Source organism: Chelonoidis abingdonii, chromosome 3 (genome assembly GCF_003597395.2).
Source record: "Chelonoidis abingdonii isolate Lonesome George chromosome 3, CheloAbing_2.0, whole genome shotgun sequence".
In the NCBI taxonomy this organism is placed as follows: domain Eukaryota; kingdom Metazoa; phylum Chordata; order Testudines; family Testudinidae; genus Chelonoidis; species Chelonoidis abingdonii.
In genome coordinates, this window is record NC_133771.1 from 54,028,605 (window position 1) to 54,100,693 (window position 72,089).

Here is a 72,089-nt window from a genome sequence, read left to right on the forward strand (position 1 = left end):
AATATGACACAGTCTCTTTCAGTATAAGAGGATACACATTGTCACATGGAGATCACCAGACAATGTGACTGTCAAACTTATAGACCATGCTGGCATATATAAAAGATGGACATCCTCTTTGAAGGATATCAGAGTCAGCAGAGGAGCAGATCTTGGCTCAGATCATTATCTTTTAATGGCCATGTCACAACGTAAACTCAAAAAGAAGGACACAAAGTGTTATAGAAATACAGAAGTTCAAGGACACAGAAACAGATCAGATTCTAGACTATACCTCACAACTGTTCCAATATTTATATGAGCTGATGACAGTCTGGGAGACCAGAGAGTCAAAAGGGAGTGGGGCATGAAAGAGGGTAGAAGATACATAGATTACATCTGGAACATGGACAGGGACTAATGAGCAGAAAGCTCTGAAGGCAAAAAAGGAACAGTGCAAGACAGGTAGAAATTTTAGAGAAAAATAGTAAAGAAAAATGCAGGCAAAAGATAAATGCCTGGGTAGTGGAGAAGGATACAGAAGAAGCAGCACAGAGGAGAGATTTCAAGAAACTCTACAGAATAGTGAAAGACGTCTCAGGAAGAACAAGACCACCATAGGTGATGCCCATCAGGTACTCTCATATGCAGATGTTGAAAACTCTTGAAGAACAAGCTAGATGATGGCAAGAACATGGCCATTCCATATCAAACTGCCACAAGCTCATGATTATGCACAGATTCAAGAAAAATGTCAATGATGAGTTAGAAATAGTAGAGGGACCAATAATACCTTATGAAATTAAAGAAGCCATCAACGGCTTTACACAGGTGAAAGCTCCTGAGGGTCACAGAATTCAAGCTGAGATACTAAGGTGGGAAGCAAAATTCTAATTGAACAGCTAATAAAACTAAAAATATGAGTGGAAGAACAGGTGCCATAAAGGGTGATCTTATTGGCTACTGTTATGTTGAATGGAATGAAGAGGCAATGGATGAAATATTATGAGAAGAACAGACTGGGTTCCATACAGATAGCTCATGTGAACAGATACTCACTCTTTAACAGATCATCAAAAAAGCTACTGCTTGGCAAAATTCAATCTTAATTAACTTTATTGACTTTAAGATGTTTGATAATATCCACAGACAAGTATTGTGGAATATTGCTAGAAGCTATGGGATAGCAGAGAAGCTGATTAACGTGCACAATTTATATGATGGAAGTAGATGCACAATAAGATCAGAGACAGGCCTGAGTGAGCAGTTAGATATTGCGACTGGAGAAGAAGTGTGTGCTTGCCACTCCTGTGCATTGCCATCTCTGGGTGATGAAGTGGGTAACAAAAGGCACTGTGAACCATGTAAAAGGTGTTAGTGAAGACAAGTTGCACAACCCTGACTTTGCCAACAACACTGCTTTACTAAACACGGCATCAAATGGAATGATCATGAAAAGAGAACAGGAAACAGCAAAACAACTGGATTGAAAGTAAAAACAGAGAAAACCAATATTATGAAAAGTAGGAAACTGGACAACAGTTTCAAAGGTCTATGTGGATGGCAAAAATATCAAGAAGAGTTCTGCTATTTAGAAAGAGTGATGTCATTTGAAGTTGGCTCAAATAAAGATACTCAGATACACGTTCAAAAGCGAACACTCCTTTTGGAGGGATGAACATCATCTGAGCAAACAGAGATCTCCACACCAAATTATAGGTTACATTATACCATGTAATTGTATTGAGCATGCTACTATTTGTAGCAGAGTCTTAGCCACGGTCATCTGCCAACATCAAGAGACTGAAGGGGTGAAGGTGATATACATGTCATGAAAAGACTAAAATACAAATGTGAGGATAAGTGAGCTGATAGAGCAGGATGTGTAAGAAGGCGCAGGTGATTGGAATATGTATCCTATATACATAGAAGATGGGAGACATGCTAAGAAAAAGCATTGAAGTGGATACCTAAGGGAGTCAAAAGGAGGTGAGGAAGGCCAAGGAATAACTGGCAGAAAATGGCAATACAGGGTATTGAATGCCCTGGTATCACTTGTGAAGAAGTATCGCAACTAGTCAGCAATCATAATCAGTGGAGAAACTTGACTGCCTCATGTGTCAGTGACACAGGAAGAACTAAGATCTAAGGATTCTGAATAAAGTATGTTTAATATGAACTTTTATATTGACATTTGCAATATGATTTTATTTACAATAAATAGTTAAAAGTAATGAAAGAAAATAATAGTTGCCACAGAAGAACAGATTAGTGGCTTGCTTAGTCCAGTATCCTGTAAGTGATAGCAGCCAATTCTGGCTGCTTCTCAGAAAGCAAAGTTTAAAAGCATCTTATTGAACCCAATTGTGTAATAAGATTCCAGGGGGAAAAATTCTTTCTGGAATTCCTGTTGGTGAACAGTGTGTTTCCTGGATCATATAGCTGTACCCCAAAAAGTATTAATATAAACATTATCCATGTGAAGAATCTCCTTCTAGATATTACAAATATTCTGCCTTTCAAATTCATTGAGTATCTTATCGTGCCTGGATGTGGGAAAGATTACTCTTACATAGGAGTCTCCCAACAGCCTTACTTATCTTGGTTATTATTTCATGATTCTGCAGTATCTTTTCACCTTTGGTTGCTAATTGAGGAAGCACACAGTCTAGTGCAGGGGTCGGCAACCTCTGGCATGTGGCTTGCCGGAGTAAGCACCTCGGTGGGCCAGGCCAGTATGTTTACCTGCCGCATCGGCAGGTTCGGCCAATCATGGCTCCCACTGGCCACAGATTGCTGTCCCAGGCCAATGGGGGTTGCGGGAAGCAGCACGGGCCGAGGGATATGCTGATCGTGGCTTCCTAGAATGGAGGCTAAGTAATATACTTGTTTTACAATGTTAAAAAATGTCTATTGCTTAGGTCCATTCCTTTATTTTGTCTAGTCTTCTGTTCATATTCTGATAGTTGTATGTAGAGCACTTCTAGGGCACTGTGATCCTCATAGATGGTAAAGCCCCATAATCCTCCCTCCCCAGGGCCTCAGTGTTCCATTTTAGGACCCATGGGCCCCTGAGTTTTTGTACTTGGCTCCTGCACTTAGTGGTCGAGTGAATAAAGTAATAGATTATCTCCTATGAACTCTAGGGCATTGCAATAACTATGGCCCAACGATTTTAAGGATACCAAACATTTGTTCTTGGAAAAGAGGAGGATAAATAAAGGAGGGTAAGAGCCAGGGACAAAGAGAAGGCAGGGGAACCATGGAAAACAAAGAAATGAATGACTCACAAATCACATAGAGATAATTAAACTTTCCCTCTCGAGTACTCAAAAGCCCGCATCTATGTATTGACAAAAAGAATGGCAACAAAGCTCCACACAGACTTCAATAATTGGTGGAGTTCAAGTTTGAAGAAGAGGTTTGGCTCCTTAGCAAAATGCATCACTCTCTCTTTTCTGGGCCCTAGCAGTCTGAAGAACTGGTTGTCCCCTGAATTCCAGTCTGGGCTAGCTGGCAGTGAGTCCTCACAGGCACACCAGAGCATTGTGGCTCAGGCTCTTCTTTGAGGAGTGGGTTCTGCCTCAAGTACTCTGGTAGGAAAAGAGAAAATTGCACTTCACCTTCTGCTACAGGGAGCAACTTTGGGGCTGCTACAACTATAGCTGTTGTAACTCAACTACCTGCAGCCTGTTTTTTCCCAACAAACACTATCAGACTGAAATCAGGCTTGCTCACATGTGTGGTGGTTTCAGCCATGTGCAGGCTCTCTGGAGCCTGTAAGTGGCTGTCTGGCTTGTTCATCAGGCTCCTATGCCAGTCCCCTTAGGGTGTCTACACGGCAATTAAAAATCCATGGCTGGCCCATGCCAGCTGACTCAGATTCATGGGGCTGTTTAACTTCAGTGTAGCCTTTGGGCTCAAGCTGCAGCCCGAGCTCTGGGATCATTCCACCACACAGGGTCCTTTGTGCCAGGCTCTGGCACAAATGTCTATACTGCAATTAAACAGCCCTTATCCCGAGCCAGCTGGAATAGCCCAACTTCAGGGTTTTTAATTGCAGTGCAGACACATATCTTTAGGCTGTGTGTGTCCCTTCAAGGACAGGGAAGGCAGACAATCTCTCTTTCACTTCCAGTTTTTACTTCTGCTGGTGTCTTGGGGGAGGACAGGGTGTAGATCTACTTTGTTCAATCCTCTAGACTGGCAAGGGGTACACATAGCTCTGCAAAAAACTAGTCACCTGCTTCAAAATTCCCATGATTATTTCCATTTTGAAATCACCCCATAACCCTTTGAACCACAAGATACTAGCAGGGTCTTGCCTCTCTTTCAGAATTGTGCCAGAGCATTCACTAATGTCATTAGAAATTATTATAGCAATTTTGCTTTTTGGAGCTGATAGGACTTTCCATCCGGGATCCCCCAAACTACCACCACTGGCCATTTCATTTTCATTAGCTCTATTATGAAGATTAAAATTCTTGACCAACATTCCTGTATTTTGACACATTCCACACTCACCAACCCATTTTTACAGATTTTCTTTATAATGAAACTGTCAAGTACTACCAAAAGAATAATATATAAAAGCAAAATTTATTGTTCCGCTTTTGGAAAATGAAGTTGCCCACACTAACTAAAGGGCCAGTTCTTATCCTTATACAAATCACTTTCTTAATTCATGTAATCTCAACTGTCTCCCTGTCACTATGACTGCTTATCCACAAACACACAATACTTCTCTTTCACCCCTTGTGTACCTACTCTTCTATTGCAAAGCATAACAAAATATACCATAGATAAACAGCACAAAGAGACTTCCACACAACTTTCTTGCCTCTCTCCAACACATTCTCCGAACAGCTCCCTCCTCCCTAGGTTTTTCCTCCCAAATATATATTTCCCCGGTTAATGCACCCATTTCCTCAACAACCCAGCAAATTGCCACCCAAGTGTCAGTAATCCCTTCAAGAAACTGATTAATTGATTTCAGTGAAGACGGCAATCTTTCCAATGCTCCAGGAACCTCAGTGACCAGGGTGCTATAGGTAACATGCTGTCACACTCCCTTATGCATATGCATAATTCTGAGGTTACATTATCACTTACAAAGTCACGTTTGTGCAGTGGTATTTACAATATGTAAAACTGCTGAGCCATTTAGTAAACAAGTAATCAGTAGCATTTCAAAAGATGTTTCCTTCTCTATTTCCCTTTGCATAGTACAATGATAATATTCATACATATGCCTAAAATAAAAGGTGTTGTGGAAGTATTTAAACTATTGACAGGGGGAAAGAGCTAGTTTGTAAAAGCAACAGAGAAAACAGAGGAAGCTAAAATTCAAGGAAAACGTAAGCAAGAAGGGCATAAACTAGTTCATTAATGATGCCCGCAGAGGGGAAGATGGGCTACTGGGTCCATATACTGGTCCAAGGAGGGTTTTCTGGGAGAGTCCAGCCAGCAGTCTCTTCACTGCTCCCAGAAAGGCTGTTTTATCCCAGGGTTCCCAGTGCAGCCCCTGCTATTGCAGCAGTGGTGGTGCAGGTCCAAACCTAGATTAGAATGTTCATGTTCAGTTATTTTGCAATGCTACAGAAGAAAAATGGCAGTTTTTAGAGTTTCTCTTTCAGCCAAACCTAAACAGAATTTAACAGGACAAAGAAAAGGCACTTATCTGGCTCCAAGGTTTTCTTCTTGCCTAGTTACCAAGGCCTGCTTCAAACTATGGAGGTATTATAAGAATAATTTATAATCACAATTGTTAGGCAATTCTAACATAGGTGTCACTTTTTATTATTCTTAAGTCTTCAAAAGATCTGATATTCAGCAATGTTGCAACCATGCAAAGTAAATGTGATATGCGAAAAAGAATCCTGTGGCACCTTACAGACTAACCGAAGTATTAGAACATAAGCTTTCATGGGTGTATACCCACTTCATCAGTCTACAAGGTCCACAGGACTCTTTGTCGCTTTTTACAGATCCAGACTAACATGGCTACCTCTCTGATAAATGTGATATGTTACCTTTCTGATTTGTTAGAATTTTACAAGTGATTTGTACTTACTTTGCACAAGGTGTAATTGACTACTCAAGGTGCAAGGCAGTGGACTATCAATCTCAAGCTCTTGTGAATATGCTACAACCTCTACAAGACAAATTGATGATGAACATGGATGATCATAAAGGGCACTGCTATTCTTTGAGGCTTTCATGGAGTGGTTTCTTCTGATACATTTCTTTAAGCAGTTTGCCTTATTAATGATGTCGGGGGAGGGAGGCAATATTTTTAACTTGGGCAAGGATCAGAACTCTGTTTACCACATCACACTAACTTTGCTTTCAATGTTTAAAGTCGAAAATAGATTATTTATTTATTTCAATATATCCAATACAAAATTCCTAAAGTCAATATGTAATTCTAAACATTCTTAAAAGATTTGCATGCAATGACAAACAATATGGGCAGCTCAAAAACTACAAGAGTCTAAATATAAATGAGAACACTAAGGAAGAGGAAAGTGTTACATTAATTACTTTTCATGGACTATGTTGGGATATATATGTGGGTCTCCAGACCATCTGAGTGTTATTCTTACAGCCAACCACTGAGTGTGCTGCTGAGTTTGCTCGGTTGACATTGCTTTTTATGACATTTCTTGATAATATATTTCCACTGTGGTCCAAAGGTTATTCCCTGTGTTACTGATTTCATTATTCCATTCAGAAACACATTGTATTATTAAACAATACTCAGCGATGCACCTTAGGTTTGCCTTCTGTTTCTTGTTTTACTTTTTTCTGTCATATTGAACATCCATGTGTTGTAAACACAGTTTTCTGTACTTAATACAAATAAGTTGTGACTTATGAATAAGACGCTGTACCTTTCAAACTCTTAAGAAAAGAATTTTGCAGATGTATTTTTCTCTCATCTCACCTACATTACAAACGTATAAGGATTATATTTCAGCATAAACATTTGAACTTAGGCTAAAAATGGCACTTGGAAATAATATTCTCTCTTTTCTTTTCCTTTGGTGTTATCTAAGAACTGTATGAAGATGATTTAATGCCTGCTTATTTCTTACTGACTCTCCTGTAGTATTTTTACCTGTACAGATTTCAAGTAGTATATAAAGATTTCTCCTGTAGCCAGGAGAAATGTTTTTGATAAAAGTTAGAATAATCAAAAATGAGTTTTGATCCCAGCAATTCTAACAAGTTAATTATATTATAAATGTTCATAATAATAGACTATCCAACATAGCCTACCACAAAACTAATCAGATATTCATTCAAAGTCTGAGTCTAAGCCCACTGGACTCTATGGGAATCTTTCCATTGACTTCAGCGGGCTTTGTATCAGGGCCTCAATGAATTACAAAGAAAAAGAAAACCTAAAGAAAAGAATGATGAAATGTAGCATAGCTCTTAACACTGTATTACAGCGACAGTCGGTTATTGAGTACTGGCAGCAAATTCTCATTTGAATATGTTGTTATAGCATAAACATTCCAGATAAAAACCTATTTGTCTGTGAATAGAGAGGTAAGAGTTTGTAGTAAATCCCAACTCCTCATCTAATCATCACAAAGGTTGTTTCAAAGATGCCACTAAAACTCATTTTAAAGATTAAATATTTTATCTCCTTTTTGTTTTAGGTAAAAGCATATAGTATTTTAAATGTTAGTTACAATCTGACAGGAAAAAATACCAGTTGTGCTAGGATCAATGGTTTTAATTTCTGTTTTTAGAAGTTTAAATTTTTGTCTATTAACTGCATTTCCCCATACATCTCAGTAATTATTAAAACTAATAAACTCTACAAAATTATTTTAATCTGTTTCAAAAAGTCTGACCATCTCTTGTAAACAAATGATGATATGACAAACCACTCTTTCTACTGAGCCTTCTTGCCTCAAAATTTCCAGATGTTGGTAAAAGAAAAACATTTTTTCTCTGGGTAAAGAGGTTTCAAATTTCACTTTTGAATTATTTTTCCTCTAAAAGAGATACAAGATCATGATTCAGCACGTGGCTATATTTAAGCACATGAGTAGTCACATGGAAATCCTTCAGACTGAAATCAGAGATTACTTACAAAGCTAAATTTAGGCACATGTCTAAGCATCTTGTTGATTCAGTGCCCAAAGACTGTGTCTTTCAGGACCCTGCTTTAAAATTAATATCTGAAATTTGGAGGCCTGGTATTTCATTTATTTATATCTCAAAACTTTGATGCATACCTCTTGATTACTATATTGGAAACACAATTTTTTAGGTCCATTTTAATTTGACCTTGTCCTTTAAAGAGGTCTATGATCCCTCTCAGTTTGTTCCACAGATATTTGTAGTTGTTAATTCTGAGGTAAAATACCATCAAGTTTTTGATCTACTGTTTGAATTTACTTATACATTATATTAAAAGTAACCCTTCCCAATCAGAGCTAAATAAACTAAGTCCAACAGCTAAACTAAACCTACATCATAGGGAGGATATGATCTCAAAGAGCAAAGGCCTCTTTGACAAATCGAGTCATTACATGTATAATAAGTTAGTTTAGTTGCCTAGTCAGTGGGAGTTCTAACATGATTTCTTCTTTCTTGACATCATATTAGCCAATGAAGTGTTTTGGTTTTGGAATAACATGAAATATAATATAACTTTTATATTAAAAATTGAAAAGCATTCCTCATCAAAAATATGGCAGAGGATGAAAAGTATAATGGCTTGGATATACTATTATATAGCGTAAAATTGAACAGTGAACAAACTATTAATTAGAAGCCATGGTAAGTATTACAATATAATAGTATTTAGTATAAATTGTAAGACATTTCAGGACCACATTGTGGGCAATTATATTATACTTTTAGAAGTGCTGAGGCATGAGACCAAAGGCTCAATGGCTTTAACCACCCAGAAAATGTAATAATTGCTTGGAATATATTGTCTGGTGTGCCTTATTGCTATTTTGAAATGCAATTTATGAATAATAGTAGAGCAGTCACATCCATGCATTTATGAGAGCAAATTCCATTGGTGTTTGAATCAGAAAGCTATTTCATAATATATATTAAATTCACTTTATTATAATAATCCTCTAGCTGTAATTTTTAGAAAGAAATAAAACACATAATCTAGACCGGGGTCCCCAGACTTGGTTCGCTGCTTGTTTAGGGTAACCTCCTGGCGGGCCGTAAAGACTCTTTGTTTACCTGAGCATCCGCAGGTACGGCAGCTCGCAGCTCCCAGTGGCTGCAGTTCGCTGTTCCCAGCCAATGAGAGCTGTGGGAAGTGGTGGCTCGGCCATCAAAGATAAAAAAAGCATTTCGTGGCCTGTCAGGGGCTTACCCTGAACAAGCCGTGAACCAAGTTTGGGAAACCCTGATCTAGACCATTTTTAAAGTAAAGATTAAATAACTCTGCTCCCTCTCCTGCAAAGATCTGTGGTTTCCATATAAACAGAAACAGCACATGCAGCATCTAAGGCACAGACCATAAAGATATATTTAGACTGCCATCTGACCGTATACACACACACTTTCATTTTATATGAAAATTGAGTGTCTGTAAAAGTTGATGACCATGGAGAATCTCCACCTTATTCACAAAACTGGCAAAGGGCATCCAATAGCAATATCAACTTTCCCGATATTTGATACACAGTGGCATCTGACACAATACAGTTATTTCCTTTTCTCAGTGTATGGAAGTTCTGTTGTACTGTTGCTACTGTTTTTTAATGGTTATTGCTTTACAGAATGGACAGCAACAATTCAAGTATCTTCACATAGTTCTCCTAATGTGCTCCAACCATCCCTGCTCCAGAGAAACAATCTCTAAGGGAGGGAAGTTAATTCAGCTTCCATACCCACCTGTCTTTAGCCCTCCTGATGGAAGTGTCAAAAACTGTGACAATTAATGTCAGTTGTGATGGTGGTTTTATTTGTTTCCTAATTTTCAGATGTGCCCAATATATCTCTGGGTGCAAGTTCATGAAAAACAGAGAAAAAATGATCACTCACCTCCCAAAGATGCAGCAGAGAATCCTGTGGCACCTTATAGACTAACAGACGTTTTGGAGCATGAGCTTTCGTGGGCGAATACCCACTTCGTCACATGCATCTGACGAAGTGGGTATTCACCCACGAAAGCTCATGCTCCAAAATGTCTGTTAGTCTATAAGGTGCCACAGGATTCTNCTCATGCTCCAAAATGTCTGTTAGTCTATAAGGTGCCACAGGATTCTCTGCTGCTTTTACAGATCCAGACTAACACGGCTACCCCTCTGATACTTGCTCCCATAGATGAGATTTGATATCTAATTAAGCACACACCCTTATTTAGATGCAATAAGTATCCTCTAGCATTTTCTCAGACTATGCAGTGTACAAGCATTCTTATTTATGAAACACTGTTTAATACATTTAATCTGTTGACTTGCACAGCACACAGCAATACTTTGGCTAGAATATAGGTTTTAAATGGGCATTTAAGACATTCACAGTTACTTTATTTAGATGACTGATTGAATATTTTAATTCACTATCTTAGATCTCACAATAGCATTACTGCTACATTTCCATCTGTGATATCCAATGGCAATGTATTATTTTTGCTTGTTATGATCTTTTATCTAGAATTAACTTTCAGTGTCTCTTAAATCCCCTGTATGTCTAGCAGAACTGTTCTTAATATTCCTGACTCATGCTTTATCATGCTTTGCTTCTTATTTTGCATGCAATAAAACTATTTATTAAACAGAAAATGGAAATAGTTTATCAGTTCAAAAGCATTACATTTCAACATACTATAGAAAAGCTGTCAAAATTTCAGTGCTCCTAGAGCAGGTGTTCTCAAACTGGGGATCGGGACCCCTGAGATGGTCACAAGTTTATTATATGGGGGGTAGCGAGCCATCAGCCTCCACTCCAAACCCCACTTTGCCTCCAGAATTAATAATGATATTAAATACATTTAAAAGTGTTTTTTTTAATTTATAAGGAATATCACACTCAGAGGCTTGCTATATGAAAGGGGTCACCAGTACAAAAGTCTGAGAACCACTGTTCTAGAGCATGAGATATTCCCAATAAATAATTACGCTTTATTATTCTGTAATCAGATACTCTGGTGCATTGTATTATGTAGAAAATCGATCTAGAGAACTCTCTAAATTTCCTGTTCCTGGGTGTGATGGGCTGAACCTAAGGCACCACCTCAGATGTTGCCTCTGTGGCCCATTCATCAGCCCTTTGCATGCTCTCCTCCTTGCTGCCTTCTTCCCCAGTTCCCCCTCTTGCTGTCCCCTCCCCACTTGGCCCTTTCCCCCAGCCCTACTACTCCTCCATATCCCCCCAGCAGGATGTGTCCTGTTCCCAGGTCAGTGCAGAGAAACAGTGTAGTGGGAGCACTCACCACACCTGCAGATTGCCTGGTGGTCTCCTTCCTTCCCCTACTGCCTCTGGCCCAGCCGGCACCCCTAGAAAGCCCAAGACCCTTCCACATAGGGCACTGCTCAGGAGGAGCCAAGCCTGGCATTTGCAAAGCTGCTTGGAGCCCCATACAGCACTGGCACAGCTGACCCAGATCCTGGCCCCAAGGAGCACAGGGCTGCTCCATCCCCTAGGCACCCTTCCCTGCTGAGCCACTTCTGGCAAGGCTCTGCTGCCACTGAAGCCCCTGCTGCCACTGAAGCCCCTAAAATCAAGTTCCCAGACTGATGCACAATCCCTCCTTAGGGCTTTACCCTTTCCTGCCCACACTGCAGCCAGGGAAATTCTGATGTTAACCCTCCCTGGCAGAAATCGACGGAAGGAGGGAGCACACAGGGTCCCTCCATGCATCGCCTCTGGGTTGATTCCCATAATGCTCAGAGAAAGGGATTAAGAGCCAACTAGTTATATCTGTTGCACCTGGGCCATAATTAATTAGTTGCTTCTCAGCTAGAGAGGTGGGACTGGGAGCCTCATAAAAGGAGTCAATTTACAGTGGAGAAGCATACAAGCAGGCAGAACTACATTCCTTTGTCTAGGATGAAGCAACTTAAGTCCTGACTGCCAAACACTTTTTAAGAACACATTTGCAGCTCATTTTAACAATTTTTCAAATATCACCCTTTCATACACCATGCAATAATACTGTGTTGCCAGTTTGCATGGATACCTTACAGGACACTTTTTAGATACAGATTAACAACAGTGAGTTGGGGTACACAGAGCTGGTCAAGAAAGCTGAAGCTTACTGCTTCATACTGGTGAGCCCCTTGCTCTTGGCACTGAGGTATCACATCATGGGTTCTAAGACTTGTGAACAACAGGAGCTAGCCTCACTCGAGCAGTTCCCAAAAACCCTTGAGAGACCATCAGGCAGCAATCAGGAGCTATATGATCAATCTAGCCAGATGAAAAAGGACTGCACCTTATGGAATGTGGCTATCTGAAGTACTATTATAGTTAAGTTTGTGGAATGGGAGGGCTCCATAAGAGGGGTCAAGCCCTGCCATATGTAGTCCTCATTAGAGTAGGTGACAGAGTGGTAAAGGGCCTGGTTGTCTCCTTCTGTGGACAGACATTAGGCCGGGGAACAGTCTTCCATTAATAAACATGGACATACATTGGCTGATATACAGTTCTTGCAAGCACGTCAAGACCTGCATGTACCCGACGGCAGAGGTGGACACTGAAGTAGGGCCAGCTTTGGAAGTATCTAAATGCAACATTTTATTTTTATGAAATTAAATGTGATTGCATTGGAATTTGAGTCTGCAAAGAAAATGAACTTGTGTCTAACAGTACACATACAGAACTCAAAGGGAATCTTTGAACCTATGTCAATGGAACCAAAAGATGAGCATGTATTACTACATTAGTCTGCTCTAAATAAAAATCTGGGAACCTTTAAACATTGAACTGTCTAGCTAAGTAAGATCTTGACAAAATGGGCATGAAGGCAAGGAAAATATGAACTTTAATTGTCACATCCATAGCACCCTTTGATGATATAAAAGTTTGAGAGGAAGAGGCCAAAATATCCCCCACCATCACCAGAAAAAAAATCGTTATGTGAAAGAAATAGTAACCTTCTGGTCCTCTATTAGTTCAATTGATGTCATGTCTTCAGTCCTGAAATTTGCAATACCACTACGTGTGTGATATATCATGTATATTAGCCTGGAATGGTTTTTAGATGCATAGCAAGATGAAGGTTTTATCCTGAAGAACTTCCAAACTAAACTGTGTCCTCATTTCTTGCATAATTAATAATAGTCAGGAAAGACTTGTGCAATACTGCACCTTCCCACATTTGTAGGACTAGCTAATACAGATGCAGCAGGAGATGAAATGCTATGCTTCTCAGCTGATTGATATGACACTAGATCTCATTGATGCTGTCCATTTGAATCAAGAATATATATTGCAAAGGTCCTTTCTCTGAAATCCCAGTGTGCTAATATGAATGCCCACTGCAGTCCCCACATCCTTTATACTGCCAACTTATGTGGAAAACATTGAGAGTGTGAGGCAAACTCACAGCCAAATCTGGGCTTCTCTCTCAACTGCTTTGGTGAGTCCCTAGATGCCTTCGAGGAGCAGTGAGCACTGTCCGGGGCTCTCTGCTCAGTGTCCCCCTCTGGCTTCCTGCTTTTGACCCTCAGTCCCATCCCTGTTTTATCATTAATTGTCCCCCATATTTATTCAATACCTGGATCCAGTAGCTCCTCCCCTTAGGCTGAGGGGATAGACCTTTAGATATGGACAGCTTTGTGCCCAACTGCCCTGGGAACTCAGTAGATGCCGTGAGTCAGCACTCAACAGAGCCTGCACTGAGTCAGCCCTCAGGCATGCAGCAATAACCTATCAATCACTGAGCACAGCCTGGGTGACCTCTATGCTTAGGTATATCCACAACCCCAGGAGAGCTGCAAATCAGTCTGAGCAACAGTCCTACCCAGCCATGAACCCTCCTGCTGCCCTGCAGCACATCAGACTCCAAAGACTTCCAGCGTGCTCCTGCTGTGACCTTTGCCCCAGCTTTGCCTGAGGCGTGTCCCAGTATTGTCCTTTCCCTGCACTATCCTCTCTCTAGCCTTGTCACTGACTCACTCCAGCCTTGCTTTTGCCTCCTGATTCCTCACCTCCCCAAATTCTTGGACTCTGACTGTCCAGTTTTTACCTTTGTTGTGTATTTGGACTGTGGCTTTAGTACCAGCTTGTCTTGTCTTTAGGCCCTGACCACCAGGCTTTGACCTCTGGCCTGTGCCTGGACTCTGGCTATGATTCTGATTTGTCTAAGGACTCTGAACTCAGTTTTGACCCTGGCCTGTCTCTGCATTTCAATTCCAGAATTGCTCTTGGCCCAGTCATCTCAACTCTATGCCTAGTTGCCACCCACACTCCAAACACTAGCCCTGATTATTGAAGGTGATGCCTGACAGATCTAGTTGTGCAAAATGCTGAGATGTAGTGTTATAATAGGAGAACACCATGATCTGATTCCACCTAACTGGAATGGTGTGGAGGCATTATGTGTCAAACAAACACTACTGCGGCCAACATGTCCCAATATCTGCATGATGGTTGCTGCTAATAACTGCTTACCACCAAATCTTTCTTTTGTAGCCCTTTTGTAGGATTTAATGGCTTGTCTTTGCAGAATTCCAAGGAGGGCATCTAACACATTAGAGGAAGATGTTTAAGCTGACTTGTGCCCAGCATGGTTCATATGTACCTACATCTTCAAACATAAAAGTATAACAGTAGCCTTACAGGGTCCTAGGCACATTTTTGTTAAGTGACAAAACACGGCTAACTCGATAAAGAATTAAATTTGACCACAGATAAATGCCATAGGAGTACTAACCTATGCATAGGAATAAGGTTTTTTGATAAAATTGCCAAGTGGTCAGGTTAAAAATATATTTCCTTTAATCCTCTTGGCAGCAACAAGTATTATGGCCTACTTTAAGAGATTTAATATCGACTCCTTGAGATGGCCCAAACGGTGAGATTAATTGTTGGATTTCTTTTAGCAGTGCTAGAACATTGGTATATCGTTTCAAAGGTGCTGATCTTGAATGAAAAAGTTGGATATGATTAATAAATTAGATAATTTAATTGAATGGATTAATTTTATCTCTTTTTTAAAACGTAACATATTGAATATTGAAACTAAGTTCTACATTTTTCTTTACCTTCCCAATGGAGTTCACTATAAAGATGGAGAGGGAACATCCGGGATATTTTAGAAGTTTGGGACAGGCACCATCGTTTTGCTGATTTTTTTCAGCACCTAGGACTATGGCATCTTGGTCATTGAGTAGAGCTTATAGGTGCTATGATAAAATTAATAAATAAAAAAGTTTATAAAATAGCATGTTCAAGTGCTAGAATAGGCTAAGTTTTCTAAAGCACAAAAATGTTTTTAGTTGTGCTAAAAGGAAAAATACAAACAGGTAGAAAAGCAACCTACCACTTCCTGGGGCATTTTGTCCTCAACATCTTATAGAATTCAGGGCAGACTGGAAAAAATCCTTCTAATCCTGACTAATATCTCAAGAAATCAGAATTGTGTGACTGTTCCAGTACTAGCTTTCAGAAGGGGCTCATCAGTCATTAATAGATAAATGAAACTGATGTTTAGAGTCATTAGGGGTTGATATAAGTCATGTGTCAAAAAAACAAGTGTGAATAATCTGTACGGTGCACTGCTAAATATACTGGTACATTGATAGCAAACAGGTTCTTCACTCCAGACTTGATGTATCTTTTCCATTAACCAGCATACCAGCTGGGATTCTGAGCTTATTAAGCTTTTACATCATTTGTGAGCAGAGAATTTGAGACAAATGTGGGAGCCCGTAGCCATTTTATATCATGTAAGATGAGGACCACTTTGAGCATTTAGTCTAATTATTCTTCCATCTATAATGAATCCGTTCCATGGCTATCCCCTCACACTTCACCCCCAGCCCACCAATAGATTTAACAATATTAGATTCATTGAATGGGGTGAACATGTCTATCCAATAGATATGTGTTCCCCCATCCATTGCCACAACCTTACCAGGCTACCTGAAGTAGCCCTGTTTGTGGTGGTGCTCGTACTTCGTTGGCTCCTTAGGTCAGGGGGACAGGAGGTAGCACAGCGTCTCTACACCCAAGTCCATGTCTTAAACCCTTCTGTAGTCTGCACAGAGTGGCCCAATGGCCTGAGTCCATTTAATTCCCCTCCCCCAGTGGGGTAATGCAGTCTACTGGCTGGAGTCCATACAATACACCCCTAGGTTAGTGGGACCAAATGGTCAGAGTCCATATAACTCACTGTGTGGGGCCAGCACCTCTCAAAGGAGGGTGGCAGAGGTAGGGAGATCTGGGCCCACCCACTCCACTGGGTCCCGACCCAGGGCCCTGTTAGAGGCAAGTTCTTCTCACTAGTGGTCTAGTGGGGATCCTCCCAAAACATGCCAGCCTGAATGGTCTCAGCACCATCCCCTTTAAGAAATCCCTGGGCCACTTCCCACCATGTTCTCAGACTCACCCAGGTCTACAGCATCCTCGGCTTCCCCTCTGTCTCAATAAGGGGAGGTTTAGTTGGACCAGCTGGCGTGATGGCTAAGTTCTGTGAAAGATCATTCCTAGACATGCTGCAACTGAACCAGTCCTTCTGCCTCAAAGTGCACATGGGGGAAAATGTGCTTGGAGGATGTGATGAGTTCTCTGCCATCCCTCTCTCTGGGCCCGCTTTCTGTCCCAATAAAGTGCAGAGAGGCTTCCACTTATGCAGCACCTGTGGATTTATTTACACACACACACACACACACACACACACACACACAGTTCTCCCACCACCAGTGCTGACCTATATACAAGGCTTGCAGGGTTCATTCCCTCTTCTCTTGCAGTCAGCCCACAGCTAGGAGACTGACCTTTCCCTAGCTAGCCTCTTCTTCTGGCTCTCAGCCCTTATAACTGCTGGCTTGTCAGGCCCGCAGGTGAAGCCAATCCCCAGACCAGGCATCAGGTCTGTTTTACCAGCCCCAATCTACTTCTCTTGATTGGAGCTGGGTGAGCAGGGGTAATTAGGTGCTTTTGCACCAGCACCCTGGTACAGGGCGGTTGTTCTATCTCCCATTAGGCAGCTCAGGGGAAATAGGGAGCTGATCAGCCCTCACTGCCAGCCTCTCCCACAGCTGCAGCAGGTCCAAGGAGGGACTGGGGTCGATGGAGAGAGGCATCTCTCTGCACCACAGCCTGAGTGACTGTGTGGTGCTTAATAGGCTGTGCAGCTTAGAGGGAACTTAGTTTCCTAACTCTGATAGCTCCTGAACAATTTGTATGTTGAGTCTGAGTGCTGAGATGAGTGTTGCAGTGCTGTGAACTTCAGCCAGCTTAAACCAAAGAAGGCCCTTTACTGTGGCTTTGCCTCTGAGTGGGGCAGGATCTTCTCCTGGATCCTACCAGTTGCAACTGCAACTTTCCTTCAGATGTTCAAAGACTCCTTTTATGGGGAGGAGGAATTAATGAGAGACTCCATGCTGAAACTAAAACTAGTCTCTTTGTTTCTGAGTCAAGTTATCCTCTCCAGTTGAGGGGTGGCTGTGTTTCCCTGTCTCATCACTGACCCAGGAAACTGCTTGTCTAGATCACCTCATGCAGAAGCCTCCCTGTTGGCCTTAACAAAAGTTTCTAGTCCTCACCCCTGACTCCAAGCATGGGGGAAATAGTGTCAGAGGGCTTTGGAAGCCTTTTTAGTTGCAGTCCTTTGACTAGGGCCCTTAAAGCAAAGGTCCCCAAACTGTAGGGTGCACCCCCATAGGAGAGGCACAAAGGAACATTTGGAGGAGTGCAGTGGGTCCTGGGCCTGCTCCCATGTGGAGCAGGGAGGGAGTGCCACGCAGCCCCACTCTGCTCCCAGCTTTGCTCTGGCCCCAGTTCCTGGCCCTGCGTCCGGCCCCACCCCCAGCCTCAGGCTCTGGGCATGACTCTGTTCCCAGTTCTGGCCTTGTCCTAGCCCCAGACCTTCTCCCAGCCTCGGCCCCCTTGCCCCTGTCTGCCTGTCCCCCATGCAACTGCAGCCCCACTCCAGCCCCGGATCAGGTTATAGGGAGACAGGGGTAAGGGAGTCTGGGACCCTGAAAAGTTTAGGGACCACTGCCCTAGAGGCTCAGGCTGGCACTCTAGGAGCTGGCAAACTGCAAGTGGGGGTTACACTTTGAAGACTGTATCTGTGTTCAGTGCATGGCTAGAACATTGGTTGAGCTGTGGACTGTACACTGATGTGGTTCTGTGTTACTTAATAAATTGCTGATTGGTTAAGAGTAACGAAATGTCCAGATTTGAGAAATACTGTCCAAGATAAAAGTTCACCTGAAACAAACCTAGCATTATATTCATCACCTAACACTCCCTGGACTCAATACCCATTAGATTCTTTTATAATGTTAGCTATAACACATCAAATTGGCAAATTCAGGTTGTTAGATTTCAGCTTTACAAATCTAATGGGTACCTTAGCAAATTTATAAAACTATACAGCCTTTCATCCTTATACTTGGTACCTTGTCTTAGATGATTCCGAAGTGAGCTGAGCCCTAGGGGTTAGGATGAAGGAGGTCTACTCCAAGTTATTGGTTATATTATGCATGCCTAGTAATCCACACTAGCCCCAATTAAGTGGCTGATATGTGAGAGCAGATGTGTACATAGAGCTTCTCCCCCTTGTTAAATTAACAAATTGTGGCCAACAGTTTAAATCCATCCCTGTGTCTTTCATTCACTTGCATGTCCTCATCAAAGAACTGTTGGCTCTATTAGAGTATAATGACATATTAGTTTAGTATTAGGGATTAGTATCAATACATTATTTAATTATTTTTAAAAATATTAATACTAAGCCTGGAAGCAAAACAAGCTTTTCATTTTATAAAAAAAATCAAGGTTTTGACATGTGATTTCCTTCTGTATAGGAACAAAAAAAATAGCCTTTTCCATTTTTTTCATGAAAAAAACCAGAGAGAAGCTAACAGACCCATAATTAGAACACTCACTTGGGATGTAGGAGACCCAGATTCAATTCCTTGCTCTGCTTGACTCAGAGCAGTGACTTGAACACACATCCCAGTGAGCACCCTAGCCACTAGGCTACTGGCTAATCAAGGGTGGGATGGACTCATTCACTCACCAAGCAGAAAGCTCGTCTGAGACTTAGGAAACTTTCTGAATGAAAGTTTAATCAAATTCTCTGAAAAGTTTTAGTTTCTGCAAATCAGTATTTTCCCACAAAACAAAATAAAACTTTTCATGGAAAAATTCCTGGCCAGCTCTAATTCATACCCTTCACCTGACAATATCCTCTAAAATAAGCAACAGAGTATGCACTTTAAATTTGTTATATATGAGTCTTAAAACCGACATTAAAATCAGTCATAAATAGATAGCTAAGGGTTAATGTGTCTTTCACCTGTAAAGGGTTAACAAAGACAACCAAACACCTGACCAGAGGACTAATCAGGAAACCGGATTTTTCAAGGCTCAGGGGAGGGAATTTTGTGTCTTGTCTTATCTGGTCTCAGCGAGAGAGAATTCATCTTCTATCTTCAAGCTCTAATCTCATTCAAAGTGAGTACAAAGTAGAAAAAACAATAGGCTTTTTTTTTTTTGTATAACATGTGAGTTGCTGGAAGTTAGATGTATCTTCTTTGAATACGTTGTATTAATATTTCTTTTTAAAGTAAAGCCCTTTAAGTGTCAACTTAAGGCATAAGGGAAGGGGGAGGGGGGGAAGGGGAGGGGAAGGAGAAGGGGGGGGGGGGGGAAAGGGGGAGGGGAGGGAGGGGGGACATATGCATGGTTTTTTCTTTCTTTTATATAACGCTTTTAGACCTGTTTTCGTTTTTCTCTCTGGTAGCTAAGGACGAAGGGAGGATCTCTGTGTTAGATCTAGGAGGTAAGCTCCTGCAGACAGGGAATTGGGGGGAGGGAAAGATAATGAATTTCTGTTTGCTTTTGGGTTTTCTCTTTGGGAATAGAGGAACGACTTTTGTATTGTGATGTAGGATGATAGTAACTCGTCAGTTAGCCCAGAAGAGAGTCTGGTGGGAAGAGAGGGGAGGAGTGGGTTATTTCCTTTGGTAGTAGGCTCTGAGTTGGGTTCCCAGGAATTGGGAGACGCAGAGGGAGGCCAAAACCTGGATTTGCGGGAGTGAGATCAAATCTGAGCTGGTAATTAAGCTTAGAGGGGTTCATGCAGGCACCCAGATTTCTGGACGCTAAGGTCCAGATTTGGGAATGCTTATGATAAAAACCGACATTAAAATCATAACATTTTTAATCACAACTTGCTTTGATAACCATGTAACAGTATATGACAGTGACAATTCAGCTCACTATTTTGTAGTGATCTAATTATATTTAAATGTTACTGAGGCAATCTTTCTTTAAAATAGAATCAAGCTGTGAGCTATTTTGCCTGTCTCCCCAATACATTGTTTTAAGAAGCTATCACACGTTTCATCATAACACGTATCTCTTTACTGTTAATGCGAGGGAATCTGATCACTAGCAAGCAGAATTACTAGTGAATTTTATCACACATTTTATTCTCAAATATCCTGCTTTTCAGCTTTGTTCCTTCTAACAGGTATATCATTTAGACACAGATTCCTTTGGTTTCTTGTTCTATTCATGTTTGAGTATAGAAATATTTCACATTTTCCAGCTTTCCCTTTGTTAAGGTTTATTCTACATTGCCTTGACAAAATATACCAAATCTCCAGTTTAGTCAAAAGTCCACCTCAGCTAGAAGCAAATAAGCCATCCCTAATTTGAAACAAAGACATAGGGTAAATAAATATCCCAGTGATGAAAAGCAAATAGAAAGATTATCTACATTTGACAAACGCCACTATAATTTACAGTGTGAAATATTCAAGCTCATAAACTGGAGAACTTTGTTCACCTTCCCCAAAGCATCCATAGGGCAAAGGTGGGCAACAGATATGTCAAAGGTAGAACAGTGGGGGTTTCTTCTGGTAGTGAATTGTTTTTAGATACTGTTCAGGTATTCGTTGCTGGTTGGCAGAGTCATCTAAGGTAATGAGGCATAGTAAGATCACAGCTTATTCTAAATTCAAGTGCAGATCTGTGAATGAGAAGGCCACTGAATGCACTGAATAATAAAATGGGGGGATGGACAAAATTTAATAAGGCTTGAAATCATGCCTTGCTCTTGCATAGTTCTGGGACAAAGGAAGGAAATGGTTGGGGGATTTTGGTCTTTAGTGATATTGTCCTTGGGTTGGGCTTTCCATGAGGGACTCGTTTTTTATCCTGGGGCCTGTTTTAACCATGTTATGAAGAGACACTTACATATCTAAAAACCTGATTGTGGCTGTAAAATAGGTACTTTGACATCCAAATATTATGTCTTGAACAGCCATAGTGTAAATAACTGGACAATTAGAAAGATTAAATGCCTCTAGAAAAAACTAAGGGATCAGTTTTGCTCCCAAAACTTGGGACACAAAAACAATGGCCTGATTTTGACAATCTGGCCCTAAAGGTTTATAATTTTAAAAACTACTAAACAAATTTCTTCTAAGCTTGTCTTATCCGTATATATATATATATATATATATATGTGTGTGTGTGTGTGTGTGTGTATATACACCACATGGTTTGCACTTATGTTGTACTTTCCATTTGAATATATTAAAGACCTTTCAAAGACAACAGTTGCCATTATAAAGTTATGATTAATGAACTGACCTCTAAGATTTCATACTTATTTCCTATTTTACCCGTGTAACCCCTAAGGAGATTCCTGGGACTCTGTCTGCTGGCAGCTCAGGGAGAGGGAGCCAAGGAAGACTCAGAGTCTGTCCAGCAACCAATAGGGAGTCACAGGCCCTCCCAGGGAGAAGCCATTTTGTAGTCAATCTGGAGTCAACTAGGGCAAGGGTAAGACTGGCTGTGTGGGGAGCTGGTGAGTCCCAGGTCTGCAGGCAACATTCCCTCTGAGAACAGGTCTCTAGGGACCTTACAGCAGATCCCTCAGCTGGGGTTTTCCTTCCCCACTGATGATTCCCAATTTGTATTGTTGGCTGGGAAATTTCCCCAGTCAGGCTGAGTTCGCCCTCCAGCTCCCTAGGTGAGACCTGGGACCGAAACAGCCTGAAATTTCTGCCTAAGGAGGATTCCTGCCAGCAGACAACAGCCTCTTCTGCAGTGACTGGGGAGTCCAGCATCATCTTCAAACCTGAGGATCATTCATGGAGTTTGTGAGTGCACCATCTTTTAGCTAGTCAGGGAATTGGTTTTGGGGATCCCCTACTCCCTGAACTGTGTCCACAAGCTAAGGCGGTAGGGTTTGAAGATTTTATAATCTGCTGCATATTACACCTGTCGGGGGATTTACCACCTCCTCCCACTTGTGAGTCCTTTGGGTTGTACTGAACCCAGTCAGCCACACTGCTAAAACACTGCCGAGAAGAATTTTGTGGTTATAGGTCATCAAGGGCCCCAGCAAAGTATGCGTACCAGCGGGATACTAATTTTACATTTGCTACATTAATTCATGGGTATTTTCAGTGTGGCTACCGGTGACCCTAAAAATAGTGTTTCACCCTGTCATGCTGTGTTTGTCTCCTGTTTAATATAATTATTATGTTGAATATATTTCTATGTGTTTGTGTTATTTCTTGGAAGTCTCCAACTATCTGGCAAGTAAGTGGGGATTACTCTGTAGTTAGAATTTTCTGTCCACTCTGCCCTGGTGACCCTGCCAGGAAGGAAAGAGACGGGTGTAGGCACCACTAAATAATTTCCTAGAAAAAAAAGAAAGAAGATACACCCTGCTGAGTGGGTGGCAGGATCCAAAAAAATCCAGACCTGTCCATCAAAACCTGTAAGCGGATTGGCATTAAAGGAGGTAACTAGGTGGAGAGGGGCGCCACATCTATAGAAAACTAAGCTAATGCAGATATTGAATCTCCAAATTCTTGGTCCAATATTCTTAAAATTAGAAAATTTCAAACTGAAAACAAAACTTCCAAAACCCAAAAGATTTTCAGGTTTTTGGTAAACTACTATATATGTATATGGAAATGATCTGAAATATATTTTCCAAGAAAGCAGATAACTTCCATGGAAATTTTCATTGATATAGATACAAAAACAACGAGGCACAGACACCATAGTGTGGTTAGATGCAACATTATTTAAAACAATTAGCGTAAACCACCCCAAAAGTTGTTCCAGTGTGGATCTCAACTGGCACTAATGGATCTGGTATACTATAAATCTTAGGACAACTGTGAAGGCCAAGCTGACTCTACACCCACAGGCCACTCAAGGCATCCTGACTGGAAGCCAAGAGTCCCAATGTTCTCCCCTCCTTGCTGGAGATAGCAAGACTAGGATGAGGGAAGTCACAAGGTGGGTGAGACAGGCAAACCTTCTCATGCAATGCTGTGCTCAATATCTACGCGGCTTGCTGTGTTAAAGGCATGTCAGTGGAAAACTTTCTACCCCCTACCCCACCATACTGGTACCTGCCAATCTTGTGACAATTGAAACCTAAACCCCCAAACCAAACCTCCTTCATGTCAGAGGGAAGATTAAAAAATCCCACACAACAGTTTGCCAGTTTTGCTACTTGAGAAAAATCCCTTTCAATTCCCCAAATTGGTGATCAGCTCAGCTTCCGGCATCACTAGAGACCTAGGGACTAGATCAAGGGTGGGAAGAGTGAAACACAGAACACAAAATTGCTATCTCCTATCTAGACAGCAAATTGTATCAATCCCCTTTGCCCTCCACCAAAGAGCCAAACACCACTTCAACTGTCTAATGGCAGCAGTAGGTGGTAGGAAAGGCCCTAGAGGCTGGTCCTTCATCACAGGGAATGAAGGGGAAGAAGAGAAGAAGCAGCACCCATATATACTGAAAGGAGACAGAGAAAGGAAATGAGACAGGGTATGTGGAACACTATCTCATCTGCTTCCTGTTGAAATCACCCCCATGTCCCAAAGCCTGTCTCCACCGATCCCACTCCCATCACAGTTACACTCTAGATTGTGGGGTGAACATTTATTTGAAAACCTTGTTTTCTGTTGAAAATAGTTTTCATGGAAAATGTTGGACCTGATCAACTTTTTAATAGCATTCACTGTAATAATGAATGAAACTTCTCAATGTCATTTTGAAATATTAACCTCATTTTATAGATTAGAAAACAGAGGCATATAGAATTAAAATGATGTTCTCAAGGTGATATGGAAAATCGCAGCAGACTGGGAACAGAACTCAGGTCTTCAAGCTCCAATTCCATGCCTGTACCACAAGACACTCCTTCTCCCCCTTTTCAAATAATTATATTTGTCACCATAATATCAGACATGTGGCACGAGCAATTCACATAAATAGTCCCATTTAAGTTAGTGACTTGCTCACTACTGAAAGAAATTTAGTTTGGGTCATATGGATAAAATTTGCAGAAGCCTCTTACAACCTTAAATTCATATTGTTTTCTTTCTTCATATTAGACTGCAATAGGCAGACTTCCTGCTACAAACCTTTGATCCATATATGTGTCATATGATATGTCTGATGATGTCCAAAATAATCAGACTGTGACCTTCGCTGCACATCCAAGTTTGGGAATGAGGGGAACGGAGCCCATCTGTACCCTGCACTCACTACTCATATCACAGGTAGCAGCATGGGATGGTGTTGTGTGTTTTGCTCTTCATACAACAAAACTAGAAGGAAACCATGGGGCACAGCTGGGCCCCAGACATCCAGAACCTAGCTACATGCATATTGATGCTCTGACAAACAGCTTCTAAAACAGAGCACAGTGAAGACCACTAGAAGGCTCACAAATTATTTAAGGGGATACTACTTGATTCCTGTCCACTACACTGGGGAGTGCATCCTCTACAAGCCTGCTATTCCGTTTTCCATACAGATAGGTAAGAAATGGGCAGGAAAGAGCAGGGAGTCATCACAGCCTTAGCTCAGCCCTCCACACTCTAGCCAGAACAGTTTTGCTGAGGCTGAGTGGGAAGTAATCTGTGTGAGGTAAAGGGCTACTTCCACCAGGAGGCTCACAATTTGATTCCTGGTCTTCTCCTGGTGCAAGGCAACCTCGTGCTCTCCCTTGCTTAGGACTTGTAATAAAGCCACAATTTAGCCTTTAAGCTACAGTCCTGCTATTTAGAGAAATATTTTTCAGATAATGCTATCCCCTTTTTAGAAGACAATCACTGATCTTTCAGCTAAGAATGGTAGTGGTCATTCTGTTATGTCTTTTGAACCCCAAATCAGTAACCTTTAATGTAAAGAAAAATGTTTAAAAGTAGTACAGATATGTTGCAAACTACTGATCAAACACTGGTTATGTGTTTTTGAAATGCAGGTCTTCAAATGCCTACTACAGTTTATGCATAACAAGATAGGCTAACATATCTTTGTAAACATCAAAGTGGATAAGTTGGTAAGAGTTCTCTGTACAACATATGAGCTATCCACCATTTTTTTTGCTGAAAGTACAATTTAATACCCAAGTGTGGTATACGGACTTGTATAGGTAAGGCACTGTGAATACATTATACTCCTCTACAAACAAAGCATTTGAACTAATGGTGAAGTTAGATGGTATGTTGCATTTTAAAGGATCCAGTACTCAAACCAGAGAGTTTAAACTAAACCTTGTACATATTTCAAAACCAAGTGACTGTGCCACCTGTCATCATTTGGGCTTATTATTCACATTATATTAATACATTTTTACACCAGGCAGATTGCTTTCTTAATTCAACTTTTTGTTATTGACTTTTTCTTATTATCACATACTCTCAGATGTGAATTGCCACACATATACTGTAGCTTTTGTATTCCCAGGAGAAGGCTCATATTTTGTCAAAAGTGATATAAGCAATGCAAATATAATGAGTAAGTGCAGCATAGATTTTCAGCTCTTTGCAGCAAATGCGTAAGATCCTCAAGTTTGGAATACTAAATTATAATTAATAGAAAGTTTAATAAGGCAATAGAAAAAAGGAAAGAAAGCTAAATTAATGCAAATGTGTTGCTAGATGCCCAAAAAACCTGAGAATTATAACAACTTCCCATTATGTATAAAACATAGCTGTTCTTAGGCTGTTAACATCTGTTCAGTTAATTAACAATAGTCATCACAAGAGGCCAGAATACTTTAACTCACAGAAGTCCTTTCATTATTTATTTTAGTATGGATGAAATAATCAAACTTTAATTTGCAGAATTGTAGCCATGTTGGTCTCAGGATATGAGAAGAGGGAAAGTGGGTGAGGGAATATTTTTATTGGTCCAACTTCTGTTGGTGGAAGACCAGGTTCCTAAAGTTAAGTCAATCCAGTTACAGTAGAACAGATTTCTTGGTATGTCTGGAGTGGTTACTGGATCTATAGGGGTAAGTCTAGTGATCCATGTGTTTCTTGTACATCTTTGTAGGGTGTATGAGAGGGGGTGGGAGGGTGACATATATGGTGGAAGTTACCAAAATCATTTGGACCTGTTAGGTTATCAAGATTGGAAAACAGAAAAGCTGCAGCCCAGAGAAGCCAGTCCAAGAGTGATTGGATCATGTTGTTCTACCCAGAATGAGGTGCAGGAAACGCAGCCTATCATCTAAGAGTTACAAAAAGGGCCTGAAGTGCAACTCAACTGGTAGGTAACCTTGACAAATGGTAATAGTGATTTAGGAAGACATCTGAGATAGGGAAAAAGATCAGTACAACCCACCTTCGCAAATATCATTTCAAGGAAAGACAAATTTCAGCATCTGTCTCCCATATATTCCCATTAATATATTAAAATATATTAATATGTATGAATTAAAAAACAAAAGCTGATTAATTCTCATTTTAGTCCTGAAAACCAAACATTCTGCCACCCAAAAAAAACATTTACCATTAAAGCTGGCCACATACTTAGAAGCACGGAGTTCAATTCACTAATATGATTTCAAGAATATTATTTGTGAGTACTCAGATGACCCTCCCCATCCATATTTGTAAAGATATTGATGAACATGAAAAGTTTCAGGAATTTTAGCAAGAACTATCATTTGTCTGTTTACCAGATGTCTGGGTTTTTTTTCTAAATTCTCAGTTTAGAAATTTGAGTTATGCAGTCAAGGAGCACAGATAATACAATTAAACCTACACAACCTGTTGCACAACACGAATGGCCAAAGCAAACATAAGCATAAGCTACTGAAGGCTCCAGTCAGTTACAGTACTCTCTATATTATGAAGGGAATATTAGAAATAGTTAGATGAAGCTACACGGTGAAATCCTGGCCTCTTGGAAAGCAAAGGAAACTTTACTTCAATGTAGCCAGGATTTCACCCACAAAATCTAGGTTCTAAGACAAAACTGGAATGTTCATAGACTCTGAAATTGTAACGCCAGAAGGTACCATTGTGATCACACAGCATAGGACTTTCCTGAATTATTTTGTATTTGAACTAGATCATGCATTTAAAAAATAATAATAAAATAAGCAAAACCACTGTAGTTAATCACCAAGTGTTTGACTCTCTGCTGTGTTATCCCAGTTTCATATTGGTAGATCAGTCCCAGAAGTCTTAGATTACACATATATATTTCCTTCCTTTCTTGTATATGGCGCCTCATTAAACCTTTATCTGGAAAGAATAGAAGTAACTTGTATGAAAATAAAAAGAATCTTAATTTTAAATATAAAGAGTGATTAATTTTATTATAAAAATGTATTCAGGCACAAATATGCATATTTTAATGTAAAACAATATGCTACGAAAACTGGGCATGGTGTGCCCCAGATAGAGGTGTCAGTAGAGGAAGTTTTGGAACAAAGTGATAAATTAAACAGCAATAAGTTACCAGGACCAGATGGTATTCACCCAAGAGTTACGAAGGAATTCAAATATGAAACTGCAGAACTACTGACTGTGGTATGTGACCTACTGTTTAAAGGCAGCTTATTTGTCAAATGACCGGTGGATAGCTAATGTAATGCCAATTTTTAAAAAAAAGGCTGCAGAGGAGATTCTGGCAATTCAGGCTGGTATGTTTAATTTTTGTACCGGGCAATTGGCTCAAACTATAGTAAAGAACAGAATTATCAGACACAGATATGAACACAGTGTGTTGGGAAAAAGTTAATAGGGCTTTTGTAAAGGGAAATCACATCAATCTACTAGAATTCTTTGAGGAAGTCAATAAATATGTGGAGAAGTGTGATCCATTGGATATAGTGTACATGAACTTTCAGAAAGCTTTGGCAAGATCCCTCACCAAAGGCTCTTAAGTAAAGTAAGGAGTCATGGGATAAGGGGGAAAGTCTTCTCATGGATCAGTAACTGGTTTAAAGATAGCAAACAAAGGGTAGGAATAAATGGTTGGTTTTCATGTGGAGACAAGCAAACAGTGCGGTCTCCCAAGGGTCTGTCCTGGGACTAGTGCTGTTCAACATACACATAAATTATCTGGAAAAAGTGGTAAACCATGAGGTGGTGAAGTTTGATACAAAATATCTCAAGATGCTTATGTCCAAAGCAGACTATAAGGAGTTACAAAGGGATTTCACTAAACTAGGAGACTGGACAAGAAAATGGCCGATGAAATTCAGTGTTGATAAATGCAAACTAAAGCACATTGGAAAACATAATCTCAACTACATAGACAACATGATGGTGTCTAAATTAGCTGAAGCCACTCAAGAAGGATCTTGGTGTCATCCTGGGTAGTTATCTGAAAATATCAACTCGATGTGCAGACAGCAAACAGAATATTAGGAGCCATTAGGAAAGGGATAGATAATAAGACAGAGAATATCATAATACCACCACATAAATCCATTGTACGTCCATAGCTTGAATGCTATGTACAGTTCTGGTTGCCTCTGGAAAAACAATATATTAGAATTGGAAAAAAGTACAAAGAAAGGTAAAAAAAATGATTAGGGTATGGAACAGATTACATATGAAGAGAGATTATAAAGCCTGTGACTATTTAGCTTGGAAAAGAGACAACTGAGTGGAGATAGGAGGGAAGGCTATAAAATCATGAATTGTGGAAGAAAGTGAATAATCACTTCACATAACACAGAAACTAGGGTCACCCAGTAAAATTAATAATATCAGATTTAAAACAAACATAATGAATTACTTCTTTGCACAACACACAGTCAACCTGTGAAACTCATTGACAGAGGATGCTGTGAAGGCTAAAAGTATAACTGGGTTCACAAAAGAGTTAGATAAATTCATGGTAGATTGGTACACCAATGACTATTAGCCATGATGGTCAAAGATGCAACCCCATGCTCTGGGCGTGCCTAATTCTCTGACAGATGGAAGCTGGGACTGAACAATTGGGTTTGTGTCACTTGATAAAGTGTCCTGTTGTGTTCATCCCCTCTGAAGCATCTGGCATTGATCACTGTCAGAAGACAGGATATTGGGCTAGATGGACATTTGGTCTGACCCAATATGGCCATTCTTATTTTTTTTATATGTGAAAACCAAATTTCGACGTGATCTGCATATTGTATGGGAATCCTTTTTTTCATATTAGTTTAGGGAAAATGGTCTTTTTATATGATATATTTACTGCTTTTCAATAATTCAGTTATGGTGAATTTTAATGTATACTAGTTTAAGGTGAGCTAGGCTTCATGAATAGGGAAGACCTCCATGCTGAAGCCACCTGAGAGTACTTTAGCACATTTCTAGTATCCTTTTGATTACTTACAGTTAATTGAGGTCTAAAAACAACTCAGTACATTTACTTCTGTTTATAGAGTCAAAGTAAATAAAGAGGCTCTTCACCAAATGTTCTGATGCACTTGAGCCATAGAGTTTCTGTCCTTCACAACTATACAGTTGATAAAAGCCCACAGACTAAGGCTGTAGAAAAGAAAAGGAATATGGAATCTGAAGGCTGCAAATGCAAGCATTCAAATTTGTCGCATATCCAAAACAAAACACTAGACTAGTCTCAAGGATAAATTTAGTTAGGAAACATGCATAATGTGTACTTCAAATGGTGCCTGATTCTAGTTTCAGCTACTCACATTTGGCTTTGGAAGTTATAGCCACAATCTAAGTATGCTGATCTCATAACTGCAGAATGCCTCAAAATGTATTCTGCTGTATATAGAAAGAAGAAATGGGTTTTCAAATGGATAAAAAAAATCTAGAAATTATTGTATGAAGGTGTGAAGAGCAGCCCTGGCTCCCTGCCGCACCTGAGGGAGAGGAGCCAGAGCAGGCGCCTCAGTGGGCGGAGCCACTGCCGCCTGTCCCCGCCCCCAGAAGTCAAGGGGCGGGACAGGAAGTATAAAAGCCCGGCCCCAGAGCTCAGTTGGAAGCCGGCCACCGAAGAGGACAGACGCTGAGGCCCGAGCTCCCACTGGGCCCAGCCTGCCCCGTGCGCACTACCCGGAGGAGCGCTGGCCGGACCTGCCGAGGGCCCAGTACCCGGAAGAGCGCTGGCCGACCTGCCGAGGCCCCGGTATCTGGAGGACCTCAAGCTGAACCTGCCATGAGCCCACTATCCGGAGGAACCCCAGCCTGACCTGCCCTACGCTCACTATCCCGAGGAGCTGCGGGAGTATCCTGCCTCCCAGGATCCAGAAGACCAATGTCTGGACCGCCTAACTATGCACAGAGAACAGGTACCCGGAGAGGGGAAACTGGAAGTGCCCGGGGGTAGCCGACCCAACTGGTTTCAGAGACTTGAACCCATGTCAGGGTCGCTGCGGCCGGATTCCCACTGACTGCGTTGAACCCTGTGCCGCTGCTAGGGCCCCGGGCTGGGACACAGTGGAAGGGAGGGCCTGTGTCCCCACCTGCCCCCGTCCCAGGGGGGCAGATTTCCTCTCTTCCTCTGGGCCTGAGGAGCCTTCTCATAGATTGTGTTCACTCAGAGCCTCTGACCCTAGGAGCTGAGCCTGAACTGGTTGCTGCCCCACCCTGCCAGGGCCAGGGCTACTGTATTGCTCAGCCCCTGACACGGAGCTGAGCCGACAATGGTTGTTGCCCGCCCCGCCAAGGGCCAGGCTCATAGCGACTGTGTCTGCTCAGCCCCTGACACGAGAGCTGAGCCTTGAACTGGTTTGGTGCCCGCCTGCCCAGGGCCAGGGACTCATAGAACTGTGTCTGCTCAGCTCGACACTAAGAGCTGAACCTGACACTGTTGTTGCCCGCCCTGCCAAGCCAGGGCTCATCGACTGTATTCTCAGCCTCTGACCACAGAGCTGAACCTGAACTGTTCTTGTTGCCCGCCCTGCCCAAGTCAGGCTCATAGATGTATCGCTCAGCTCTGATACAAGAGCTGAGCCTGAACTGTTTGCTGCCCCGCCCGCCCAAGGCCAGTATAGACTGTATCTGCTCCAGCCCCTCGACACTAGGAGCTGAGCCTAACTTTTGCCGCCCTGCCAGGGCAGGGACTCAGACTGTGTTGCTCAGCCCTGGACACAGCGCTGAACCTGAACTGTTTGCTGTCACCCTGCCTTACAGGCCGGGCTTTAAGACGCTGTCGCTTCGGGCGTAGCCCCTGTTATCGGGCTCCCTCGGTCCGCGACCCTGTCAGTAAACACCAAGGCCCAAATCCTGTTCGACAGAATGAGGGCACTCAAGGATGTACCCGTTACGGTCGGACCCTATTTGGGAGGCACCTGCGGTTTGTGTTGTCTTCTAGTCTGCGGTCTGGTCTACCTATCTATTTCAAATATTTCATTGCTTTATTTGTTACGCACTAGTTGCTCCTCGAGTAATTTAAGACTCGGATGAGCTCGTTCGATTGGATCAGCATCCTACCTCTGAGGTAGCGTTATATTTGAATTCCGCTGTCTCCTATAATTTCAGAGGTTTTGGATCTGGAGTTACTTGTTCAGTCATGCTGTGAGTTTATATGTGCCCTTCATTTAGACTCGAGTTTGCTGTGATGTGTGGAGTCCCGTGCTCTTTGCATCTGTTGTTTGCTCTCGTTCATCGTATGTCGTCATTTGTTTGTTATTTATTCTTACGGTTTTTACCTAAGGTTAACCTTCATTGTCTGTGGTTTGCGTGCGGTCTGGTTAATGACCGCCGTCGTAGAATTCTTACATTAAGAGAGCCCTGGCTCCCTGCCGATCTGAGTGACGTACCCCAGTACGCCTTGGCTTTACAGAGGGTAAAAACATGCTGTAAACATAAAGTTATCTTTTAACTGGTCTATATTTGGGGGGCCTTTTTCGGAAAGCGAAAACTTGTTCTGCATGACACGTAAGAAGAACATAATTTCGAAAACGGAGGCCATAGTTACGCTTACTGCTGCTTCAAAGCTCGTATGGACAAGACTGCAAAGTCTTTTCCATATAGGCAGGAATGGCAAACTTTATGCACATGCCAGTACCATTCCTGCACTGTGGATGTTGCCTGCACGCAACAGTATGTCAACCAGGGGTTCTACTGTATCATATGACCTGTAAGATTTACCAACAGAACAAAGTATAAACAGTTGGCCATCAACTCCACAACAAGAGAAGCTAGTGAGTTTCCTAGCAGATGCCTATGAGCAAAGCACTTATCATTAGACAGGCTGTCTTAAAAGTCTGTCAAATCATGCTGAGTCATGGCAGGAGAGGGTGATGGCAAATATGTGTGGACAAGATTATTGCCTTCTGCCCAGAAGAGTCTAACTCCCACCCCCGGCACATTATATTAGAAAGGTGGAAAGTGTGCAGGCTCTTCATTCCATGGATTTATAAATGGCAAATCGTGCAGAGCTTAGCGAGCAGTCCTTGCCTAACCCACATAAACCATGGAAAGAAACCCCAAGGACTGGGAGAGATGTGGCACACTCTCCCTTAATGGTGCTTAGATTGCAGAGTGTCTATCCCCTATAGTCTGGCCTAATCCTTTCCGCCCCACCCCACGAGCCGGAGGGGTTGAAGCTAGCATACGTCTAAATATCTATTTCATATCTACCTCCAAGGTTGTTTTCTAGTCTTTCATAGAATCATAGAAGATTAGAGTTGGAGAGACCTCAGGAGATCATGTAGTCCAACCCCTACTCAAAGCAGGACACACTGCCTTAAATCATCCCAGCAAGGTTGTCAAGCAGTCCTTAAAACCTCTAATGATGAGGTCCACCCCTCCTAGGTAATCCATTCAGTCCTTCACTCTTGGAAATAGTGTTTCCCCCATCATATCCAACCTAGCCTTCCCGCCTACAACTTGAGACCATTGTCCTTGTTCTGTCATCGCACCTAGACAGAAACAGCCAAGCCTTCATCTCATTTGTGCTCCCCACATAGTAAGGATGCTACAACTCCCCCCTCACTCTTTCTTCTGCAAACTAAGCACGCAGTTCCTCAGCCCCTTCCCGTAAGTTCTAGGCCCGCCCCTCTCATTTCTGACCTCACTGACTTCTCAATTTGTCCATCCCTTTCTGTAGTAGGAGGCCAAACTGACCCTACCCAGATTTGGCCCTCCCCAGTGCCGAATAGGGGAATAACTTATGTCTATCGCTGGCAATGGTCCTACTAATCAGCCCAATATGCCCGTTAGATCTTAGCAAAAGGGGCACACTGTGCTTGTAACCAGGATTCTCATCCACTGTACTCTCCAGGTCTTTTTCTGCCAGACTCTCGCTTAGCCCAGTCAGTCCTCAGCGTGTAGTGGTCAAAGGTTCTTCCTTCTAAAGTGGAGGACTCTGCTGTCCGTTGTTGACCGCATCAGATTTCTTTTGGCCAGTCCTCCAATTGGTCTAGGTACTCTGGGACCATTGTTGGCCATTGCATATTTCATGTTGTTGGGATGGATTTCCATATTTAAGGGATATGGTTTGTGAAAGGTCCCTATTTTGCACCTTTTAACAACTGTGTTTCTTAAAGATGCTGCATCATTACCTTCCTTGCATCGCGCCACTGATTTTGGTAAAGCATCCCCGTGATTCATAGTACTTGCATAACTAGTAGAAAAATATTCCTTTCTTGGTGTACTCTAGTTAAGAGTGGTCTTGCCAATAGGGAATATGTGTTGCTGCTATGGCCCCACCGTTTGGGAACACTTGCTATAAACCTTCTGCTGATGGTCCTTGTACTTAACAAGCCACCGTCCAAAGGCAAGAGGCAATTAATGGCCCTGCACATTTAATGACAAAATCCCTATGGTGATATTCACTGACTCCAATTTCATTACGACTGACAGTTGCAATCTGCTGTTGCAAGTTTCCTAAGTGTAGAGCCACTTGCTTCTCAATGGTGGTGCACTGTCATTTCTGTGTTTCTGCAATGGTGGGCTGGTGCAAACGTTTGACACCCGCCCCAGAGATCGTGCCCTTGCACATCCAAACAAGTTCTGTTTACAACTACTGCTTGTCATCCCACGTGCCATGACAATGCAATCCACCAGTCACTGTTATAGTATTCAGGCCCAGATTCGCATGCACCATCTTAAGCGTCCATTAAATAATACAATCAACTTTGAATTGTTTCTTTCTAGTCCATACAGCAATCTAGCTCAAGACTTGTCATGTATCCCTAGCTATGACTCTTTCCAGCTCTGCTAATATGCCAGATCATGTACCAGTACTCAATGTCATGCAACAGTTCCACAGCTGTGGCAGTTCCATGCTTCTATCACAGATGCAGAAAGGAAGGGTGATTGTGGGATTTCGAAGTTCAGGACATTATGGATGCAGGTAAAATAAGTGATTGGAACACTGAATGTGGGAGTTGACATATGCTCCCCTCACCCTGAGGCTCATTTCTGCCCATGAGAATTGAGAACTTCCACAGATCGGTACTGCGACTTCAAGAAGGGACTGAAGTGTGAACAGGTTAAGGGTCTTGACATCGGGCTCAAGAGACTAAATACCATGCATAAGGAGACACACAAATCAGCACAGTGTGATTACATGTTACAGCCACCTTCGTTATGATCCCCTTGGGAATGAGAGGTTGTTCATAACTCTAAATGTTTGTAAACTCTAACAACTTTATGGTTGGTCTTTTCAAAAGTTTACAACTGAACATTGGACACACAGTTGTTGGAAAACTTCACTGTGCAGAAGAAAAATGCTGCTATCCTTTTATTTTTTAGTAGTTCATGAGTTTAACGCAGACTTACTTTGTTTGTTTGTTTGGTAGCTATGAGAACGGAAGCAAAGCACGATTGACATGAACACAAATGTGACAAGAAGAATAAAACCCTATTCACAGTGTGAGCCTATACTGGCTTTATTTGGCTAACATTCAACTATATTAGATGGAGCACGCAAAGTTATGATTATTACTATTAAGAATTGCCTCAAGCGTCAGGCTTGTATAAAAGATAGGACAGGTGAGATGAAAAACTCAGGGGTCTTTGGCAACGTTTCTTCAACATCGAGAACTTTGGTCCTATGTAGCTTTACAAGAATGTCACTGCTGGTGCAGCTGAAACTGCTTTTTATGATCTGTTCTATGACTGAATTAATAGAATAACAATATAATTAATACCAAACAGTAAGATAATTATGATTTTGCTTATACAAGTAGTGAAAGGAATTGATGAGCTCAGTATTATTATTAAATTAAATTATTTGTATTAAAGGGAAAGTCACTAAAGTCATTAGCTTTGGGCAAAATACTGCACAATTTAATGCCAATTTACGTCCTGAGTAATTCTGTTAGGAAAATTTTTTTTTAAGATCACTAAGGGTACGTCATACTACCTGCGAGATCGACAGTAGTGTTTGAATATCGGGGATCGAAATATTATTGCATCTCGTTTGGATCAATAATCGATCTGCTAATGACGCCCGTATTCACTCGCAGGAAGTAAGCAGGGATCGCAGGGGAGTGCAGTTGACCTCGTCTCCATGAGGACGGACGGGTAAGTCGAATAAGACACTCGAACTTAGCTATCGAATAGCATTCTTAGGTCAACCTCCCCGAGTGTCACCCGGCCAAAGTGAGATTTCAGGCTATCCAGCTATAAAAACAGCTGTGCTGAAAGAGACAGTATCAAGAAACTTGAATCCTTTTGGGTGTTTTATAAGATGCTGGCCCAGGTAAATTATCAGAAATCTATTTCATTATAATGCACAGACTCTCAGTCACACTACAGGTTCCCAGGAGTGTTGTTAAAGAGCTGAGCCTGAACTGTTTGCTGCCCCGCCCTGCCCAAGGGCCAGGGGTCATAGACTGTATCTGCTCAGCCCCTGACACTAGGAGCTGAGCCTGAACTGTTTGCTGCCCCGCCCTGCCCAAGGGCCAGGGCTCATAGACTGTGTCTGCTCAGCCCCTGACACTAGGAGCTGAACCTGAACTGTTTGCTGTTCACCCTGCCTACAGGCCGGGCTTAGACGCTGTGCTTCGGGCGTGCCCCTGTTATCGGGCTCTCTCGTCCCGCGACCCTGTCAAGGCCGCCCGACGTCGTAGAACTGCTGTACATGTAAAGAGCAGCCCTGGCTCCCTGCCGCATCTGAGGGGGACGTACCCCAGTACGACTGGCTTACAGAAGGGTAAAAAAACATGATGTAAACAATAAAAGTGTATCTTTTAAACTGGTCTATATTTGGGGGGGCATTCAGAAGCGAAAAACTTTGTTCTGCCACTGACACGTAAGAAGAAATAAATTTCCGAAAACTGGAGGCATAGTACAGCTTACATGCTGCTTCAAAGCTACTGTATGGACAAGACTGCAAAGTCTTTGCCATATAAGGCAGGAATGGCAAACTTTATGCACATGCCAGTACCATTCCTGCACTGTAGGATGTTGCATGCAGAGGCAACAGTATGTCAACCAGGTTCTACTGTATCATATGACCTGTGAAGATTTACCAACAGAACAAAAGTATAAAGCAGTTGGCTCAACTACCACCCAACAAGAGAAAGCTAGTGAGTTTCCCTAGCAGATTGCTATGAAGGCAAAGCCTTATCATTAGGACAAGGCTGTCTTAAAAATGTCTTGTCAAATCATGCTGAGATCATGGGCCAGGAGAGGGTGATGGCAAATATGTGTGTACAGATTTTGCCTTCTGTGCCCAAGAAGAGTCTTTTAACTCCCACCCCCGCACATTTATAGAAGGGTGGAAGTGCTTGGCAGGATCTTCATTCCATGGATTTATAAATGGCAAATCAGGTTGCAGAGATTATCAGACAGTCCTGCCTAACCCCATAAACCATGGAAAGAAACCCCAAGGACTGGGAGAGATGTGGCACACTATCCCATTATGGTGGCTAGGATTGCAGAGTGTCTATCCCCTAATAGTCTGGCTAAATCCCTTTCTCTCCCCACCCCCACGAGCCGGAGGGGTTGAAGCTAGCATTAGTCCTAAATATCTATTTCATATCTAACCTACCAAGGTTTGTTTTCTAGTCTTTCATAGAATCATAGAAGATTAGAGTTGGAAGAGACCTCAGGAGATCATGTAGTCCAACCCCTACTCAAAGCAGGACCAACACTGACTAAATCATCCCAGCAAGGGCTTTGTCAAGCCAGTCCTTAAAAACCTCTAATGATGGAGATTCCACCACCTTCCTAGGTAATCCATTCCAGTCCTTCACCATCCTCCTTGTGAAATAGTGTTTCCTAATATCCAACCTAGACCTCCCGCACTACAACTTGAGACCATTGTTCCTTGTTCTGTCATCGGCCACCACTGAGAACAGCCAAGCTTCATCTCTTTGGTGCTCCCGTTCACATAGTTGAAGGATGCTATCAAATCCCCCCTCACTCTTCTCTTCTGCAAACTAAGCACGCCCAGTTCCCTCAGCCCTTCCTCGTAAGTCATATGCCCCAGCCCCCTCATCATTTCCCCTGACCTCCACTGGACTTTCTCCAATTTGTCCACATCCTTTCTGTAGTAGGAGGCCCAAAACTGGACACAATACACCAGATGTGGCCTCACCAGTGCCGAATATAGGGGAATAAACACTTATGTCTATCTGCTGGCAATGGTCCTACTAATACAGCCCAATATGCCGTTAGACTTCTTAGCAACAAGGGGCACACTGCTGACTTGTAACCAGATTCTCATCCACTGTAATCTCCAGGTCTTTTTCTGCAGAACTGCTGCTTAGCCAGTCAGTCCTCAGCCTGTAGTGGTGCAAAGGATTCTTCCTTCCTAAGTGGAGGACTCTGCATTGTCCTTGTTGAACCGCATCAGATTTCTTTTGGCCCATTCCTCCAATTTGTCTAGGTCACTCTGGACCATTGTTGGACCATTGCATATTTCACTGTTGTTGGGATGGATTTCCATATTTAAAGGGGTATTTTTGTGAAAGTCCCTATTTTGCAACTTTCTTAACAACTGTGTGTTCTTAAAGATGTGCACATCATGTACCTTCCTTGATCAGCGCACACTGATTTTGGTAAAGCATCCCCAGTGATTCATCAGTACTTGCATAACTATAGAAAAATATTCCTTTCTGTTGGTGTACTCTGTTAAAGAGTGGTCTGGTGCCAAATAGGGATATGTGTGCTGTCTATGGCCCCACCACAGTTTGGGAACCCATTGCTATAAAACCTTCTGCTATGTCCTGTACATTAAACAAAGCCACCGTCCCAAATGGCAAGAGGCAATTAATGGCCCTGCACACTTTAATGACAAAATCCCTATGGTGGATTTCCTGACTCCAATTTCATTACAGACTGACCAGTTGCAATCTGCTGTTGCAAGTTTCCATAGTGTAGTAGCCACTTGCTTCTCAATGGTAGGTGCAGCTGTCATTCTGGTGTTCCTGCAATGGTGGGCTTGTGCAAGTTTGACACACAGACCCAGAGATGTGCCCTTGCACATCCAAAAGTTCTGCAACTACTGCTTGTCATCCCAAACGTGCATGACAATGCAATCCCACCAGTCACTGCTTATGTTTCAGGCCCAGATTCAGCATGCCACCATCTTCAGCTGCTCCTTTAATATTACCAACAACTTTGAATTGTTTCTTTCTATGTCCTACAGCAATCTAGCCTCCAAGGAATTGTCATGTTCCCCGCAGCTGCTCTTCCAGCTCTGCTAATACTGCCAGATCATGTACCCAGTACTTGCAATGCTCATGACAACAGTCCACAGCTGTGCAGGTTCCATGCTTCTATCACAGATGGCAGAAAGGAAGGGTTTGTGGGATTTCGAAGTCATGACAATTATGGGATGCAGGTAAAATTAAGTGATGGAAAACACTGAATTGTGGGAAGTTGACCATATGCTCCCACTCACCCCTGAGTGACTCATTTCTGCCCCATGAGACATTGCAAGAACTTCCCAAAAGATCCTGTACTGCGACTTCAAGAGGGACTGAAGTGTGAACAGGTTAAGGGTCTTGCATACGGGCTCAGAGACCTAATACCATGCATAAGGAGACACACAAATGAAGGCACAGTGTGATTACATGATTACAGCAGAACCTCAGAGTTATGAATCCCTTGGGAATGGAGGTTGTTCATAACTCTGAAATGTTTGTAACTCTGAACAAAATGTTATGGTTGGTCTTTCAAAAGTTTACAACTGAACATTGACAACAGAGCTTTGAAACTGTACTACAGAAGAAAAATGCTGCTTTCCCTTTATTTTTTAGTAGTTCATGTTTAACGCAGCACTATACTTTGTTTGTTTGTTTTGGTTAACATATGAGAAGGAGCAAAGCAAGTTGGACATGAAACAAATGTGCACAAGAAGGAATAAACCCTCATTTAACATGTGAGCCTATACTGGCTTTATTTGCTAACATTCAACTATATTAATGGAGCACGCAAAGTTATGAGTTATTACTATTTAAGAATTGCTCAAGCGTCAAGGCTGTTTAGAAAAGGTAGGACAGAGGGTGAGATGAAAAACTCAAGGTCTATTGGCAACGTTTCTTCAAACAGTCTGAGGAAACTTTGAGTCTTTGTAGCCTTTAACAAGAATGTACTGCTGGTGCAGCTGAAGAAATTTCTTTTATCATCTGTCTATGAATGAATTAATGAATAACCAATAATAAATTAATACCAAACAGTAAGATATATATGATTTTGCTATATACAATAGTGAAAAAGGGAACTTGATGGAGTCTAGTATTATTATTAAATTAAATTATTTGTATAAAGGGGAAGTCAACTAAAAGTCATGTAGCTTTGGGCAAAATACTGCAAAATTTAATGCCAGGATTTACGTCCTGGGTAATTCTGTTAGGGAAATTTTTTTTTTTTAAGTCACTAAGGGTACGTCTATACTACCTGACGGATCGACAGGTAGTGTTTGATATTCGGGGATCAATTTATTGCATCTCGTCTGGATGCAATAAATCGATCTGCTAATTGACGCCCGTACTTCACCTCAGCAGGAAGAGTAAGCAGGGTCGACAGGGGAGCTGTGGCAGTTGACTCGTCTCCATGAGGACGGACGGGTAAGTCGAACTAAGACACTTCGACTTCAGCTATGCGAATAGCATATCTTAGGTCAAACCTCCCCGCTAGTGTCACCCAGGCCAAAGTGAAGATTTCAGGCTATCAAGCTAATGAAAAACAGCTGTGCTGAAAGAGACAGTAAATCAAAGAAACTGAAATCACTGTGTGTGTTTATAAGGATGCCTGGCCACAGAGTAGAATTATCAGAAATCTATTTCATTAATAATGCACAGACTCAGCTCAGTCACACATATCAGGTTCCCAGGAGTGTTGTTAAGACAAAGAGAATAGAAATGGAAGATTTATACAGCTGTTCTAGCCTGCTGGAAAACAATAGTTCTTGGAGTGACTTTGTATGACATAATGAATTGTTAAAACAAGTTTAGAGAGTATTAGACAATATGGAAGGACATTGTCATGGTACAATTCCCCACTTCAAACCTTATCGTCCAAGAGATGGGGTATCAGCATGAATTCCTCTAAGCTCAATTACCAGCTTAGAACCTGTAGCACTGCCACCAACCAGGAATTCCAGTGCCTGGTACACTCTGGTCCCCCAATAACCTTGCCCGGGGAACCCCAAGACCCAGACCCTCTGGATCTTAACACAAGGAAAGTAAACCCTTTCCCCCACCGTTGCTCTCCCAGGCTTCCCCTCCCTGGGTTACCCTGGAAGATCACTGTGGTTCAAACTCCTTGAATCACAAAACAGAGAGGACAATTCACCTTCCCCCTCCTTCTCTTTCCCCATCCCAGATCTCCCTGAGAGAGACAGTAATCCTAACACAGAGAGTAATTAGCCTTTCTCTCCCCCTTCCCTCCTTTCTCCCCACCAATTCCCCTGGTGAATCAGACCCAGCCCCTGGGGTCTCACCAGAATAAAAAAAACAATCAGGTTTCTTAACAAGAAACTTTTAATTAAAGAGAGAAAAACAGTAAAAATTATTCTTTGTAAATTTAAGATGGTTAGGTACAGGGTTTTTGCTATAGCACTGAAATACCCTCCCAGCCTAAGTATTCAAGTACAAATTAAAATTCTTCAGCAAAATACAATTTGAACTCCTTCCAGCCAAATGCACATTTGCAAATAAGAAAAACAAACCTATAAGCCTAACTTGCCTTATCTACCTAGTACTCACTATATTGAACTGATAAGAGCCTGTATTGGAGAGATTGGAGAGAAACCTGGTTGCACATCTGGTCACTCTCAGAACCCACAGAGAACAACAACCAAAAACTAACAGCACACACAGAAACTTCCCTCCCTCAAGATTTATGAAAGTATCCTGTCACCTGATTGGTTCTCTGGTTAGGTGACAGCCAGGCCTACTGAACTTGTTAACCCTTTATAGTCAAAGAGATATAAAGTACTTCTGTGCTATTAACTTTTCTGATCTGTTTAGACATTATATAAACTCTATAAACTTTAAACTGGACATTTCACAAGCCAGCAGAGTGTTGATGGAGAAACTGCAATTTGAACAAGCATTACTGCAAAGTTGGCCACGAGATGCACTACAGAGTGGCCGACAGAAAGTGGCTTATGGAGGTTAGTTGTTGATTGAAGCTCGCCAGCCAGTGTTCAGGATATGCTCCAAAAAGTCCTTTAAAGTTCCTCATATTCCCCATAAATTGCATTATTCACATCTGTTTGAGAAGTTACATATAATTCAACAACATATAAACAATTGACTTTTTAATACAGTGAACACCAAGGTATTAAATTTAATTCAAAAAGATTTAACTTAATTCAGTGAGGTTGGTCAATTATATTGTCCTATCAATCACACTCAGGCCCTCCTTCTCCACTGGGTTCTAGCAAAGACACCCTGTGCTAAGCAGCTAAGACCTGCTTCTTGAGACTAACTGCTGCTTCCCTGGACCACTTCCTATCTGCCATTGGCTCCAATGGGTCACTTTATCTAGTGATTCAAACTCTACTATCCAATCTCAGTTTCTAACAGTTGCATCTCTGACAATGGGTGGACCTATCCTCTATTAACTTGTCTACTTCTTTGTTGAACCCAGTTATACTTTTAACCTTCTCACATCCCCTGGCAATGAGTTCCACCAATTGACTGTGAATTGTGTGAAGAGGTATACTTCCTTATATTTGTTTTAAACCTACTGCCTATGAATTTCATTGGGTGACCCCTGGTTTGAATGTTATATGAAGAGGTAAATAACATTTCCTTATTCACTTTAACCACACATTTCATGATTTTGTAGCCCTCTGACATATACCCCCTCCGTCATTTATTTTCCAAGCTGTACAGTCCCAGTCTTTTTCATCTCTCCTCACATGGAAGCTATTCCATCCCTCTAATCACTTTTATTGCCCTTCTCTGTACTTTTCCCAATTCTATCTATCTATCTATCTGTCAGATGGGATGACCAGAACTGAATTCAGTTCCAGCAGTGGGTTTACCATGGCATTATATAGTGGCATTATGATATTTTCTGTCTTATTGTCTATCCCTTTCTGATAGTTCCTAGCATTCTGTTAGTTTTTTTGGCTGCCACTGCAAATTGGAAAAATGTTTTCAGAAAACGATCTATGATGTCTCCACGATTTCTTTCTTGGGTGGTGACAGCTAATTTAGAGCCCACCATTTTGTATGTATAATTGGGGTTATGTTTTCCCATGTACATTACACTGCATTTTTCAGTTCTGAATTTTATCTGCCACTTTGTTGCTCAGTCACACAATTTAGTGAGATTCCTTTGTAATTCTTCACAGTCGGCATTGGACTTGAGTATCTTGAGAAATGTTATATCATCTGCACACTTTGTCATTTCTTTACCCTTTTCTTCAAATCACTTATGAACATATTGAACAGCACCGGTCCCCCTGCAGATCCCTGTGTGACCCTGCTATTTACCTGTTTCCACTGTGAAAACTGACCATTTATTTCTATCTTTTGTTTCCTATCATTTAACTGGTTATTGATCCATAAGATGACCTTCTCTCTTATCCCAGGACTTCTTAGTTTGCTTAAGAGCCATTGGTGAGGGACCTTGTCAAGTCTTCCTGAAAGTCCAAGTGTACAATATCCATTGGACCACCCTTCTCCACATGTTTATTGACTCCATCAAAGAATTCTAATAGATTGAGTGAGATGTGATTTTCCCTTACAAAAGGATGTATTGACTGTTCTTCAACATATCATGTCCATCCATGTGTTTGATAATTCTGTCATTTACTACAGTTTTAACCAATTTGCCTAATACTGAAATTAGGCTTATTGACCTATAGTTACCAGGATTGCCTCTGGACCCTTTTTTCAAAATTGATGTCACATTAGCACTCTGTCAGTCATCTGGTACAGAGGCTGATTTAAATGATAGATTATATGCCACAGTTAGTAGTTTTGTAAGTTCATTTTTGAGTTCCTTCAGAACTATTGGGTGAATACCATCTGGTATTTTTACTGGTGATTTATTGCTGTTTAATTTATGAATTTGTTTCAAAACTTCCTCTGTGGACACCTCAATCTGGGACAGTTCCTCAGATTTATCACCTATAAAGAATAGCTCAGGTGTATGAATCTCCATCACATCCTCTGCAGTGAAGCTCAATGCAAAGAATTCATTTATGTTCTTTATAACAGACATGTCTTCCTCAAATGCGCCTGTAGCACCTTCATTGTCCAGGGGCCTCACTCATTGTTTGGCAGGCTTCTTTTGTCTTTTTTTGGGGCGGGCTTTGTCTGTGAAGTGCCCAGGTCCTTGTACTGCTTTATTCCAGTTTGCAGCTGATGAAGAGTCTTCCTCAGAATCCCTGTCTACCTCCTTCTGTCTAATCTACAAGCTCTTATCCCAGCTGTTGACGATCCTCCAAAAAGCAGCTGAGGCGGTACCTACTCTCTTGCCTAACCTCTATGCCTAGTCTACATGGCAGCTGGGAGGATTCTAAGCAGCCAGGGTAGACATTCATGTTAGCTCTGCTTCAGCAATCATGCTAAAAATTGATTCATAACTGGGGGTAGTACTGGAGTGGCTCCAGCTAGCCACCTGAGTACATAACCAGGGGGTCCAGGTGGGTTTGTACTCAGGTATGTAGGCGAAGCTTTCCCTCATTCCACCTCTCTTTACACGCTAATTTTAGAATTATGGCTCAAGCTGAGCCAGTGTGTGTGTGTGTGTGTGTGTGTGTGTGTGTCTATCCGCACTAGGAAGCATGTTCCCAGAGGCAGTAGTAGCAGTGGAAGTATGGGTGTTTATACACCTATGACACAGGGCCAGATGGGTTACACAACTAGTAGGTCAACTGACCCAGGTTCATCCTTTAGGGCTGGTCTACCCTACGGGGGAAAATCGATTTTAGATACGCAACTTCAGCTACGTGAATAACGTAGCTGAAGTCGAATATCTAAAATCGATTTACTCACCCGTTCTCACCGCGCAGGATTGATGTCTGCGGCTCACCATGTCGATTCCGGAACTCCGTTCATGTTGGTGGAGTTCCGGAATCAATATAAGCGCGCTCAGGGATCGATATATCGCGTCTAGATGAGATGCGATATATCGATCCCCGAGCAATCGATTTTAACCCGCTGATACGGCGGGTAGTCTAGACGTGGCCTTAGAGTCATATTAGTAGATCAGGGGTTTTCAACCTTTTTTCTTTCTGAGCCCCCTCACAATATGTTATGAAAACTCCACAGCTCGCCTGTGACACAAAAAGCTTTTTTCCAGTGATAGCGGAACATTTTTAGTCCTGGGGGTAATGAAAGCCAGCCCTCTTACTCCTGTCTGTGTCCCGCTGAGGCTGGGCGCAGGGCTGTGTCTCCAGGATGGGGGGATCCTGACAGCAGTAAGCGGGCTGAGGCTGTTGCCACAGCTAGGTGTGTGTGTGGGGCCAGGAGCAGAGCCGTGGGCAGAGGCCAGCAGCCAGAACCCCATAGGTGGGGACAGAAGCAGAGCCCTGGCCATGGAGATTGGCGCAGAGCCCTGGAAGTGAAACCTGGGAGCGGGAGGCTGGCCACAGGGCTCCAGGAGTGAAGCCCTGGGAGTGAAACTCTGGGAGCAGAAGATGGGGCCAGGTGTGGGGCCCCGCACACAGGGCCAGCAGCCGGGGAGCAGAGCCGATAGCCCAGTCCCCAGGAGCAGGCTTGGGGCCTTGGGCATGGACCCTGGGCACAGCACCAGGGGCTAGGGAGTGGGGCTGGTGGGCAGGACCTGAGCCCAAGTTGTGGGGTTGGGAAGCAGAGTGTGAGGCATGGGGCCAGGGGTGGGGAAGCAGGGCCGATAGCTAGGACCCAAGTCCCAGGCAGAAGGCTGGAAGCAGGGCCCCGGGCATGTAGCCAGCCCTGGGGAGGAGGGCATGGGGCCAGCTCTGGGGACCCAAGCTGGGTAGTGGATCCTCAGGCGTAGGGATCCAAGTAGTAGAGTTGAGGGCCCCAGACTTCAGCCTTGCACGGCAGGGCTTCAGCTTTCTGCCCTGTGCCTCAGCGAGTTAACACTAGCCCTGCTTGCCGGACCCCCTGAAACCTATTCGCGGCCCGCCAAGGGGCCTCGAACTCCTGGTTGAGAACCACTGTAATAGATAATGATTGTTTTTTTGTGTGTTTACATATATACTGTTAGAGGTTGGCAATGTAACTAAATGGTTCCTATCTCTCACTGCATTCTGTTAGTTCACAGATCAAAACGAGATGTTAACATTTAGATGAACTGTGAATGTAGGAATGTCATGGTCTTCATTTCTCTTTGAAGTATGTAGTAAACTACCTGTAAATGAACAGGAGTACTTGTGGCACTTTAGAGGCTAACAAATTTATTTGAACATAAGCTTTCGTGGGTGATAGGAGATGGGCAGTGCCTTATGCTAACTGATGCAACTAATTACCAGTGGTACTTAGGAAATAGGAGATTTTACTTCAAAGTCACAATGCTTCACCCAAGAACTGCATGCTGTCAGGAGGTTTCACCCAAGGACTACATGCTTTCAAGAGGCTGATACTGGATATGGTTTATCTATTTTGGACTATAACCCAATGAACTGATTCTGGAAAGGACTCTTGACAAATCTAAAGCTCATCATCTGTACTATGAAACTTACCTAAGAAGTTTAGTCAAGTCTGTATGTATAATGATCTTTAAGCCCATAGTCTCTCTCTTTTCTTTTTAAATAAATCTTAGCTTAGTTAATAAGAATAGGCTGTAAGTGTGCATTTGGTAAGATCTGAAATATTCATTGACCTGGTAGGTAATGTGTCCGAACCTTTGGTACTGATAGAATCTTATCTGTGATGAACAAGATTTTCAGTACTCCTCATCATATTTGACTTGTCTGTCTGGGTGGGATGCCAAGGCTGGATTGCATTAAGTGAACTGAGTTTTGACTTCTGGGTAACCAATGAGGTATTGTGGAAGCTGTTTTGTTGCTGGCTTGGTGAATCTAACTATTAGAATAACCACCAGTTTGGGGGATTGTCTGCCTCATTCTTTGCAGTTTGCCCTGACTGAGCAGTCTCAGTGTGGCTCCCCTGGGACACCAGTCACAACACCCCATCACAATCAGAGAAAACTTTTTATTAGTTATGTAATAAGCCTCTGTCCCAAATCTGGACCCTAGCGTCCAAAATCTGGGTGCTTAGCATGAACCTCCAATCTTAATTACCAGCTTGGATCTTATTTCGCTGCCACCAATCAGGATTCTGAGTACCTGATAAACTCTCTGGTCTCCCCAAACCTTTCCCTGGGGGACCCCCAAGACTCAGATGCCCTGAGCCTCCGACAAAGGGAAATAACCCACTTCCCTTCCTGCTCTTTACTTCCTCCCAGATTTTCCCGCCCTGGGGATACTAGGAGATTTCCCTGCTTCAATCCCTTGAAACACAAAACAGAGAGGACGATTTACCTTCCCCCCTCCTTCTTCTCCCCCCTCCCAGTCTTTCCCTGAGAGAGACAGTACTCCTGGCACAGAGATTCCTATCCCCTTGCCTTAACTAGGAAAAGAAAATCCAACAAGTTTTAAAAAGAAAGCTTTATATAAAAAAGAAAGAAAAAACACATGACATGATCACTGCATCAAGATGACATAACACAGGGCTATTGCTTAAAAGAAAATATGAATAATCAGCCTTATTCAAAAAGATATCCAATTTAAACATTCCAGCAACTCCACACATGTAAATACAAAATACAATATAAACCTATTGCTTTTCCTTTTGTACTCACAACTTGGGAACAGAAGGGTAGAAAGAAGCTTGGAGATAGAAAAAAAAAAGCTCTTCCCTCATAGCCGAGAGAAAACAAACAGGCAGAACAAAGACAAAACACACCCAGAAGTTCCCTCCCTCACTTTGAAAAATCTGGTTTCCTGATTGGTCCTCTGGTCAGGTGTTTGGTTCCCTTTGTTAACCCTTTACAGGTAAAAGAAACATTAACCCTTAGCTATCTGTTTATGACAAGTTATTATTAATCATTAACTTTTGGGTACCAACAAACTCTTTCCTCAGTTTTAGGATCCCATTTCTCTGAGAGCTGTACAAATACGTCGAAGGATATAGTCCTGAAGAGTTAATAATCTCAAAACATTTAAAAAAAATAGAGAGATAAAGGTTAAGAGAGAGATGCAATCTAAACGATGGAGGTGGTAATTGGAATGTCTTCTTAGTTACACAAGGTTCTCCTGGTTTTGTTTTCCTTTTCCTTTTTTTTAAAATTTTTTTTTATTTTCATTTTTTGGTAATTTTCAATACATCTTTGAATTAAAAATGTTCCATGTAGTTAAGCACTCTGAACATTGTCTCTTTGTGGTTCTTATTGCTAAGTTGCCTTTTTATCTGATCACAATGGCACAGTATTTATTTTAATATATACACATACGTATTAGGTTAGACTACCTCAGAAGTGCTGGGCAGTATATACTGTACCAAAGAAACAGTCTAAGAGTTAAATGGAATGTGAATATATTAGCATTTTCATTACACTTTCCTGGTTGCAGGAGTTTATAACTTGGACATAAACATTTGCTCCAGGCTGTTTCATTCTTTGTATGTGTGAGTGAATTTAGTGTTCATAAAAATAAAGTCTTAATAGTACTGGCATGAGCTATGTAATTGCATGTGTACTGAAAGTTCAGGAAAAATCTATGAGAATACATTCACACTGCTCTGACATTGCATAAAAGTCCCAACCCATAAAACACTTGTGATTCAAATCCTGGGCTTCTTGTGTAAAAAATAATATCATAACCAGACAGCATGGTGATTTTGTAATGTAAATTTCTGTTGCCATAAAACTAAGCTGAGACTATAAAACTAGTTTTAACTTGTGCACTAAATGGGGCTATATCAGAAGATTATAAGAAGATTTGTGAAAACTGAAACTTCATGTAGAAATCTGTTGATTCTAGCATTTTTTTTCAAAAGTCCAAAACACTGTGATAAGATCAAAACATTGTGTTTTAACATTTTCAAAATGCAACATTTCAGTTTTTATATTTCAAGACTTTTTTTTTCATTTAGAAATTGATTTTATTTTATATTATTTTAAAAATAAAGATGCCAAGACTGAAACAAAACATTGTAATTGACCTCAAATTATTTTTAAACAGGAAATTTCCATTTTTGTTCCAATTCACAATAAAACAAATTTCAAAATTGTTGAATTTCCCTTAAAATGGAAACTTTGGTACCTACACAGCTCTAAATACAATCTTTCAAGCATACTATGCCAAAAACAGTATAGTTAAACTAAACTAGTAACAAGTATTAATAACATTTTATAAGGTTAGTGTTTTTTAGGAATAGCCTGTATTTGAACTGTAAGAGTTTCAGCTACAACACTGTGTGTGTACTCATGGCTCACTTTCCAAATATTTTCAGTTTAGCATATTTTTTTCCTTCATTAGTTTTATTCAGTAATGCTTTTAAAAAAAAAGTTTGTACATTTTTGAGTTTATGAGAACAAAAGACAAAAATACAACTAAAATCCCTTTTCTCATTGTGAAAATTGTCACACCCTTTTCTATATAGATAGCTCAAACAGCTGGGCACTTAAAACTTGGAATATTAATAAAGCTCATTTGAGTGTATGTCTGTGAGCAAATTTTAAAAAAAGGTATGGATTGAATAATAATCTGACAACAGATCGGAACAATGTGTAAGATTATAAGGCATGACTTTTCTTCAGCAGAGCCTAAAGGCACTACCCTCTTTGATACTTCAATCTGATCATTTCCCACTCTTGTCTGACGGGCACAGTGGTTGCAGCTAAGATAGTTTCCCTAGGAGAAACCGTGCCATGGAAAGACACAGTATCCTCACCATTTGAAAAGAAAGAAAGAAACAAACATAAAAAATCATTGAGGAACAAGGAAAAGTTGCCAGCATGAAAAATGTAAAACTTCCTGTTTTATGATATTTCCATAGTCTTTGCTATATTCTGTAGTATTTTACTTATGCTAAGATTTAATTTAAAAATATGACATTTCTTTCAGCTGCCAGCACACAACTGACTCTTAGTAAACAGATGTACACATTCCCACTTAACTCGGTATATAGACAAAAATTAAAGTTGCTGACAGTAAAACATTAGCAGAAATAAAGTGAACTCACTCTTTCCCACCCCCAATCTCCTTGATAAAGTTTGAACCACAAAGCTTAACTGGGGCCATTGCATTGTGAACATTATTCGGTCTGTGCAGTTTGTTGCTTTTGTTTTAAGGCTATTATAACTTTTTAAAAAGGCATGAATGTAAATTTAAGGCTACACAGTTAAAAATACAAGGCAGTAAATGCAAAATTTACATATTATAAAATGATAGCATCTCAGTCAAATTGCATGCCCTGAATTTTGTCTTTTATGCATGTAGGAGCAAACAGAAATAAATAGTACTGTATAAAACATTTAGCAAGGGAAACAGACATTTTTCTATTAACTGTACAAAGTATTTCTTTCACATTGCGTCTTTGTGGATTTAAGATTATATTTTGTTTGTTTGCCTTTATAAGATCAAAGTGCTGTTCAGAACATTTTTTTTCAAAAAAGAAGTCAGAGGCTTTTACCATTTGTGAACGACGTTGGAATAGGTAGCCCTCAAGCATAAATTCAGTTCTTTATTAATTCATGGAACAGACAGAGCTTGCGACTGTCTACAAACCAATGATCACTTGAACCAAGTGTACTCTAGCACATTATGCATCCTGTATGTTGGGGATTGCAGTGGGGTAGCACAGGAGTCAGCTATACTTACTCTGTGCCTCTTCTGTAATTTCTGGGGAGATCTGCTAACTTTGCAAGTATATTTAACCAGTCCAGTTAGTATAAAGAGGCCAGAGGAGGTGATAATTGGAGTAACCAACTCTGCTTTGAAGAGCATACAATCTAAATGTGAAATAGTTTTGTATATGGTTTCTTGTTTTAATTCAAAGACTTCATAAACAGCTGACATACTAAGCTGCTTGTCATGGATTCACCAGTCATAGTACACTTTTAATTCAAACGTGATTAAGACTAAACTTTTGGTTGTCATGGGAGACTTATATTCCATGTATGTCATTTGAAATATACCAATGACTTTTGTAAATTTCAGTGCAGGGCCAATGAGGAGGCCTTTCTGATGAAATATAGGGCTGCATAGCTATTCTGCTCTTGGGTCCTCAATGCAAACATTATATGGGACTTAAGTGGTGTCGAGGACCTTAACTTGGTGTCTCATTTATGTCAATAGGATTTTGTTGTTGTTCGATTTCAGCCTAAATATAGGTATTGTTCCATAATATATATAAACATGAAAAGGAATGAATTTTGTGCATCAATTTGTTTCTGTAAGGTAATGCAGCTAATACTATATGAAGGAAGCAGATATGGTATATTTTTTATTCTGTTATATTACAAAGAAATTTCAAAGACATGCAAGATCAGTAATACACATGGACAAAAAGCCTGAGACCAGGGTACTAACCTAAAACGTCTTCCAGGGAACTTACTTATATCTTCATTGCAGGTCCTCTTATAACGGTAAATACGAATTTCTATCCCTGAAGTGTGTGGTCTATTTATTGTTCCCAATTTGCTATATAGCAATATAGAAGTGACACAGAAAGATCTATAGAGTTATAATACTTATTGGCTAGAACATCCTGACATAGGTGTAAGAGAACTGTGTAATAAATTATGTTAGTCAAATATATATGAAATAATGTTAATGAAATTAATATTACAATAAAATATAAAGGAATTTTTGCATTTTTGTTTTTATGTTTGCTCATACATGCTTCAGACTTTAATGAGACCATTTATAAATCAGAAAATTGGTTTGTGTGTCTTATCTGTAAAATTCTTTTTCTGTAGAGGTAGCTCAGTGAAGCACAGTCAAGAGGGAACTGTTAGCCTTGTAGTAAATAATGGCCAAGTGCATAAACACCTCTCCAACCAAGAGAAGCTAACAAGTAAAAACCCAAGGCCCCCAAAACAGACCAGTAAAATAGATAACAACTGTTGTGATTGTAAGAACAACTGGATGGAGACAATGGGAGGAAGATCAAGGAATAGATATGTTAGGAACCAGACAGACAAAAGTGAGTTTCAGCAGGATGAGAATAAATGTATTAATTTAGGTTAGTGTGTAATAGTTACTGTGGTGCCTTGGAATGGGACTTGCTGCTTGCTGTCTGCATGACAAGAACCAGGGAAGTGGGAAGGTAAAGGGAAAGCCCTCTAACATATGCATGAGAATGTTTTAATTAGATGGTTAGAATGGAATATATATAGATAAGGACACAGAGAAGGCAACTTGTTAAACTGAATCTGTGCATAGAACAGGGGTAAAATATAGATGATTGATAATATGAACATGGAGAATACGCGGCAGAGATCAGAGATTTGAAAAGAGACACTCTATCCCCAAGGAAGGTAACTTAATCATTTACTTTTCTGGCCTTCTCTGCTTTTGCATGTATATGTATGTTATAGGGGTTGATAGCATTGTCCTAAAACATACATAACAAAGGATAAACAAGCTGTTTAAGCTTAAATGAAGTGGATCCCATTTTTTACCTAACAGAGTATACAATAACATAAAATAATAATATTAATAATCTGATCTGTAAATGGTAAATAACAAATAATCAGATTGAGTCCTAATTTTGTAATAATCTGATCTTCAAGTATCAGATCCACTTAATTATTTCTCACTATGGTCTGAGATCGCGATTTCTGCTCTTAATTTAGCGTGAGTCTGAAATCAAGATTCTGGCTTATTATCATATATTCAGCATTCTGTCTCCAGGAAAAAATCCTATTGACATAAATGAGACACCAAATGGGGAAACAGAGTGCAGAATATGCAAATGAGCCACAGTGCAGATAAAAGATCCACAAGACCAAATTCTGCTCTCAATTACAGCTGTGCACCCACGCTGAACCAGTGAAGGGATTGAGGCAATGTAGTATAGCAGAACCTGCTTCACATTGCACTTCTAAGCGCAATTACTTATCATTAATTTACTGACATTAAGAAAAGCAAATGCAAGAAAATATGGTCTGAGTGATATTCTGAAAGCTTTTTTTTCATTGATTTTGTAATTTGATTTTTTAAAATAATGTAATAGTTAAAAATAGGGAAGTATAAATATGTGTAAATGTTTCTTAACTTTATTTGTTTTTGTTTTGTAAAGATGAGTTTACTTACAGTTTCCAAGACACTGTCACACACAGACTGTTTCAGTTAGCAGATTGTCATAATGAACATTATAGACAATACGGTGAAATTGACACCGCTCCAAAATTAAAGTAGTAACAAAAATAAAAATAAAAATAATGTCTTTCTATTATATACTGACCTCAGAGTCAATTATATCAAAGTAGCACCTTTTGTCTCAGAGAGAAGAGAAGCTCCATCACATCTTAAATGAAGTAATAAGCAAAAAGCTTTGGCATTTTACAAATCCTCACTAGGCAACTGATTGGACTAACTGTTCTCACACTGAGATCAGTACAGATCAGGTTATAGAAGTGAAGAAAAGGCTTTAATGTAATAGTTATACCTGTTAGGTTCATTTCTTCTGGGACACTTGGCTTTGGTCACTGTTCGCAGACTGGACACTGGGCTGGATGGACCTTTGTTCTGTCCCAGTATGGCCATTCTTATTTGTATGAATATTTCAGTTTATAATGTACCTCAAATGCAAAGTAACACCTAGCACTATCTAGGTATAATATATGCAAGACATGTAGTGTAATAACACATGGACATTACCTACTTTCTTTGTGTGTGTACATATTCTTCATCAAATTAAGTTTTAATTAATATCATTAATATTAAATTTGATTAAATTTGTTAATGCAAAATTAAGTTTGAGAAAGTACCATCTGGACACGGTCAACTCCTCAGTAAAAAAAATAGAATTGTCCATTTCAAAGATGAAGCCCATGTGTGCAGAAGTGAGGGCCTTCTTGGGGGACTGGCCCATGGTTATGGGCTTCATTACCACAATACTTATCACCAGCTACATAGTCAGAATGAAAATTTCTCTTCTTCAGCCTTGCTTTCACAAAAAACAACACATACCATGCCAGTTATTTTATGCATATAAAACTCACACACTTATAATGGGGAAATAAGGTGGACTCAACCTTTAAGACTCATTATGTAATTTTATTTAAGACCGGGGAGAAATTAGTGAACAATCTTTTATGAAAATGAATGCAAACCTTTTGGCTACTTAACATTTTGGGGATTTTCTAGCCCCTGAAATTTTGAGTTTTCACAGTGTTGCATGAACTTAATAGTCTTTGACATTGAAATACCCCAATGCTTGAAAAGGAACATTTTCAATGGAAACCTGCCATTGTGGATTTTCAAGGTGATGGGGATGAGGTGGCACTTCTTTCACTTACGTGATCTAGTAGAATGAGCACTGGGAACTCAGGTTGCTGATTGCCATTAACACTTTGTGCATGGATTCAGGTATCATACTGCTGTGAAGTATGCAGCCATCATTATCCTTTTTAAGAAACTAGGATGGGGTAGGCAACCTATGGCACATGTGCCGAAGGCAGCATGGGAGCTGATTTGCAGTGACACTCACACTGCCAGGTCCTGGCCACCAGTCCAGAGGGCTCTCCATTTTAATTTAATTTTAAATGAAGCTCCTTAAACATTTTAAAAACCTTCTTTACTTTACGTACAACAATATTTTAGTTACATATTATAGACTTATAGAAAGAGACCTTCTAAAAACGTTAAAATGTATTACTGGCACGCAAAACCTTAAATTAGAGTGAATAAATGAAGACTCGGCACACCGCTTCTGAAAGGTTGCTGACCCCTGACCTAGGATTTAAAGAGGGTAAGTGATTTGTTTCGGGTCACAGAATTAGTCAGTTTTCCCCATGTCCATAAAAAAAGAACTTTCACATCTAACTTTAGAACATTACTCAGCCTTCACGGTGCTATAGTGGATCAGTAATAGGACTGGGAGTCTAAGTTTTTTTCCCCTTATTTTGATACTGACTTACCTTCTTTAAATCTTGGGAGACTCATTTTAACTGTCTTAAGCCTTCTCTACACTAGAAAGGGTTTGCCAGTATAGCTATATCTATACAACTATAACTGCAGGCCTTCCCAATGTAGACACAGTTTCCACTGGAAAAAAGTGTTTTTTTACCAGTAGAGCTTATATTAGTTCCCCACATGAAATAAGGTATACCAGCAAAAGACATTTTTTGCTAGCATTAGTGTGTCTACATGAGGGCTCATATTAACATATCTGTGCCAACTTAAAGTAAAGAAATCAATCACTCAGTCATGCCTCTCACAGGCCAGTATAAATGTTAAGTGTCAGCCAGGTCTGAGCCTACATTTCCCCTATTGAATGTGGTTAATGATAATTATTAGAGAAAAATATGAAAATATGTATAAATTAAGAATTCCAGTGATTAACATTTTCTGGTTTAAAACTTAAAGTTCACATTTGTTTTACATTTTGAGTAAAAATTTCATAAAATTGAGGCACTTTTGTAAAAGTTTTAACATACACATAGAACTTGGCATTTGATTAAATAAACATTTTGCAATAAATGTTTCACACAGCTCTAGTAGTTTACTTTGCTTCTGTGAAGATGTAAGATGTGAATAAACAAATTCTGGTGCAAATTTTGAACATACTTTAGAAGGAAAATGAGATAATCAGAGAAGATATTTTGTAGTTTAGATTATCTACTTTAGGTTTTGTCTATGATATAACTTTAGTTTTTTCTTAAAACTGGTCAGGTCTTTTCTATTTTTCTTTTGCTGCTACCATTATCCAGCATGTATAGACTTAACGCAGGAAAATGTTGGTGTCAAAATGTAGTTCTAAAATACAGTTTTGCTTCCATGAAAGGATACTATTGACAATTGTTGATGACAGCTAGTTTTTTTTCATGAAAATAAAAGTTTGCATCCCTGTATAAAACAAGGCCCCAGCAAGTTTGCATAGAATTAATTCCACTTTAATGTTCTGCTGACATCAAAATTATTCATATCCTTCTGCGGTAAATTGTTTCACTCCATGTCTTATCCTAGCATGCTAGAGCAAATACAATTTGTAACTGATAATCAATTTGTTAGAATGTCAACACTATTCTAATAGCAAAAGCGATATATAAGCCATAAATCCAGTGTCTTTTAAGACCATGATAAAGACATTGGATTTATGGCATAGTATAATAATCTGTAACCCACGAAACCTCCTTTTTTTTCCTGTGACTACAGGAGTGTTAACAGGCAGCTTAGACTATGTGCTAACTAGTTATGATAAACTATCTGTTCAATCTTGTATTCATTTTGACACTCTTTGTACCTTTCCCAGACCTGAGGAAGAGCTCTGTGTAGTTTGAAAGCTTTTCTCTCTCACCAACAGAAATTAGTCAAATAAATGAAATTACTTCATCCCTCTTGTCTTTCTAAATGTTTGTATTTCAGTTATACTCAGGGCTTAAATTCAGCAAGAGCTGTCTGAAGCAGGCCTCTGGTAAATATTCTCATAACCACAGGGCAGTAGTCCTGAGCCCTGGCGGGGCTGAAGCCCAGAGCCCTGAATGGGTCCAGGGGCTGGGGAGAGCTCCGAGAAATACTTTATGAAAATTTGAACCCTGATTATACTCTTTGTTTCAACTACCTACCCTGGTGTATTTGTGCTGCAGTAGTACCCAGGAACCTCAGTCAAGGATCAGGGTTCCATTTTGCTAGGCACCGTATGGACAAATAACAGAAAATACTAGAGAATTCTCTAGAAGAGTTGACTCTCTAGACTGGTATTTACAGAGAAGGCCCATGTTCACACCCAACACAGTTGATTTGTTTTGTCCACCTAGAGAATATAAGTGCCAGACTGGATATGACAGGTGGACAAAACAAATCAACTGTGTTGGGTGTGAACATGGGCCTTCTCTGTAAATACCAGTCTAGAGAGTCAACTCACTCACTTTCTCTTTGCCCCAATGACTAGTTAATACCCAGTGGAAAAGTTTCAGTGGGAGAGAGTAAGAAATCATTACTCCAGACCATGCTATAGTCTAACCCTTAGCGCACTCCCTTCCAGTGCAAGAGGACCAAGTTCATGTTTGTACTCCATATCAGGCAGGGGGGAAAGATTGAACTTACCACTCCCACATCTTTGGTGAGTTCCGTAACCACTAGACTAACATTTATAGGGAAGTGACCACTACCTCTCCCCACCATCTTTTTTGACACTAACCCTTTAAAAAACACCCAGAAACAAAATGTTTGGGGTTGAATTATTTCATATTATTACTATCTTAAATTGACTTTTTTTATTCCCTGATTTTTTTTCAGAGTTTTCTAATTTAGTTCAACAACAGCTGAATTTTCTCCCCCAATTTTTCAAAACTGCCAGTTAACTGGAAAACCAATTGTTCTTGTTGGGAGCACATTATATACCCTACCTAAAGCAATAGGAATATTGATCACTATCCTAAAATCCTAAAATCATATTGCTTTGCCTCATTAGCTCTCAAAACCTGGCCTAAGTCTGGTCTCACTGAGACTGGTTCAGTCAAGTCAATAGTTATGCAGGTGTAAGAGTAGACTCAGTCCTCTGGGCTCTAGGGAAATCCCTCTATATGCACTTAAAAGCAGAATGCCCCAGCAAAGGTCTGTCCAAACCATTCTTATTATTTATTACTATTATTTACATTACTGCAGCACCTAGGATCCTAGTCAAAGACCAGGACCCCATTGTGCTAGGCACTAGATCATTGGCCAGAGGGGGCTGTAGAGTGTAGGTTCTCTACACACCACCATAAGGAGAGTGCAGTGTAGAGTTACCCAGGATCTAAAGTCTTTGGGGTGTCAAATACTATGTATGAAGAATTTGTTAGTGTGCTAAGGTGATTACTCAAAAAAGGAACAGTACCACTTACTACTTCACTACAAGGAGAAGTTTTCACCCACCAAGCATGTGCTATCAGTGTCCCCTTGGTGATAATGATTAGTCAACAGGTGCATGAGCTCCCAGAAGGGTGAAGAAACCTACTCTGTTCCACACTGGGTGAACTAAATGGGGAAGGAGAGCATCTTTCTGTACCTTTCTCCCATCCTTCCAACACAAAACAAGATCTTGCCTTTGCTATCATTCTGTGTTTACTGCCTCTTGCCATTTGCTATTCAAATTATCTAAATTATCCCGCTCTCATTTTGTTTTCATTGTATCTATTTACTTGGCTTCTGATTATAGTATTATCTGCAGCCTTGGAGATCTTTCCATTATATTCTTCTGAATTCTGCCCTGATTTGCACCATGTGAAACTATGTTTAATTAAAAATCTTCTTTTAAGAACCTGATTGTTTTTTCCTCATTTTAAGATCCAAGGATTTTGGATCTGGGCTCACCAGGAATTTGTGGGGGGAATTTTCTTGGATCTACTCAGGAAAAAGGGTATAGAGACTTGGGAGAGAGAAATTAGTCAAATCCTGCCAGGAAAAGGGGGATAAGGAGTGGGGAAGTATTTGGGGGAAGGCAGAGTTCCCAAATGGCTCTCCCTCAAACATTTTTTTTATAACATTTGGTGGTGGCAGTGACTGTTTTGCCTAAGCTGGTAAAAATAAGCTTAGGGGTTATTCATGCATGTCCACACATCTGTACCCTAAACTTCAGAGTGGGGAAGACATCTTGACAGGAGATGTGTTCAAATACCTACTATGTACAGGCTTCCTGTTTGACCTTAAGAGGCTTCATCTCTCTGTGCCTCAGTTTCTTATCTGTAAAATTGTGATAATAGTAACTACCTGAGATAGGTGTTATGATGATAAATATATTACAAATTGTGAGGTACTCAGTTACTATGGTAATGGATGCAAAAAGTACCTAAGATAGATAAAAACTCCTCCAAGGTAGCACATGGTCCACTTCAATAGTGCACTTTAAAAAAATATTGTAAATATGGGAAGTTATATTACTTTTTAGAGTGGGTTACTTAAAATTTTAGGTTTTAATTTTATAACTTTACCAATCTTCTTCTTTCCTAGGTGTTAGTACCTTTAAATAATGTTTGTCTCTCAAATTTGTATTTACCTGCAATGATTCGTGTCTAACTTTTAGCATTTTTTATTTTACTGTAATTAAATTTTGATTACAGTCTCTTCAACAATTGTACCTTTAATGCTTCCCATACATTGTTTAGTTTCAGCCAATTTTCTCATTTCTGCTCATTTTGCTTTCCTTCAAAGACCATTAAAGTCTTACACTAAAATACTTGTTTTTCATATTAACATTTTTTTTCACAGAAAAATCATATCTTATTAGCTTGAAGTTAAAAAGAAACTGCTTAGGAAGAATAGAATGTAGTTTTTTTCAAATTAATTGAGCTCATAAAATGATACAGTTTAATAAGATTCAATTTAAAAAGTAATGAAAGGCCGGACTGTGTCTTCAGATGCATACACTGCTCTCTTCCATTGAAATCAACAACCATATTCAGTCAAAGTCAACACGTTGCTTAGAGTTTAACTGAAGATAGGATTCAGGAGAAGATAATGAAAAGATCTCCAAAATGCAGATTATATCAATAAGAGCAACTAAAGACATTCCAAGGCATTTGGAAAATTGGAAGCCTCTGGCCAAAAGATGGCAAGTAATTTTCAGTTCACAGAGGTGAGAAGGCTGAAACTCTTGCTTTGTGCTACATGAATATACTGTGGGATAAAGGCACAGAGAGCCTTTTCTCCTGGCCCATCCAGTATACCAACCATGTCATGGGGCAGGGTCTCCTTCTGCTATTCTTAGAAGGGAAAGAGACTGGCTCATGCACCATCATATAGTATTCAGTAGGGAATTCTTGGGGCATAATGGCTGCTGCTTTGTAATGAACCCTAAAGAGAACTGTCTATCTTCGTATCTCCCCCTCTGTGTGGGACTAAGCCCATTGCCATGGCTCAGGAACTAAACCCCAGTTATCTGACTGAACATTCTGAGAGAAAATTCATGCTAGGAAAAAAACAGAACTTGGTACAAGTAAGCATGTACAAAGTATCCATGTTGCTGATGAAACAGATGATGAAACAGCTTCTGCAGAGTACCACCAAAGACAGATAGCACAGATGGAGCATACAACTGATGGCAATATAATGCAAGAATAAAATGACATAAAAATGACAATAATAGTGGCAAAAAAGAAAGGCCCACATCCTTCTTGCCTTACGCATGTGAGTAATCCCACTGATTTCAGTGAGCAGAATTGGGCTCTAACAATGTAAATGACTTAAACAAAGACCTTAATAATAATGCAGTTATGGTTCCCAGTCCACTACTTAAGTCATCGTCTTTCGTCTTATGGAAAAAAATAAAATAAAAACAAAAAATGTGAAGTTCCACAGCAGTTAGTAAGTCAGTGGCTGCCATGGGTAGTCTGCCTTGCTGCTGCTGAGCTAATATATCATCACAGTAACTGAGTGACAAATTCCAGATGAGATATTATGATATAAAGCATCAGCTGAACATTTGAAAGAGTCATTTAGATAAAAGCACAGAGCCCCTACAATAGTTTAGATGAACTGTAAAGTTTTCAGCTAGCTATTTTTTCTTCACGCTGTTTCATTGTGCTAATTAATAGCCATGGGTATAATATGCTCTTGGCATCCTCTATGATATGCTTGATAGTCCTCACTCTTAAAATGTGCAGTGCATTTTGGTTTTCCAAATATGCTCACTAGTAAATGCAGATAAAAATGGATACACAAATAATTCACATTGATATTATATGATTAGTTAGCTTAATGGAATCAAGACAAGAAGAACATTGTAACAGAGGAAAATATGTAAATTTGATTCTTCTAATCTTTGAAATCATTTGCAAAGTTTCCCTTTGGTAACACTAAAATATAAATTGTGATGTGGACGTAACTGCAGTCAGAAGACTTTAATTTTGCAGAGACTTGAAGTTAATTGGCTTAGCGAGACTGCCAAAGCAATTAAAACAGCAGTGGGTGACTTGAGGATGATGCAGATCATTGATGCCCCATCAAGTTTAATAAAATGACAACCATATTTTGCCTGAATGGATCCTGAATGAACCACCCACATAAGAGAACTATTTTAGAGTGTCCACCATCAAATATGCTTAGTAATAATTGTATCACTAAAAGTGTTAAATATTGCATCCTTCCTTTGCTCTAGTACTAGTTCGTAGATTCATGTTCAGAACTTTCACTTAGAAATACATTTTTAAGGAGACTCTAAAACAATCAGGCCAAAATCTGAAGACGGCAAAAAAAGAAAGAAAGAAAATAAAAGAAAGAAAGATGAGTGTTTCATTAACTAAACCAGAAAGAAAACTGAAATGTAAATTACAATTCAATGTAATTTATCAGAAACGTTATTTAAAACAAGGTTGCATTAATATAGATTCATTATAGTTAAAAAATCTCATTTCAGCATAATTGTTCAATATCTTTGACTACACTCAGATAATCAAAGCTGAGTACCAGATACAATAATACAGTGCAATAAAACATCAAACACCAAAACTATTTTCAAAATACTTAACAAGTTTCTCTACAGACATCCACTTTTCATATAACAAAAAATAGATGAATGTATGTTTGCTTTTAAATCCCAGTCTTAAAATATCTGTAGAACAATAATTATTAGTTATTCATAAATAATGAGGGTCACTAATATTCTAATTATAGAATTATAAATCATAGAATATTAGGGTTGGTCATCTAGTCCAACCCCTTGCTCAAAGCAGAACCAATTCCCAACTAAACCATCCCAGTCAGGGCTTTGACAAGCCCGACCTTAAAAACTTCTAAGGAAGGAGATTCTACCACCTCCCTAGGTAACCCATTCCAGTGCTTCACCACCCTCCTAGTGAAATAGTGTTTCCTGATATCCAACCTAGACCTCCCCCACTGCAACTTAAGATCATTGCTTCTTGTTCTGTCATCTGCCACTACTGAAAACAGCCTAGCTTCATCCTCTTTGGAACCCCCATTCACATAGTTGAAGGCTGCTATCAAATCCTCCCTCACTCTTCTCTTCTGTAGACTAAATAATCCCAGTTCCCTCAGCCTCTCCTGGTAAATCATGTGTCCCAGCCCCCTAATAATTTTTGTTGCCATCTGCTATACTGTCTCCAGTTTGTTCACATCCCTTCTGTAGTGGAGGGACCAAAACTGTACACAATACTCCAGGTGTGGCCTCACCAGTGCTGAATAGAGGAGAATAATCACTTCACTCAATCTACTGGCAATGCTCCTTCTAATACAGCCCAATATGCTGTTGGCCTTCTTGGCAACAAGGGCACACTGCTGAGTAATATTCAGCTTCTTATCCACTGCAATCCCCAGATCTTTTTTTGCAGAACTGCTGCTTAGCTAGTCGGTCCCCAGCCTGTAGTGGTGCATGGGATTCTTCCTTCCTAAGTGTCATTAGTACACAAAAAGCGTATTTTCATGGTTAAAGACCGTTGGGGTATAGAATCAGTTGAAAGGCACTGATATTATTATACCAAGACAATATAAATGTGAAAGCAAAAGAAACATTGGCCATCACATATAAAGATTTGTATACTCAAATAGACAAAGGAAAATGTGATATACTAAATAGTCAACATTTAATTTATTAGGTTAGGAAGAAACTGCTCTTGTGGACACATTATTCCTAAATTGTCAATGACATGGTTTCTTGAATCTTCCTTTGAAGCTTCTTTGAACCATCATCAGGAATAAGATACCAAACGAGATGGACCACTGCCTCTCAGATTAGGAGATGGTTGTTACGTAGTGATAAGAAGCCCTCACTATGCCCATTCCATAATGCAGCAGCACAGATCCGCTATCTGCTGCTGCAAGTAGTTTTACGTTTAACCTCTGACATAATAAGGCTTTATTACCATATGGTTAGACTCAACCATTCAGAAAAAAATAGAACAAATATGGGGTTTCTGTAGTCAGTTGCAACAAACCAACCTTGCTCATAAGAAAAAAATAAAAAAGAACATATGTTTGTCAGGAAAACATTCTCAGGCGTTCTAATACCACCTTTTTTCTGCAGAAAGTTTTGCTGAACACATTTTTTCAAATTTCATAACATTATTCCTACTTCGGGAATGTTTCACAAACTTGAAAGTAGTTGTTACAATGCAAAAACTTATAATTGCAAATATTTCACCAATCTGCATGTTACTTATAACTAAATAACCAAATTTGCAGCCAAGGAAATATCTTTAAAGTTTCTTGAAAGAAACAAAGTGGGATTAGAAAAAAAGGAGGGGAACAATAGATTAAATCCAATATCTGAAGCTATGATTAATGTTCCAGATAACTCATAAAACAAAAAACATGACTTTACCGACTGAAACCCTGGGAAAATATAAGACATGTATGTCCCATTATCTCAGATGGAAAGCACACTGCTTAAAACCACATGCAATAATTTGAAAATTTACTCAAAAGTATCAACTACAGATATCAAAGCTGATTTATTAACATCCCTGAATGAAACCACACTACCTCTAGCTGTGTCAGAAGACAGAACCTTCTTCAACCACTGAGAGAACTTGTCAGCAATTTCTGTCTCTACAGTTTATATCACATAAACATGTGTAAAGAAATTCAAACAAAAGCTCTGTACAAAGACTTCAAACAACTAAACAGAACAAAGATTTTCTGTCCAATGTTTGAGAAATGAAAGATGAGCTTCTAGTATCTGACGTTTTACAATATGCTGTAATACACTTTTTTAAAGAGTCCAGATTTATGATCATTATCACTCAAAGAACGATTTGAAAATAAAGATAGCTTTAAATAAAAATCTTTCACCAAAAAGAGTTCAAGACCAAACAATTGTTTTTTTGTTTTGTTTTGTTTTTCAGTAGCCTCGAGTGATTTTGCTATTGGGCATTTTTTCACTTCCCCAGTTCAGCCCTGAATCAAACTCAAGGACTCGATACTGTAAATTAAATTCACTAATTTTATGTAAGGTAGAAAATTAATGCTGCTATGCCAATTTGGATTTGACACTCAATGTCTAAGAACAAACTAACAATCAGAGTCAGAGAAAGAAAATATAGATGAAAGCCAAGCCCTAGTGAAATTAGTGGTAGAACTCCCACTGACTTCAATAAGGTCAGGATTTATATTGTTTTTTCATTGAAACAGAGTAAAGAGACAGTGGGTATAGTGAGATGTACCTACCCCAGTGTGAAAACTGCCCATGCCCTACAATCCTAAGGTCGGTTACCCTCTTTTTTAACTCGTCTTTTCTGCCTGAGAATTAAAAAAAAAATGGAACAATTATTTGACAAAAAATATGCAAATAGTATATGCATTATGTCCTTTGTGAATACCACTATGCCATGGCATTACATACCTACCCAGTTCATAGATGAATACCCCTTCCTGTATGAGTATGGCCATGGGAACTGCCAGCTTACTAAAAACGACAGCAAAAATCCCATAACACAGTCAGAGTTGAAAGGTAAGAGGAATACTGATATTCTGGAGACATAGTGGAAGTGGAGGAATTTGTAAGGTGCTGATCAGATTGGAACAGATAGATATTAGGTAAGCATTCTTTAAGTCTACAGAGAGGAAAGGAAATCCCTCTGAAGTGAATACATTTCCTGATACTCTTCTGGCTGAAAATCTCTACAGCTCCTATTTGTTGTCGATGTTTGATAACTGCTTTCGTATTCACTCTCTTCTATGGGTATCATCATTTTTTCCCCTAAATATACTTCAATTCACTTTTGCCCATGTAGAAACTCTATTTGACTTTATTGAAGGTGCAGCAATTTTGAAAGTACATGGCACTGACCCAGGAGTTTTTGAGAAGGGTTGCAGAGCTCAGTTATGTTGACCATTAGCAAAGCTTTTAATGTATCCATGTCAACGGATTCTGCTCCTTTGCACTCACAGCATTTTAGCTAGCTTCCTCTTTTATAAGGGCCAGGACTCCCAAAGCAATCTTTCATCTGCAGCAATAAAGAAAGTTGCAGAAAAGCTGACCTAACTGTCAAAGCAGTGTTTTTGACCTGTTGAAAAAGGAATTACTTTGAAATTCTGTCTGAACTGCATAATATCATGTGTATTATAAATTTGTGTAACTTGGCTTGAATATAACTTGTTTTGTCATAGATAGAATAATCTATGTGGCTATAGTATTGAAAATGTTTGGATTTTTTTTTCTTAAATCTAAACACAAATAGCAAATTGACATATAGAAATGAGAAATGACTAGACATGATTTCATAGTCAGGTCAGACCGCTAAATAAGTTCACTTCTGAGAAGAAAAATATACATAAATTGAAAAGGAACATTCTAATTAAATGACAAAAAAATATCTAATAGGCCTTAAAATTGGAGAGAATTTAAAATGCACTTTCACTATAACTGTGCAAGACTTTTAAAGGTTTAAATGTGCAATGTGGAAGCACCCATAAGTCACAGTCAGGATTGTGACTCCATCATTCTAGGCACTGTCCAAACATGTATTAAGAGATAGTCACTGCCCTGAAGAACAGACAATCTTAAGACCCCAAATCTGCAATCTGATCCGTGAGGGCAGAATCATATTAGTTCAGGGAATCCTACTGAAACGACTGGGGTTTCACGTGGATGCTGAGCCCTGAGCAAACAAGTCAGGTCACAGGATCAGGTCCTAATTTAAGACATGATGCAAAAGGTGGGTGTAGTAAACTATTTCCAGAGGTGAGGAAGGAGGACAAGGGTAACAGTGATAGGAACACATAAATGTGAAGGAAAATTAATAATTTGTGCATAGACTAAATTAGATACAGTTACAAGATTTCAAGTCATTTAATATTTTACATTTGTAACACATAAATAAAATAGTGCGTAGCAGTGTTGACAACCCCAAGCAATCAAAATTCATGATTCATTCCCCCAAAAGGATAAGATTTAAAAAACAAAAAACAAATCCTGAGTTCTTTTTATTTTTATTCTAGTGTTAAAACATTTAGGGTTCACATTTTCAAGCTTTCCTCTGTAAATACATGTACTCAAACTGTAAACAAAATATGAAAGTTGAAATTCTCTTGAAATAATTTCTTTCCAGAAGCTGAGGGTTTTAAGAAAAAGAAATCACAGCAATTGCAATAAAATCTCAATAGCTAGCAATGCTGGATCAGCATTGCCTAGTTTTACAGTTTAACACATTTTCTTCACCATTATCTTAGAAGCTGCACACATGCTACTTAACATTTAGAAGGATGCTATAATATGCACATTTTCTGTGTATAAGCCTATGCCATCTGAACATTTTCATACATAAATGTGCACTTGCTCATTTTCCAAAATGTTATCCCATAATGTAGCACAATAAATATTTCAGACGGGTCTGGTGATAATGTATGCTATCACCGTGCAAGAAAGCCTAGCATGCTTCTTCTTTCTGATAGTATGTCCTGAGCAAACACTCTGACATTAGAGAGAGCTGTGTCTTACGGAGTGAATGTTGTATGTGTTGTTACATCATATCCAGACACTCACAATTTCTGGGTGGAAAAATACAATGAAACAACTTGGAGCATACGTTTTCTCCCAATTTAAGCAGATGTTCAATACCACCTGATTAGCTGATTAAGAAGCAATATTTAAGAGCTATGGAGGGATCTCCCCCACCCTCCCAGTTCTTGGATAACAGAATGGAGGCTGAGGCTTGGGGAAAGAGAGAGAGACTGGAGGAATATGGGATGAAGAAAGGCTATTTGGGCAAAGAAAAGGTGGACATGCAGAAAACTCAACTGGAAGAAGATAGATATGTAGGAAGAAGCCTTTTAGATACACAAGATTTATTTTGCTGGTGCTATATGAAGGATGTAATAGCTACAATAGTACACATTTTATGTAGAATATTTTAAAAATACACATTTTATTTAGAATATTTTAAAAAATATTAATGCTACCTGGTGACAGTGTTTATATATAGCATTTTTAGTAGAGTGTCTGTAGTTCATCAATAGCTGTATTAGGATGGAAACTGTGGAATTTAAATTGTTTTTCTGCTGTTTTGTAGAATATGCCATTAGTGATATACATTTTTAATTGCAGTTACATTTAGTCAATGTATTTGACAACTGAACTCCATTTCAAACCGTTTATCAGAACGTACAAATGTTCATATTTCTAAAATGAATAATTTAGCTGCAGCTATTCAGTGATCCGAGTGATCTCACATTTTAGAGAGAGACTGTTCAGCCAAGCAAATTTGAGCTAGTTATTAAAACTGCCCAATTAGAAAAGTGTTACCAATCTTAATCACCAAGTTAAGCCAGGCCACTACGGATATCATGGAAAATAAAGGCACCTTCATTAGCTATTACGCCTTTATGAAAATATTATTTTTTTTTATTTGTTTGTTTGTTTGCTTTTAGATAAATGCAGTTATGTTATATTCAGGAAGTGAAAAAAATGGATTAGAATTGCAATGTTTTTAAAAAATTAAGGCAAAGTTACAATAAAACATTAATATATTATACTTTATATTACTTATTCAGGATCAGGTTAATATTCAAAAAACCTGGCTAAAGATTCTAGCTTGCTAGCTGGGGAGCCCTTCTACACTGAGTATGCTAGAAAGGGTGACCACATTTCTAAATACCTGTTGTCTTTTTGGTACTTCTCTTGTGTACATTCTTGGGGAGAAAGATTTTCCATTATATGGACAGGCAACATTTTACTATACCACAATTCCATAGGAGGAAGGATAACACATTACCAATAATGTGAAATACAAAGTCTAGCTGCTAACAATAAAAAAGGAATTAATTTGCCATTCGGTTTAAAATGTAGATTCTTTATAGACATATTAATTAAGCATGTTGGGGGATCTCTGGGAAGCTGGCATTTTGTCATAAAATGAATCTCTTTAATAATTCCCTCCTAATGTGCAAATATGTTACCCTTTCCCCACAACCTCTCCAGCATAGTTCCTCCCTAGTGGCAAAAAACATGATGGATCTTAACTGGAGTCAAATGACATCTGTACACTAATTTGGAATTGCAGTTGTTAGTTGAATGGTTTGAATTCTGAAAAACTACTTCTGGATTTAAGCTTTCTAATACCAAATAAATGCTATCACAGTTTTACTTCTGTAAATCAGCAATAATATTTGAGCAAGTTAATAATTTTGACAGTGTATTTAAAGTACACATACTAATGGCTTTATTTTCAAAACCCTGTTTTGTACACAAAGGTAGTCATGCATGTTTAAAGTCATATGCCAGAAAACTGGAAGTTTTTTTTGCAGGAAAAGAAGAATTGAAAAACCGATGAGAAATGGAGAAAGTGTGAGAAAAGTTCAAAAGAGGGGGAGAGAGAGCGAGTGAGAGAAGGCCAAATAATATCACAATGAGACTGAACACAGTAGGGGGTAAACTTGAGCACATATTTCTATGTGCAGCATACTTTCTTGCAGAAAAAAATTGTTACTGGAAATTATGAAAAATGTTGCCTGTTTTTTTTTGCAATTGTGAATCATGATTCACCCTGTGGGCATTCCAAAGACTTAAAAAAAGCTTTATTTTTGTTCTCAGCCAATAGAAACTGGAATTTTCTTAGTCATTTAAATATATTTTCAAAAGATTGTTTCTTTATTTTTTTATGAAAGCTGAAATTCTTATGTAATCATTTGACTCTAGGAACCTGGCTTTAAGAAAAACACCAAATATCACTAGATGGAGTAGGCAGTACTAATTTGACAGTTAAAAAGGATAAAATCAGTAATGTGAATTCCATATTGTAAAATAGTTTTCAGAAAAAAAATCATTCACTTGATTTACTACAGTTGCAGTTTAAATTTTGAACTTTCTTCTACTATGATCTTATGAGATTTCATGCACTAAATAAGGGTTGATTTGTAGCAGCAGTTGGGTGAGAGACAAGCAAAATTTGAAAGAGAATGATTCCAGTGGGAGGTGTGGAAAGTAGTATCAATTCAATAAGTGGCAGCCTGCTTTCTGGGTCACTACTAAAACAATATTCTAGTGTTACATGTTGGCATTAAAGTGCACTATGCTGCTGAGTGGGTAATCTGTTGGTAAGAAATAAAACAGATCCTGACAATTTGCAGCACTTTTTGTATATACTAAGGTGCAACCTCGGATACTGTGGCCAAATTCTAACTCCGGCTATCTAAAAGCTAGGACTTTCATGAAGGTGACAAAATCTGGATTCTGAGAAAGGTGATTTAGGACTTGCTAAAGATTTTGCCTAAGAAGATCTCTGTCTAATTTTCCCTGTGAAGGATTTTTTTATCCTCCTTCCACCATCTCAAAAGTTAGCCCATATTTGTGCCATTTAGAACTTGAGGACTGATTGGCAGAAATGAACCTAGAGGAATCCAGAGAAAAATCTAGCCCTGGATAATTGGATTTGTATCAGTGAGCATTCCTCTTAATTTGCTGAAAAATGGGAAAGCACAAGACCCTCATGGCTCCAGGGTTGAACAGGAGGGAAGAGGTTTTCTTCATCGAGTTTTGGGAGCCATCTCTAAGAGCGGGCACATCATCTTACTCTGCAGTCCTTCAAACGTTTGTGACTTCTGAATCAAAACTAATTTTTATGTTCAGAAAGTCAACTAATGGAAATGAAGAATCATCCTGTCTCCCCTTGAGGTGGGAGTTTCTGTGAATGCTGCCTTTGGAAGGTGGTTCTTGCACATTAATCTCATAGATTCCCCCTCCACACACCCCTTTTAATACCTCAGATATCTGCCCTGTATCTTTTCTGGAGTTGGGTACCAGAGTTAAAGTTCTCACTGTATGACCCAGCATAGAGAATGTTAGAGAATTTTTATTTTGTACATATCAAGGACCCAATCCTTCATAAGTGCTCTGGTGCATCTATACAGAACCCCAGTAAAGCCAGTAGCACGACACATAGGTGCTGCAGTCTCCCTTTGTACTACCCATTGCAGGATCAGGTTCTAATGTGTTTTTTCCAAGTCTTTCTACTCCAGACTACACATCCCATTTTTTCTGTTCTACTGGAGGAGCTGGGTTTGTTTTTTCTGATGTATTTTTCATACTTAATATAATTTCATTATTAGTCAATAGGGACCTGATTCTGCCATCCTTTCTCATGTAGTTTCTCCAGGTCTCACGATTTTATCACAATTCTCCCAATAATAGGTCTTTTACTTAAAGTCCCAATTCTTAGAGGTATGTGCTTATGAAAGAATCTCAGCTTTAATTTAGTGTGTGTGTAAATTTCTAGCCCTTATGTTTGCAGAGACAAAATTGGGAAGGTAACTCAAATGTATCTTAAAGGCTCAAAAAGTAGAAGGCAAATAAAAAGAACCCAACATGTATTATTAACTTTTTCAAAATGTCATTTTGAAATTAACTGATTTTGAAGAAAATGTCATGATTTTCCAGGTCTTGATTCGTGATTTTTTAACTCTTCTGGTTCATAATACAGCTTACATTTAGTAGTACTTTTACCATAGAAATAGTCCCATTGAAACTAGTGGGCATGCTCTCAGAATAAACTACTATTCAACATGAATATGTGCAGCGAAACCTGGCCCAAATGGAGCAGCATTAGCCAGTCATTCTCCTTTGTATTTTTGCCTGACTACATGCACTGGTTGAAGGATTCATCTTGCCTATCTGGGCTTTTACAGAGGCATTTGAAGAAGCCAAATTGGCAGGCAAAATTACCCTTTCAAAATTATATTCCAATGGTCAGAATCTCTCATTCATACACAAGTCTTTGTTCTATTGCAATCTAGCTCTTTTTAATGAAGATAATTGCAGCAGAATTTGCTGAACTTTGAAAAGTGAGACAGAGACATGCCTGCTACAATATTGACTTGTGATTTTTACTTTAAATAATAATAAAAAGAATTAGACACCCTCTGGACCACGACATATATAATATTCTAATAATAGGTTGTCTACACCACAAAAGTCAATATAGAGAAGATCAAAGGAAAGGAGTGACAGAGTCTAATTTTCACTCACACTAGTAAGTCACAATGTTCACCTCATCCTGATCTTAGAAAAGATGCACAGAAAAATCTCTCTTTATGTGTCTCCATAACAGAATTGAATGTGATGAATAATTTCACCACCTACTGTGATAAAAATCTCTACTATTTTTCCTTTGTTTTGCACAGTGCCTGCTTTAGATGAGTTGTGTTGAGTTACTGATTCTACACAAACTATTTCTAGATCAAAAAGAAATATTTTTATGGCTATCTGACCGACCTAGCTTTTGCCTTTTATTACCTTATGATGTCTTTTTATTCCTTATCTTCCTTTTTCTTTGAATCAGGCATAATAGCTATCTTCCCTGCATACCTCTTCATGTGGTTCAATTTTTGTTTCCAGTTTGGAATAATACCTTATACTGTGACTGTATTTTAAATATCATTGGTATAATCTCAATGTGCATGTTGTGTGTAGATAACTATGCGAGAAGGAATTGAAATGGTCAGAATATTTTCATACAATTTTCCTTATGTTAATTCAGAATCAGCTCATCCCTTTTGATATAATTTGTCCCCATTGGAGGGTTTTAACTTCTCATGATAAAAAAATCTACCATTGGTACAAAGAGGTTGATGTTGTGAAATGATCAATATAAATTAAAAGTTATGGAGGTAAAACAAATCAAGGGCAAAATAGTTTTAACCAATCAGATTCTGGGAAGTTTTTCGTTAATTCAATGACTGTGCTATCTCCCAGTCCCTGAAGGCAATAAGCCAGAGGAGCACTTGGCATCTTGAGACTGATCTGTGCTAAGCGATTCCAGGTGCAAGTTATACCAGCTTAAAACTGCCAATAGCTTCAAAAGATCATTACGCTACCTGGCGATTTCTGAGAAAGAGCCAACCCCCATCCTTCACTATGGCCAGGATCCATGTGCCTGCTTCAGGAGTAGGGGCTGGCATACAGTTGCTACATTGTCTCTACTTTCGTAAGAAGAACAGTACTTGTGGCATCTTAGAGACTAACACATTTATTTGAGCATAAGCTTTCATGGGCTACAGCCCACTTCATTGGATGCATAGAATGCTTTCACAATGATTCCTTTGTGCAGAGAAGATTCTGATGGGTGGCAGATCTATTAGGTTTAAGGGATAATTTTCACCTGTGGAGTAGCACAAAGCAGGAGGAGCACAGCCTGGGCTTGAATCAGTATTTAAACATGTACCATTCAGTTTTTGCAATTCAAATAATTCTTCTATTTCAGTAAAACCAGATTTTTATTCTC